This window comes from Macaca mulatta, chromosome 7 (assembly GCF_049350105.2).
Source record: "Macaca mulatta isolate MMU2019108-1 chromosome 7, T2T-MMU8v2.0, whole genome shotgun sequence".
NCBI lineage: Eukaryota > Metazoa > Chordata > Mammalia > Primates > Cercopithecidae > Macaca > Macaca mulatta.
This window is the reverse complement of record NC_133412.1, coordinates 128995765-129067853: the sequence shown is the minus strand read 5'-3', so window position 1 is coordinate 129067853 and position 72089 is coordinate 128995765.

Sequence of the window (72089 nt, the reverse complement as noted above, 5' to 3'; positions counted from 1 at the left end):
TGAGTTGATCACCAATGGCCAATGATGTAATCAGTCATACCTACATAACAAAGTTCTATAAGAAAATTAAAGAACTGGGCTAGACATGGTGGCTCACTCCTGTAATCCCAGCACTTTGGGAGGCTGAGGCGGGCAGATCACGAGGTCAGGAGATCGAGACCATCCTGGCTAACACAGTGAAACCCTATCTCTACTAAAAATACAAAAAAAAAAAAAATAGCTGGGCATGGTGGCATACACCTGTAATCCCAGCTAGTCAGGAGGCTGAGGCAGGAGAATGGCGTGAACCCGAGAGGCAGAGCTTGCAGTGAGCCGAGATCACACCACTGCACTCCAGCCTGGGCAACAGAGTGAGACTCCGTCTCAAAAAAAAGAAAATTAAATTAAATCAAATTAAAGAACTGGGTTCAGAAAGCCTCCAGATAGCAGAACGAACAGAGATGGCTGGAGGATGGCTCACCTGGAGAGCACAGAAGTGCCATGCCCCTTCCCACATGCCTCACCCAGGTGTCTCTTCCATCTGGCTGTTCATCTGTCTCCTTTGTAATATCCTTTACAATAAATGGGTAAATGTAAGTAAAGTGTTTCCCTGAGTTCTGTGAGCCACTTTAGCAAGTTAATCCAACCTGAGAAAGGGATGAAGGGAACCCTGGGTAGTCTGTCAGAAGGATAAATCACAACCTGGGATTTTATATTAGCATCTGAAATGGGAGCAGTCATGTGGGATTGAGCCCTTAACCTGTGGGATCTGACTCGATCTGCAGGTAGTTTCAAGATTGAATTGATTTATAAGACAGCCAGCTGGTATCTGCTGGAGAATTGCTTAGTGTGTAGGAAGCAAAGAAAAAGAAAAAGAAGAAGAAGAAGAAATCACACATCTGGTGCCAGGTGAGTAGTGTGTACGAATACGAAAAACACTTTTTTCCCTCTATCTTTCTTAGCTATAATCATTGATAAGAAGACACCAAAAAAAGTCAGCATGCAAAAATCTCTCAGCTTGATCACTACTAATGAGCAAGAGTTCACTCTAACTGACTAAAGTAACTGGGGAACCACTGCCTTCTGAGTCAAGGGGATATGATCTTGAAAAATTTATCTTCTTAACAAAGGGATACTTGTATAATTTCTCTTTCATTTTGAACTTGTTGCAAGAAAGGAAAGTTGTAAAAATGTTAGAGATACTGCCCATATCTTTAGGTCAGGTGTACCAACCTTTTTAAAATTAATGTACATCATGCTTAGAAATCCATTTTCATGACTTTTTTACTGATAATGGTGAGTCAAGAGGTTCCTCACTTGGTGTGAGTACGGAATGTAGTTCAAATATTAATTAAGCCCATGGTGAGTCTTTATTTCAAATTGCCTTATTTTTTGCCTATCATTCTTTATGATGCCCCAATGTAGCTGAATTAAAATCAAATGGTTTGGAAGTACATAATTAATTATATTCAGCTTAAATTACAGTTCCTAATTAATCCAAATCTGTTAATATGATATCTGGTGGGAATCAGTTACAAATGGTGGTAGCCACGTGAGGTCCCCACTGGTTCTTTTGTATTAGATAAAGAAGTTTAAGAATATTCTGGTTAATGAATCATGGCTTGTGAGCCACATGTTGGACTCCCAGATTACTGGGGATCTGAGCAGCTCAAAGGGAAACTAAGACCATCCTGTAAACACTTCTGATAGGTTAGGCCTGGGTTGACAAGCAGTGGGCACTAGTGTTGCCTGCTGGATTCTTTACCCCAGTACGCATGACCAGTTGATCATCATGCTCTCTCCTGCTGAGCCTAAACTCAAATTCATAACAGTTTTCAAAAGCCATCACAATGGTATCAACTAATTGATATCCAATTAGTTATCTATTGACACCACAGACTTGGTGGCTTAAAACAACACACATGTACTGTCTCACAGTGTGTTAGTCCCTTTATATACTGCTATAAAGAACTGCCTGAGACTGGATAATTTATAAAGGTTTAATTGACACAGTTCCACATGGCTAGGGAGGCCTCAGGAAGCTTACAATCATGGTGGAAGGCAAAGGAGAAGCAAGGTACCTTCTTCACTGAGTGGCAGGAAGGAGAATGAATGCAGGAGGAACTACCGGATACTTATAAAACTATCAGATCTCATGAGAACTCACTCACTATCATGAGAACAGCATGGGGAAACCACCTCCACGATTCAATTACCTCCATCTGGTCTCACCCTTGACATGTGGGGATTACAAGTCAAGTTGAGATTTTGGGTGGGGACAGAGCCAAATCATATCATACAGTTTCTGTGGGTCAGCAGTCTGTGCTCTAAGATCTGTCACAAAGCTGCAATCCAGACATATTATAGGACTGAGGTCTCATTTGAGGCCCGACTAGGGAAGGACTCACTTCCAAGCTGAGGTGGTTGTTGGCAGAATCCAGTTCCTCACAGGCTGCCACACTGAGGATCTTGGTTTCTAGCTGGTTGTTGGCTGGAAGCTCCCTTCAGCTCCTCACATGGCTCTCCCCATACGCAGCTCAGAAAAGGCAGCTTAGTTTTTCAAAGCCAGCAAGGAAAACAGTCTTTTAGCAAGACAGACATTACAATGTTGTGTAATCAGGGGCATCCCATCACCTTTGCTGTACTCTGTTGGTTAGAAGCAAGTCATATATCCTGCCCACATTCAAAGGAAGGAGATTACGCAAGGGTGTGAATACCAGGAAGTGGGGATGATGAACGTTACCTTAGACTTGGTTAGCCACACTGGTATTTCAGAGTTAGCAGGGGAAATGACATATTTTTGCCTTTCTTGGCTTAGATAGGCAGAGTGCCTGTGGTAGAAAGCTTTCAATAGCTGAATGAGACAGCTTAAAAGCATTTGAAGGCCATGTTAAGTCAGTCTCAGAAGAATATGATGCTAAGGATTTTTGCTTTGTTACAAAGTATCACTCTAATCAAATTCTAAGGATATGCACCAAAAAATATTAGGAAAGACTCCCATATTCAGAAATATGGCAGACAAGTTGTCCAGTATGGAACATCTAAAAATATAGGATAAAAATACAAGAAAACGCCTTTTAAGGTCATGGTTAAGCCTGTGGGGGAAAAAAAAAAAAGATAAATCCTCAGAAATCTAAATAAGAATACACAAATCTAAGAGGCAAGAGAGCACTGAAGCACTTGTCTGGGGGCATCTGTTAATTTCCAATGTCCTGAAACTTAGGTTTAAAGGACCGAAGATGTCGTGGGGTAGGGCATGGTCGGAGAAGAGCCTGGGTCTCCAGCATTACGTGAGGTTGGAATGAAGCCCACTGCCCTCCACCCCAAAAAAGCCAGAACATAAAAAAGGACAGACCCTTGGAGGTAAACTAGGGGAAAACATTCATCTTTCATTGGAAGATGATATAAATTGTTTTTGCCTTGACTATTAGCAGAGAAGAAAATAAGGACAAAAATCTCCTCTGAGAATACCTAACAACCGTAAATATCTGTTATGAAGATTTTAGGGTAAGATTTTGCACTAGCACTTCCAAAAAAATCTCACAGTGAAAATTTAGATTAAAATTGTCTTCGAATATAGCTTCCCAAGGCCTTTGGTAGAAACAGATCAAATCCTCTTAGAAGGGATGCATGTTAAATCCACGCTTCAATGAATTCCCACAGAATTAATGAATGTACAACAACCACAATCACAGCAACAAAATCGCAAAACACATGAGGAAACGAGCCAGTGTGAGCTATCGTCTGAAGAAACAAACTGAAAAACAAATCTAATCACTAAAAAGTAGACATGCAAAGGCATGATACAGAAATTATAAGATATGAAATATGAAACAAATATATTTAAAATGTTTAACAATGAAAAAGAAGAATTAAAGATACTAAGGAACAAAAGATTATTACATTTGATTGGGCAACATTTTTGAAAATACAGCTGCGAGGAACACAAAGACCATAACTAATACTAGAAATTTGGTGAGTAATTTAAATAGCAGATTGGACATAGCTAAAGTGAGAATTCAGGAATTGAAAAATAGATCTGAAAAAAAATTACACAGAAATTAGCCCAGTGAAACAAAAAAATGAAAAACCTGGAAGAAAGACTAAGAGAAATGAAGGACACAGCGAGAAGGTCTAACCAGAGTTCCAGGAGATAACAGAGAGAATAGGGAAGAGGCAATATTCAAAGAGATTGAAGGGGCATTGGGTCTGGGGTAAATACCCGGGGTCTATCGTCTTGTGCCAAGAAGATTAAGGACGCTGACACACTCGAGGAGTGAGTTTAGGAGCAAAGGTATAATAGGCAAAAGGAAGAGAAAGGAGAGCAGCTCTCTCCCTCTTGCGAGAGATGGCATCCAAAAGGGAAAAGGCAGACTGCGACAGACCACAGCAGATTTTACAGGCAGGCTTGAGGAGGCAGCGCCTGATTTATTTAGGGCCCACAGATTGGTTTTGACCAGGTCTGATGTTTAAATAGTGCGGGGAAAGCTGGTTGCCCCATCTTAATCTTATTATGCAAATGGGCTTTCCACTTGGCCAATGCCATCTTGTCTGCGCCTTACTGTACACATGACTGGCAAAGAGAAGGGAAGATGGAGCCGCCCTTTTGATCACACCTAGTCCCAGGTAGCCTTTTCCTATTGGCACAGCTGCCGTCATTCACCCGTGCAAGCTTCCAGCTTGCTTGCCTATGTCTGCAGCTCAATTTTACAGGTTGCTCTTTGTTAGAAAAGTAAATGATTTGGGGGCTGCTTTTCATTAAAAGAAAAACTTTTTTTTACTTTCTTATAATAATTTTTTTCTTCATTTCTTCTTGAAACAAAGGAGGGGGATACATGTGCAGAATGTGCAGGTTTGTTACATAGGTGTACGTGTGCCATGATGGTTTGCTGCACCTATTGACCTATCCTCTAAGTTCCCTCCGCTCGCTCCCCACCAAAATGCCCTGGTGTGTGTTGTTCCCTTCTCTATGTCGGTGTGTTATCAGTGTTCAACTCCCACTCATGAGTGAGAACATGCAGTGTTTGGTTTTCTGTTCCTGTGTTAGTTTGCTAAGGATAATGGCTTCCAGTTTCATTGAAACAAAAACTTTATCGAGGACTTCCTTACCCTCACTATCTGCCTAAATACTTTCTTTTTAACTCCTATATCAAGATGACAGATGAGAATTTTCCAGAACTGATAAAAGATATAAATCTTCATATTCAAGAAGCCCAAGAAGTGAATCTAAAGCAGGGTAAATTAAAAAAGGACAAACAAACAAATAAAAATCCCTAGAATTACTGTTAAATTTCAGAACACCAAAGTCAAACAGAAGATCTTATACTGTGAAATATTTTAATCTGCTAAAGAGAAAAGGAAAATTACTTATAAAAGAACAACAGACTGACTTAACACCTGACTTCTCAGTAGAACCAATAATAACAGAAGAGGATAGAATAATATACTGAAAGGGTTGAGAACAAATAACTGTCAGATTTCTATTATTTAAAACAATAATAATGTCTAACTTTGGGAACTTACGGAAAAGAACAAACACACTGGGAAATAGTACATGTCTCAGAGTGTGATAGGAGTTAAATTTCTCACATTTTTCTGGGCAAAGAGAAAAACATTAACTTTAGATTTCATTGAATTAATATTAATATTAAAATTTGTGACTGGACACAGTAGCTCACATCTGTAATCCCAGCACTTTGGGAGGTTGTGGCAGGTGGATTGCTTGAGCCCAGGAGTTCAAGACCAGCCTAGGCAACATGGCAAGAACCCATCTCTACAAAAAATACGAGAATTAGCCAGGCATGGTGGTGCGTGCCTGTAGTCCCAGCTACTGGAAGGCTGAGGTGGGAGGATGGCTTGAGCCTGGGAGGCAGAGAGTGCAGTGAGCTGAGATTGTATCATTGCATTCCAGCCTAGGCAACAGAGCAAGACTCTGTTTCTAATAATAATAATAATAATAATAATAATAATAAGAAGAAGAAGAAGAAGAAGAAGAAGTCTAAGGTGAACATTGAAAAAAATAGAAACAGAGACTATAATTAAAATGAAAAAGTTTTAATATGGACGATAGCCTTAGATAATCTAAAATACAATAGTTCCCCCCGTATTCATGATTTCTCTTTCCATAGTTTCAGTTGTCTATGGTCAATCATGGTTCACCATTGTTCAAATATACTAAACAAAAAATCCCAGAAATAAACAACTCATTACTCCTCTGAGTAGCATGATGAAATCTTGAGGTGTCCTGCTCCATCTCATCAAGGATGTGAATCATCCCTTGGTCCAGTGTCTCCATGCTGTATATACTACCTGTCTCTTATTCACTTAGTAGCCATCTTGGTTATCAAATCAAAAATATATAGTATTTGTGGGATTTGTTACTATCCATGGTTTCAGGCATCCACTGGAGATGTTGGAACATATTCCCCACGGATAAGGGGGGACTACTATAAGGCAATAAGGGGAGAAAAGAAAAAAATGCATAAAATAAGATAGTAGAAAAGAATTCAAATACATCAGTAAATCAATCAATCTAAATGGGCTAACTTCCCTAAGTTTAAATTTAAAAGATGGTCAGATGGGGGGTAAAATTGAGCTATGTAAAAACACACAAAATTAAAACACAGTAAAGTTTAAAACTTAAAAATTATATACTTAAGTAAGTAATAACACAATGTGTTATAGCTATTTTATAGCAGGCAAAAATAGACTTTAAGGCAAAAATCATTACTAGAGATAGAGTCAATATACACAAATAAATGTTTAATTTACCGGGAAAAGATAACAGTTCTAAACTTGTGTATTCCTAATCAGATAACCTCAAAATACGTAAATCAAAAATCCATAGAACTATAAAGAGAAATATGCAATTTACTATCATAGTGAAAAATGTTATCAGCTCTTTCTCAATAATGTATAGACCAAAACCTTGAAGATTTAAAGTAAACCATTAAAACCTTGATCTAATGGACCTAAACAGAACATGGTAAGCAATAATTACATTCTGTTCACACATTTTTTTTTTCTAGCATGCATGAAACCCTGTGGTAGAAACAGGCAGTTGACTCTCAATCCCTCTTCCGAGTTTTCACCTGGGTACGAACTACATTTCCCAGCCTCCTTTGAAGCTAAATGTGGCCATCCAACTACATTTTGGCCAATTGGATTCATGTGAAGTGATCTCTGCATGGAAGGGAGGGGGCAAGCTCTTCCCCTTCCCTTTTCTCCTTTCTCCTGGCGGGAATACAGCCGGGATGGTACATGTGTGCAAAGAGATAAAAACAAGAATGTTCATAGCAGGACAATTTGTGATAGAGCAAAACTGATAACACCCCAAATGTCCATCGACAGGGAAAGGAATAAATAGATTTGAAAAATCTATACAATGGAAAACTATTCCATTGTAAAAATGTATGAAAAACAGCTATACTTGTCAACGTAGTGTAGAAAAAAGCAAACAGAACACAAAGGAATAAATATGATTCTAGCTATATAAAAGAAAACCTAAATACTGTATTTTAAGGGATGCATACAAGTGTTATAAGAAAAAACTATAAGGAAACGCAAGAGAATAAATTCCACATTCAACAGAGTGGATACCTCTTCATGGGAGACAAGAGAGATACAGTCGGGGAGGGATGCATAGAGGGCTTCAGATGCACTGGCAATGTTTTATTCTGGGTGATTACACTGGTTATCAGTCTTTATTATCAGCTCTTAAATTGCATATATATGATATATTCTCTATTGTATATATAACATATTTCATAATAAAAAGGGTGCTTCAAAAACTGGTTAGAAAGAAAACTACCAGATTTTCCCTAGACATTTATATCTTTAAAAGCCTATAACCATTATGGCTTATCTATTGTTTAATGTTTAACAGATTGAGTAAGTGCTTGTTACATAAAATTAAACTGGAGAAAATATTATTAGGAAGGGTTCATTGATAAGCCTTGTCATTCGGAGCAGGCAAAGAAGAGAATTAGTGGCAGCATACTCTAATTGCAGGATAAATACCATGAGTAATTAATTCCTTGAGTGCAACTTTTGCAACCAGTTGTTCTGTAGTTATAACAAAGATCACCTTCTTCCATTAATCTTTAGCTAGAAAGAGTAAAGAGTCACAAAAGCTAATGATTTGTGCTCAACCTTGTCTCTGCCCATCCTCACCTGCTCAGGAGATGCTAATTAAACTGCCTATATTAGCTCCCCTGAGCTGCTTCCATGTTACACTTTTTTATCCTCTTCCTGAATCCAGTTCCTTTTAAAGGCTTTAAGTTTTTTCATGTAGGGAATCACCCCTCACAAGGCATTCTGAGGCATAGCCTTTGTTTTAAAGGTCAAATTTCATTTCTTTAAAAGATCTACACTTTTATTTTTCTATTCCCAACAATACAGTATTACCATAAGAAACTAGAGGTTTCTTCATCTAAGGATCCAGAAGTAATGATCTACAAAACTTTATGTGTAAATCACCAATTCCTAGCATAGCAAAACCTGTGCTCAAAATCATTCCTGCTGGCCGTGCTCTGTGTCCCATCTTCTGAGACACTGGCATACTCTGGGTGGCAATGCAAACCTCTCCAGATAGCCACGCTGAGGCTTCACGGCCACCTGCTCCCGTCTCCCTCCCATCTTAGCCCCTCTTTCCTCTCAAAGGTGACCCATATTCCAGGGGCAGCTGGCTAGCAGCCCCTCTTGATGAGCTTCAATGACTTCCACACAGGACTCTTCACTCCAATGCTGTCACTGAGAATAAGTCTGTGACTCATGTCAGGGAGCGCTTATACCTAGAGGACCAATTATTACAGCTGTGCATGGACTCCTGTTATTAAGGTAAGACATCTTGGACTTTGCATATTCCTTGAAATACCAAAAATTTTAAGATTTTGCCAAAAAAAAAAGAAACGGTGGAGAGGATCAGGAGGAAATCACCACAAAGTTTGAAAAAGCCACAGCATGTTTATAAAATATGTAAATTAGTATTAAATAAATAGTAGGGGTGATGAAGAGGGATACATACTCCCAAAGGGCCCTATTTACTCATAAAAGGCACCACTGGGCCTCTTGAAATGGCCCCTGGTTAGCCCAGGCAGGGTTAATTGGTACCCATGGTAGCAGATTTTCAGTCTTTCCAGGAAAGCAGCTGCTGGCTCCAGAGTGCCCTTTGCTCTCTGGTCTGTTTTGCATTTGCAGGTCAGAGGCCAGACTTCCCAATGAAAGGCTGCCTTTGGTCCGGGGCACATGCCCAGGCCCTTCACTCCCCCGGCTGTGAACTGATCTTATTCTCATTTGCATCCTCTTGAGGCAGAACTCAGACAGGCTGCGAATGATCTGAGTACCGGACAGCCTTTCTCTCCCACCTTGGACTTTTTCTTCAAATGGACAAGTACTTTGGAATCAGGGCTTTTCTCATTTCTTATGAAGAAGGGCATAGGGAAATTGGGACTCACTATCCAGAAAGGTAGGGAGCAGTAGCCCTACAGTGTGGAACGCTCCTAGAACAAAGCAGGCGCTCTTTAACCTTGTGGGGATGGTGGGAGGTAGAGTGACAAGATGATCCCACTGTCTGTGGATACACATTTAAAACTCCCTAAAGCTGGAATGCTGGGAGAGAAGATCTATAGCTTCCATCGCATGCGCAAAGAGTTCATCACCTAGAGTTTACGACCCCTTCTGCTAAGCTTATGGGCTCAGCAGACGGATATGACTTTGAATTCCTGCTGTTAGTCTGTAGCTTTCTGACCTTGGAAACATTAACTTCACCTTGAAGGGCCTCAGCTTTCCTATCTGTAACACAGAATTAATAATATATGCGTGGAAGATTTGCGTGCGGATTAATCCAGACGGGGTATATAGAAGCACAGCGCCTGGCATGAAGGAAGCTCTCAGAATAGGTTGGATATTATTACTATTATTATTATTATTATCATTACTATTCTGACTCAGACAGTACATTTCTGCCATCAGAAAAGAATACTTGTAAACCACAGAAGCACCATGTTCTTTGCTTCATAGTTGACATACCATCAGAGCCTACAGTAGGTAGATCATGCAGGGAGACAAGTTTACCCCCAGGCGCTCTGGCTTTCTGTTTACTCTCCCTTTTCATACCCGCCTTTCACCGGTGGGTGCCGCTGACCAGGGCCAGCTCCTGAATTTCCACACAGGAGGGGCTTACACGCTCCAGGAAATGGGCTCAGGCTTGAAGCCGTAGTGACACAGTGCTCTCTTGGGAAAATGACAGTTGACCGTATTGAAGAACGGGGTGCTGTGGGCAGGAGCAGAGACAGAGGTCATGTGGTGTATGCTCAAGGTCACCTCTGTGCCAGGGACTCGCTCTCTGCTCACAGCCTTTGTTTTCTAGGAACTGTACCTCCCAGTCCCTCATGGAAACATGCCTCTGCCCTCTCCTTTAATTCTGCTCTGTGTGGCTCAACTGAAATGCAATCCACCCTGGGGCGTTAATGGCTGCTCAGATGTTATTCTCCTTAGGGATAAACAGCAGAAAAATGATCCTATCCGAAGGAGCCCTTCCAGTGGTGGAAATAACAGGCACCGTTGTGAACCAGTGAGGGAGAGTTTACAGACGGGCAGAGTGGAGCCAGCCTGGCACTTTGTTGTGCATTGGACAGCATATTTTTTCCAGGAAAGAGTCAAAGAAAGCTTAAGCTCACAACCAGAAAGAATAAAGGGGTGAAGGTGGGGAAATAAACATGAAATGATATGAAGGAACTTCTAAAAGTGTTAAGAAATTTTAAAATGTAAGGAAAGGGTAAGGGAGGGAGTTGTGGTGAGCCCGCTGTGAGAATTGCAGCTTGCAACCCCATTTAAAAATGAAAACAATACAGTGGTCCATGATCAGTGAACATTCCTCCAGGGACCCTTAGCACTTGAGGGGAAAATTTCCCCACCCTGCTTTCAAAGTAAAATTTTGTATATGACGGCAGTGTTGCTTAGGGTCTTTTGCTCTTTTTAGGTTTGTTCCTAAAATTCCAGTGGACTTTTAGGCTCTTGGATTTGAATATTCTAATGATTTTTTTTACATACTCATGACGAAAATCAATCAAGGCAACTTTCAGCAACTGAGGAGTCCATATATGTCCACAGAGGCCAACATACAAGCTTCCCCTTTAAAAAAAAAAAAAAAAAAAAAACAGAGGTTTGTATAAAACAGATTTAACTAACTGTCATTACCACCAAATATGAGGAAACTTCGTGAATTGACAACATGGCATAAACTGGCAATTGTCTCCTAAGACCCATGCTCCCTTCTTCTGTAGGAATAAAACCCCTAGTTGTTAACCAGCACAGAGCCACATGGTTAAGTTGTAGTCAACCTGAAATGATCAGGAGTGATGTGTGCAACAGCCAGGCATTGCTGATAAAGGGAAGGGACAGGTAGCCTATTTTGCCCTTTCTGGTTTCTGCTGGCTGAAATGCAAACATGAGCGTGAGACAGATTGGATGATGTGGAAGCAGGATGCCCTAGGAACGACAAAGTAGCAAGACTGAAGAAACCTGGGTCCCTGATACAGAGGAACTACCAAGCCAGCCCCAGACTGCTTACACCTGAACTGTCAGATGAGAGACAAGTTCCTGTCTCCTCTAAGCCACCATAGTTTTGGGTCTATGTTATAGCTGCTATAATCCACTAGAAGGCTACCAAGATAATTAGAATCTGCACAACCTATGTTATCAGTTTTTCTGCTTTGAAAAAACACACTTATGAGAACGAAACCCTGGCAGTTTGTATTCCTAAAGGACTTGCTAGAATCTAACACCTTGGGAACTGAATGTAAACGTCTGCTGTTCTCCATTACAATAGCACCTCCAATTAGCTTCTATAATCCAGAAGAGCTCTTAGCAAAACCAACTATTGTTTTCCCATTCATAAAAATATTGATGAATAAACACATTATTTTTAAGGCCGAATGTAAAAGCACCAAGAAAAGAAAGGTTGAGGAAAGAAAGGAGATATTTTCTTATAGAAAATATATAAGACATTTTCTTATAGAGAAGAAAATGAAAATATCAGCTGGATTGCATGGTAACAACAGCACAGAAATATCCATTTACTCCCTTTCCTCTTTAGCCAATTTGTTGCAAGCTGAAATCACTATATTGGGATTTATTTGTTGAATGCCAGTAAACCTCAATGTGCTTTCAAAAATTAAAGGTAGCTGATGATCACAGACTATTTTTTCCCATTCTGTGTTCAATGGTGACAGGTCTGAAAGTTTCTGATCTCATGGGATGTAGATAGATTCTAAAAAGGGAAATTGATGAGAGTTGCTTGGGTGATGCTAAATACCAATAAACTAGCTCCAGGCAACCAGTGACCAATCATGATACTTTTATTTTGGTTTCCAAATAATAGTCTTCAGAATAGGCTCTTGGATGGTCTTTTAGAACTCTGAAATTTTTGACTCCATTGCTAAGTCATAGAAAATAGAACTTTAGAGCTTTCAGAGGCTTTAAAGTCATCCAAAAATGTTTGTTAAGCACCTTCTCTAGGTTTAGCCAGGTGATACACACTGAAGAAATAAGAATAAATAAAACACATCCTCTAACCTAAAGGAGTTCGTAGTTTAGAAAATAAAAGATTCATGTTGCAGTTCGATGAAGACTTAAGAAGTGGTGAATGACACAGTGCTACGGAAGGCTTCATGGGAGAGGTGATAGTTGAGCTGGGTTTTGCAGAGTGATTTGGAGATTCCCAGATAGATAAGAAGGAAAAAAATGTATTCCTGGTAAAGTGAATGGAATATGGGAAGGGTAGGGTCAAGTGAATATAATGGGTCTAGGTAACAGGTTGTAATCCATAGCTATTCATGGGAGAAATAATGATGGGAATTGCTTAAAGTGGGATTTGAAGCCCAATTGTGAAAGGCCTGATAAAGGAGACTAATGATTATTAAGTTCTTATTTCCTAGGCAGACTCAGGCCTAGACATATGGACTCCTTGGACAGACTAAAACTTGTTTGTCCCTTCAAACCAGCAGTCTTTGAATATTTTTCCAGCATTCCGGTTACTTAGTGAGATTGGGGTGGAACTGAAAATACACTAATAAAAACTGTATAAAACAAGCAAACTTCAGAATAGGCTCTTGGATGGTCTTTTAGAACTATAAGTAGCAGAAGAGCTACTTATACTAATCCATTTTTACCAGCCAAAGCAGAGTTTCAATTCTGGAAAGAGCTCAGTTACATGGTTCTCACTTTTCTATAGTTCTTTTTCTCTTCAGTTTTCTTCTGGCCTTCTCTAAATCAGACATCTTGGGAACCACATTAAGGTTTTAAATTTTAAAGGATAAAATAAATCACTCTTACCTGGTAAACAGTACCTTGACATGCATATTTGCTTTCTAAATTTCAGCTGCCTGCCAACTTTCCACTGACTGTAACCTCACATGCACAGAGCAACAACACTTATCAGAGAAATGCAGCTAGGGAGAATTGTTTTTGAGTTTTCCACTGTGGGCTACCACCCATTGCAATGGGAATTGAATCAACTTTCTATTTTCCAGCCATGTAAGGACTTGAGTATGGAAACCTGAGTTTTCTGGCACCATTTTAGTAAATCAAAAGTGGACTTCCCAGTTAGCTCTTGAGTTAACCCACTCTTTATTATATTTTGTTTCTTGATTAAAGATTTTATACTTTAACTTTTTGGAATCTTTAATGTTTTTAGTGGATTCTTGTACTCAACGAAATCTTGTAGAAAACAAATAAAGGCTGAGCTTCCTGACTGGAAGTGTGATCGTTAATTTTATGTGTCAATTTGATTGGGCTAAGGGATGCCCAGATAGCTGGTGAAACATTATTTCTGGATGTGTTTGTGCAGGTGTTTCCTGAAGAGATGAACATTGGAATTAGTAGAATGAGGAAAGAAGATTTTGTCCTCATGCATGCAGGTGGGCATTATCTAATCTGCTGAGGATGTGACTAGGAAAAACAAAGGTAGAGGAGGAACAAATTTCCTCTTTGCTTGAGCTGGGACATTCATTTACTCCTGCCCACAGACGTCAGCCCTCCTGGTTCTTAAGCCTTCAGACTCCAACCAGGACTTGGAATAATTGGCCCCTCAATTTGCAGGCCTTCAGATACTAACTGGGACTTACACCATTGGCACTCCTGATTCTCAGGCTTTGGGGTTTAGACTGGAACTACACCTATCTTTCCTGGGCCTCCAGCTTGCAGATGGTAGATCATGGGACTTCTCAGACTCCATCATCAACCTCATAATAAATCTCTTTCTTATCTCTACATATATCTTCTTGGTTCTGTTTCTCTGGAGAACCCTGACTAATACAGAAGGAAAGGAGTACCTAAAACCTTTCTTGTAAATGCTGGATGTAAACCCCAGGATTCTGTGGCTCTAAGGAATAGGGGCAGTGGGTGTTTAATGAAGGTATTAAGCAGGAGTGACATTATCAAGTCAGTGCAACATCTTTCTTTTGCAAACGAAGAAACTAGAGCCCAGATGAATTCCAAACCATTGGCAAAAAAAAAAAAAAAAAAATGTGTGAGTATTGGAGAGGTCAACATAAATTAGATTAATGAGTATCCTCCCCATCACCTTTTCATAGTTATCTGCCAGACTCTGAATGTAAACACACATACGCATACACATATACATATTTGGGACACTACTCCCTGCTCCTTCTAAGCTCACCATGAATGCATTAACCTTTCTAATGTAGCTACTTCTGAAGGGGACAGCTGCCTTAGCAATGGTACAGGGTGAAGCTCATTATTACAGAATAGCAGGTCATGAAGCAGCAGAGGCAGACTTTTCCTGCTGAGAGAACCATTCCTACCCACCTGCTGTACCAAGTAACTTCACCGTAAACCAAGGCCAGGGAGGGAGTACATGTTTGCTGGTATGTAGATGCAGTCACAACAACAAAAGCCTAGAGGAGGTGGGTACCTTGGCCTCTTCTCAACAGACCACCTGGGCCTCAGAGATCTCAGCCCTCGGTCCCTGCACATGCAAAACCAGTCTGCTGTTCCAACTGCAGCACTTCCCTCTGAGCAGCGTTCATCTCTTTGTTCAGGTCACCCTTGTCTTTTCCGTTTCTAAAACTGTAGGGTTGAGGGTCAGGCTTATGCACCTGACCTAGAAAAATGTCCCATAAATGCATTTACATTAGAGATGAGGACAGCAAATTTCTGTGTGTACTTCATTGTGAAGAGTCTAGTACCCAAAATTTCTCCATTAAAATACATATGAACATTCATTTGGGTCTTTCTCCTATTTAGGATCAGGTCAGCCCAAAAAATAGGCCATCTTTATCTAGAATATTTGAATTTTAATCTTTAACTTCCCACTTTGTGTACCCTGATTGCCTTTGAAAATATGATGAAAGCTACAGACCCTTTCCCAGAAAAATGTGCAGAATTTTATACACAATTTCAGAGGGTTCATGGATCCCTGGAGCCATGTATGAAAACCCTTTGCTAGGCTGACAAGCATTTCTTTCTCCAATTATAAGAAGATCGCTTGGGCAAGAAGGAATAGTGCTTGTCATTACCAGCTACTATCAAGTCAATCTTTATTTGTCTCTTCAATAAACTGGTCAGGCTAAAAGCCCCATTCAATCCACCACACTCATTGGGATATTTAGATTCCAACAGAATACAGAACAGAAAGTTGTAAAACATATTTTCTGCCTTTTCTGTCTTCCATTTTTCTCCTTGGATTTCTCTTCCTCCATCACCATCTTAAATCTTGGTTCTTGATTGCATCACTCTCCTGTTTAAGACATTTCAGTTTCAATTTAGTGTCTCCTACAGGGCAAAGTCCAATTTCCTTGACTTGCTTTCAAGGTCTTCCATCTTCCTCCTCTGGCCTCAGCTTCCATTCTTTGCATCATATTTTTTTTCCACCACCCAGAAGTACCAATAGCCCCACTCTCCATACTTCTACTGGTTTTGCTCATGTGGGCCTCTGGCCTGGAATGCTCCTCTGGTCACCTTGCTATTCCTACTCATCAATTCACTCGTTTGCTCTAGGGAGCCTTTGCTGATGCCTCCGTGTGTTCTTTGTCACCTCCAGACTCCTTTTTCCTATAGGCACGTATCAGTTAATTGTTCACTCATAGGTCTGTCTGCCCCACAAGAAAGTGAACTTTCTGGGAGCATAGCCGAGTGTGTTCACCTTTGTATGACCAGGATCTTATGCATAGTAGGTACTCGGTAAACATTCGTGGAAGGAGTGAAGGAAAGATTCCGTGAATACCCCCATTCCACTCAGGGACACTATATTCTCTAACAGGACAAAGTCTCCCTGAAAGTCTATACCCAGAAAACAATGTTAAATCAGAGAATGGGCCAGGCACCATTGCTCACGCCTGTAATCCCAACAGTTTGAGAAGCTGAGGCAGGTGGATTGCTTGAGCCTAGGAGTTCAAGACCAGCCTAAGAAATAATGGCAAAACCACATCTCGGCAAAAACCACAAAAATTAGTCAGGCGTGGTGGTGTGTACCTGCAGTCTGAGCTACTCAGGAGACTGACTAAGGTCAGGATCACTTGAACTCGGGAGACTGAGGTTTCAGTGAGCCAAGATCACTCCACTGCACTCCAGCCTGGGCAACAGAGCAACACTCTGTCTCAAAAAATAATAATAAAAAATACAAACTTTTAAAAAATCACAGAACTAAAGGGAGCAGACTTATTGTCAGCACCTGTACCTGAAAAGAAGCAAATTGCTGAGTTCATTCCAGGGTAAGCCTGGTGTCTGGCACTTGCCATCCTTCCTTATAGCATCAAGAGTAAGAACCCAGAACATGGTTCTCAGCCTTGGCTGCACGTTAGAGTCACCAGGAAGCTTTAAAAACTAATAATACCTGGGTCACACCCCCCAGAGATTATGACCGCATTGTTTTGGGGTACAGCTGAGGCATCAGGAGTTTTAATATTTCCCCAGGTGATTCCAAGGTGAAAGCACAGCTGAGGTCCGTGGCTTTCGAGGTGCATCTGGGTTGGAGTCCAGCTAGCCATGGTACGGAAGTAGCTGTGGACACGCAAGTCACATAATCTTCCTAAACCTCAGATTCCTCCACGTTGGCTATTCATTTGGATTGTATGAGGAGTAAATGAGATGATGACCACCAGGTGCTCAGCTTGGCACACAGTCAGTGTGTGCTTGGTATTAGCGGATGCTATTTAGATGCCACCAACCAAAGATCCCCAAAGGGACACTCTAAGGAAGCTGGAAAAGGTGGCAAGTTACACAGCACTAGTTCCCACAAGGCTAGTTGGCTAGATGACACTTTGTTGTTCAAGCCTTCAGGAGTCTGTAGGATGCACTTAGCAATCAACACCCCCTCGTTAGCAAGGTAAAATTACTGAATACAAATCACCAAAAAAAAAATTTTGTAGCTATTTTCAGATGAGGCCTTGTAACTAATAATGACGTTCATGAACTCAATAAAGCTGCAACAGTGGGTTTTTGTTGTTGTTGTTGTTGTTGTTGTTGTTGTTGTTTGAGACGGAGTCTCGCTCTGTTGCCCAGGCTGGAGTGCAGTAGCGTGATCTCGGCTCACTGCAAGCTCCGCCTCCCGGGTTCCTGCCATTCTCCTGCCTCGGCCTCCTGAGTAGGTGGGACTACAGGCTCCGCCACCACGCCCGGCTAATTTTTTTGTATTTTTAGTAGAGACGGGGTTTCAGTCGCCCGCCTTGTTGAATCTGGACAACATCAGCCGCTTAGTAGACACTCAAACGATTCAAAAAGCCTCAGGAGCCTGGGTTACTTTAGCAGAAGGGTTCAATCAAACTGCAGAATCACCTGGGGGCATGTTCAAGTCCAGAATCCTAGAAACCTTGGTAAGAGTGGGGCTAACAAGAAGATTTTTGGGGAGGAGGGTTTTAGATTATACCCCATAATCTCCATGAGCGCCATAAGCCACCCCGAATTTTATCAAAGTAATGCACTTTAATAGGATTTGGACAACTGAAATTTTATCATTCTTCTGTCAAGTGTGGATCTTTAGAAAGCTTTGCTCTTTGGAAAAATCAGCTTTATTGAGATATAACTTGTGTGCAACAAAATGTACTCATTTTAAGTGCACATTTTGAGAAGTTTTGACAATTTTATATGACTGTGTAACTGCAACCACACCATTTACAAACATAAATACTTCTATCACCCCTAAAATTCCCTTCTATGCCCTCTCTCTAAATGCCAGAGTCAATATCTACCCCACCTCCCAGACATAGGTGACTGAGGATCTCATTTCTGTCCCTGTAGATTAGGTGGCTTTAGGAAAATAATCAAGGACTAGGTAGCCTTTTATGTCTGGCATCTTTCTGCCTAGCAGAGTGTCTGTGGAATTTATACATGTGGTTGTGTTTATCACTAGTTTATTTTTTTTTATTGCTGAGTTGTCCATTGTAAGGCTATTCCACAATTTGTTTATTCATTCGCTGTTGTTGGACACTTGGTTGTTTTCAGTTTTTGGCTTTTATTCAGTTACATACACAGTAAGTCAAAACAGTGAATTTACTACTTAAACAATTCCAAGACACGACATCTAGCCTTTTTATAAACCAAAAATGTTGCTGATCCTAAGTTTCTCCTGTATGAAAATTCTATACTTGCCTGCTCCAGGGGTTCTGGTTAGGTTTGAGGTGTAGTCTAGGAGACTGCATGTTTTTTATTATTTTTACACTTTTAAGTTCTGGAATATATGTGTAGAACATGCAGGTTTGTTACGTAGGTATACAGGTGCCATGGTGGTTTGCTGCGCCCATCAACCCATCATCTACATTAGGTATTTCTCCTAATGCTATCCCTCCCATAGACCCCCACCCACCAACAGGCCCCGGTGTGTGATGTTCCCCTCCCTGTGTCCATGTGTTCTCATTGTTCAACTCCCACATATGAGTGAGAACATGTGGTGTTTGGTTTTCTGTTCCCGTGTTAGTTTGCTGAAAATGATGGTTCCCAGCTTAATCCATGTCCCTGCAAAGGACATGAACTCATCTTTTTTTATGGCTACATAGTATTCCATGGCATTAGGTGATCCCCTGGATCCTTGCAACTCCAGCCTGATTGCTCTGCCCTCAATTCCATGAACTACTATGGAATTGTATTTCATAAAGAAATTCCATTTTCTTTATCCAGTCTATCATTGATGGACATTTGGGTTGGTTCCAAGTCTTTGCTATTGTGAACAGTGCTGCAATAAACATACGTGTGTTTGTGTCTTTATAGTAGAATGATTTATAATCCTTTGGGTATATACCCAGTAATGGGATTGCTGGGTCAGAAGGTATTTCTAGTTCTAGATCCTTGAGGAATCCCCACACTGTCTTCCACAATGGTTGAAGTAATTTACACTCCCAACAACAGTGTAAAAGTGTTCCTATTTCTCCACATCCTCTCCAGCATCTGTTGTTTCCTGACTTTTTAATGATCACCAGTCTAACTGGCATGAGCTAGTATCTCATTGTGGTTTTGATTTGCATTTCTCTAATGACCAGTGATGATGAGCTTTTTTTCATATGTTTGTTGGCCATGTAAATGTCTTCCTTTGAGAAGTGCCTGTTTATCTCTTTCACTCACTTTTTGATGGGGCTGGTTTTTTCTTGTAAATTTGTTTAAGTTCCTTGTAGATTCTGGATGTTAGCTCTTTGTCAGATGGGTAGATTGCAAAAATTTTCTCCCATTCTGTAGGTTACCTGTTCACTCTGATGATAGTTTCTTTTGCTGTACAGAAGCTCTTTAGTTTAATTAGATCCTATTTGTCAATTTTGGCTTTTGTTGCCATTGCTTTTGGTGTTTTAGTCATGAAATCTTTGCCTATGCCTATGTCCTAAATGGTACTGCCTAAGTTTTCTTCTAGGGTTTTTATGGTTTTAGGTTTTATGTTTAAGTCTTTAATCCATTTTGAGTTAATTTTTGTATAAGGTGTGAGGAAGGGGTCCAGTTTCAGTTTTCCGCATATGACTAGCCAGTTTTCCCAATATCATTTATTAAATGGGACTGCATCTTTAATAATTATGCCTGGTTAAGCTGATGCCAGTGTTCTTCAAACTACACCTTGAGAAATACTATCCTAGGGTTTAGGGCAGTTGTCCCCAACCTTTAGGGCACCAGGGACTGGTTTTGTGGGAGACAGTTTTTCCACGGACTGGGGTTGAGGAGTAGGGATGATTTCAGGATGAAACTCAGATAATCAGGCATTAGATTCTCATAAGGAACATGCAACCTAGATTCCTCACGTGCACAGTTCACAATAGGGTTCACATTCCTGTGAGAATCTAATTTTGCCGCTGATCTCACAGGAGGTAGAGCTCGGGCGGTAATGAGCTCCCTTACCTGCCACTCACCTCCTGCTGTACAGCTTGCTTTCTAACAGGCTACAGACCAGTACTGTTCCACAGCCCCCAGGGGCTGGGGACCCCTGGTTTAGGGCACTGGCTAACCCAGGTATACCCCTTTTTTGATCACAGGGATCTGCATCTTTCTTTTGAAAAAGGGCTAAGGGCTCACCAGTCTCCTACAATCAAATGGTTAAATCAAAAATGGAGAGAAGGCTAAGGTACTGCTTTCCAAGTTGTGTATTCTCTCAGGCCAGCGAGCTCACTGGTGTGGGAAGATCAGGGAGTCAGAGACTAGGGGTGAAGACCTTTCTCACATTCTCCATCCTCAGTCTTTTAAAGACACAGTTGTTAATCGTATTAAGGAGGAAGACATGAGATGAGGTAAAGCAAATGCCACTGATGTCTGAAGCAGGGACCTGTATTAATGACCTGAGGAAAGATACCTCTGAAGGGAAAGTTATGGAAGAATTCCAGAGAGATGGCCTGAGTATCACTTCAGAGAGAGCCCAGATGGCCTAGATGATATCTGAAGAAAATGAAGTACGGTGCTGACAAGGTTAGTCAGCTTGGCAAGGATCCTTTCACAAAGATCTGAAAAGGAGAGCTTCACAAGAGGTGAACCCATGAGAAGGGGATGAAGGTTTGCCAGGAGTTGTGGAGCTGGGGTCAGGTTCAGCAACTCACTACCTCTTCTTACCACCTTAAAGATCACACTGGTAAGCCACTGACACATGATTTCTCCTTTTTCCTCCAAGAAATTATTTTATATAGCCTTTCCTCCCCAAACCACTTTATTGTTCATTTCATTCCTTTCAGTTTTTTCTTTTTGGTAACACTATGCCCCTGTAAGATACAACAACAGATGAGTGCATCACTGTTTGCACACATGCAGAATTTCAGAAGCTGTGTGCTTTTCCTTCTCCTTCTCTTCCCCCAGCCTCCTTCTCCTCCTCCTCCTTTCTCCCCCACCTCTTTCTCTGATGTGTGTGTGTCCATGTTTCATGACCCATACCTGGCATTTGACACAATACTGGTGTGTCAAAAGTCAAAGCCATAAAATACAATGCCATGTCAACTCAACCCAGTCTATTTATGAAAATGGACTTGCCAGCCAATCCCAGCCTGATCATAGAAGTGCATTCAGTTTCTAATGGCTGATATTAAAAAGCCAAAAAATAACAGATGCTGGCGAGGTTGTAGAGGAAAGAGAAATCTTATACATTGTTGGTGGGAGTGTAAATTAGTTCAACCATTGTGGAAAGCAGTGTGGCAATTCCTCAAAGAGCTAAAAACAGAACTACAATTTGACCCAGCAATCCCATTACTGGGTATATTCCCAGAGGAGTATAAAGCATTCTACCATAAAGACACATGCATGCAAATGTGCATTGCAGCACTATTCAGGACAGCAAAGACATAGAATCAACCTAAATGCCCATCAATGACAGATCAATAAAGAAAATGTGATACATATACATCAGGGAATACTATGCAGCCATAAAAAAGAACAAGATCATGTCTTTTACAGGAACATGAATGGAGCTAGAGGCCATTATCTTTAGCAAACAAACGCAGGAACAGAAAACCAAATACCATATGTTCTCACTTATAAAGTGGGAGCTAAATGATGAGAACTCATGGACGCAAAGAAGGGAACAACAAACACTGTGGCATACTTGAGGGAGAAGGGTGGGAGGAGAGAGAGGAACAGAAAAAAATAATGAATGGTTACTAGGCTTAATACCTGGGTGATGAAGTAATCTGTACAACAAACTCCGTGACACAAGTTTACCTATATAGCAAACTTGCACATGTAGACCTGAACCTAAAATAAAAGTTAAAAAAAAGAAAGAAGTCTGTTTAGTTTCCACAACAACTGTTTCATTTGGAGTTTTTCTTTTATTGATTCATCCATCCATTCAACGAGGACCTGAAAAGTGCCAGGCACTGGCCTGGTTGCTGAGGATACCAAATTTAAATAAGATTGGTTCTTCTTTTCCAAGGGTTTACTGTCCAGTTGGAGAAACAGACATTGAAACAGACAAACGACAAGATAGTGCTTGTAGTTCAGGAGGAGAGATGAGCACAGGAGTGGGAGCACAGCGGATGCTGCTGGGAGAATTGGGAGACGCTGCAGTTTGTCCAAGAAGCTGCTCTGCCATCAGTGACCTCTATCCATGCAAGATGCAGCAGGCTTAATGAAGTGAGGGAAGGATCACAGGGCAGGAGTGCTGAGAAAAACTGTCATAATTTATCACTAGATGCATGCTGGAAACTTGGTTTCTCCCAAAATAAAGTCAGTTGTTCTAATTAGCTCTTTTCATTTGAAAGTAAAGACTGTCCCCATCCTTCAGGACATTGTCAAGCAAATCTGTTATGCGTGAAGCTGGGAGATTAGATATGAAATTACGGAAGAAACAAGCACTTCAAGGAAAACAACATGTTCTCTCTGAGAACCTCTTGAAGGTTGGCCAGAAGTTCATACCAACCCTTTGTGCTGGCTAAGTGCCTGATTTCTGAGGAGTTCAAAGCACATAGTGGACAGTTACTCCATGGTTGTCATAGAAACTCTGCAACAGGGATGCATAGCCAGAGACATTGTCCAAGTGGGAGGTAAACAATAGGGAAGAACATAAACTAGGGTACCCCTGAGTCCTTCTGGGGGCCTCTTCCCCTTGTTTTTCACATTTGCCCATTACCTTCTAGGGCTTCCACCCCCATCTGACCCTGGGGACCCCTAGGTCTGTGGGTTCAGCCCTTGCTTCTTCCGTAGATTTAGAGCTCTCTGTCTACCTGGACATCCTCTGGATGTCCACAGCCACACTTGGCATCTAGCGTCTCCAGACCTGTGGGTGGGAAAGAAAGTACATATCAGGAAGGTATTTTACTCTAATGAAGATAGAGATGGAGATTCTAATCTCTTTTCTAGAATTTTTTTAAAAATCAGATCTGATAGTAAGTAACAAAATGGATTAGTTTGGATTAGTTTGAATTTTGTTGTTGCTTTTTTCTATTTGCTTTTCTTTTTGAAGAATCCCAATATCAGGAAGACAGAAAAAAAGCCCCAAGATATTTAAATAGAATGTGGCAGAAACTCTGAGCAGCCTCCTGCTCCTCTCTTTTTCTTAACAACAGAACCTTGATTGTATTTGGTCCAGCAGTGCACACAGCTGAAAGGTGTTCGTCAGCCTGCTTTGTGGTTAGCAGTAGCCATGTGACTGAGTTCTGGTCTGTGAGATGTATCATATGGGACTTCCGAGAAGATTGTTTAAAGAGATTTAAGGATGCCTGACATGCTGGGAAAAGAGGCTGTTGTCCTCCTTCCTCCTTCCTGCTGCCTGGGATGTAGACATGATGGCTAGAGCTTCAGCAGCCTTCTTCTAAGAAGAGTTGGGGGATTGAGAACTATGCTGAAGATAGAGGAGTCTGGGTCTCTAATGACTTTATAGAGCTGCCATACAAGCTCTGGGCCACTTTTGTCCAGATTTCCTTAAGTGAAAGGATTTAAGCCACTGTGTATTTGAGTTACTATATTCAGATCTCTGTTACAACAAAACCTAATCCTTACTGATAACTAATGAAGAATTAATTGTAATAGCAGCAGCTTAAGCTTCAGAGAGACTGACAGCCATTTTGTGAGGGTGACAAATCAGTCCTTTCCATACTCAAGGTTATTGTGACCCTACTGGATGTGAGGCAGTGGCATCAGTGGGACAAGGAATGAAAATTGGGTTGAGGGGTATTGCATGGCCTGATCGAGTTCAAAGGCCCTGGTAGCTAATGCTCTTCTTGGTCTTGTTATTGAATGACTTCTCTTTTAGCCAATTTCAGCACTAGGACACTGACTCCTCAACCTGCATTGGACTGGGTCAGACTGTGAGCTACGTGACCCAAGTTAGCAGGGAGCAAACCATCCTTACCATAACTAATCTTACTTGGAAGCTGGTGACAAATCCATTCACAGCTGAGATCAACTGTGAAAGAGGGAAGAAGTCTCATTTAGTGAGAAAAACAAGTTACTTTCTGCCCTTCTCAACCCATCTAGATAGCCATGCCCATCTCCACCAAACCCCAGCACAAGAACCATCCCTATCACCAGGATGACAGACTGACAAGAGGTCAGAGATCAAATTTTGCCAGTGGTACTTCCTCCCCCTTCACCACTGCCACTTAATATCCCATAGGGTCAAACAGGGATCTGGAGGGCAACTTCCACCATCAGAGACTCAGGAGACTCCTGGAGTCAGCTTTGCCTACTTGCCTCTGAGAGCCCCTGTCTAGGAATGCAGACAGGACACAGTTTCCCCACAAGGTCAGTGGAGAGAGGCTTTGCCTTTCCCTTGTGTTTCTTTTGGCTCCCTGACATGAGCACAGCCTGTCCCACATCAAGGAATTCTTCAGGATTCCTTGTGAGTGCTGCGACGGCAGGAGCATCATTCCCAGGAGTCCAGGATAAAGCCACTTTTGATCGGATGCCTCCTTTTTCACATTACAAACTAACACTCCTGTCGTTTCTTAATGAAAAACAGGGCTTTAGAATCTGAGAAGAATTAGCCCGATTTTTAACACCTTGTCAAAGACAACCTCACTCAGCACAGTGTTTGGAAACAGCCCTGTTATTGGCCACCCGAGGCTCGGGTTCGAGTGCTGCTGTTCTGTTGATTGGCCATGAGATATTGGACAAATCACTTGGACTTACGGAGCCTCGAGTTGTATCCAGTCATCTTTATTTTTGCGACCTCTGTGTACTAAGCATTTTCCAAGGTGCTGAGAATTCAAGAGTAAACAAATAGATCAAAAATCCTTGCCATTACGGGGCTTATGATGGAGGGACATGGGGATGTGGGAAGAGACCTTAAATACACATGGCACATATTCATAGATGTTTACGAACTTTGATAAATACTATGAAAGGAAAGTACCTAGCTCTCAGATAGGTAGCCATTTAATTTAGATTGAGGGGTAGAAGCATGAGGAATGTACAGGAGATAGCCAGGCAAAAATGGGGAAAGACAGTTCCAACAGCAGGGAGTAGACAGGGAATGGATCTGCGAATTTCTCTGGCGTAGCTCCAACACCATAATAATTATAATAGTCAAGTGGTCTGGGAGAACCTGCTGACTAAGACCAAATGAGAGCTGTGAGCATCTCTGGAGATGCTGATGGGACATAAGCCAGTCACCAATGACCAGACAAGAGGATTTGCACTCAGGTAGATGCCAACCAAGAACCAAACCATCTACCTTCCACCTCCACTATACCCCTGATGCCCAGATAGCATGTGAGGCCAGAGAGCTTAGGTCCCCCGAAGGTAAAAAAGGGGTGGGGGCAGTTATCCTGAATTGACTGAGATTAAACCTGAAAATATTGAAAAACACTGCAGCAATCAAGCCTAAAGATATAGCTAGGTGCAGTTTTCGGCCACGGGCTTCAGATGGGAGTTCTTTTTGCCACAGGAGATCAAGGGTTTTGTTTTGTCTGCTCTGCACACCTGTATTGTAACCTGTGAAGCATTTCTGTGTGGGTATGTGATGTGTGCCCTGTGCAAAAAGAGAACAGTGGAATGAGTCACCTGTTTGTTGTTATGAGGCACAGGTAGGGAGGCAGGCACAGCTACATCACTCTCTTGAGAGACTGGTGGTGACACTCCCCACGCCCATGTCCAGGCTCCTACTCTCACCCCACTGAGTCCTCACTCTGGCCTGGTCCTCGCCCCTGTCCTCCAGGAGTGTGCACACTCATGAGAGGGGCTTCACCTGCCCTCTGGTACATTTCCCAGCCTGCTCCCAACTTTTCTTCTTCCTCTCCAGGATGCGGCTCTGAGAATCAGGCTTCTGGAGTATTGCCTCCCTGCAGCCCCCTCCCCACCATGCCCTCTGAGACACCCCCTGGGTGAGCCTACAACCCTGACTGCTATCTCCCCGGCAGGGGCGGCTTCTGCTCGTGCTGCCATCCAAGGGAAGGGGCTACAGGCACCAACGTCAGGCAGAGGCCTGAGCAGAAATGTGAGTAACTATGAACATGTAAGAGGCAGGCCTAGCAGAGGGAGGGATGGGCTGCACCGAAGCCTACAGGGCACATGCCTGTGATCCAGAACAACATCCCCCAGAGCAGAGAGACCATCTCCTGCCAAAACGTACTGCCACGTAGAACTCACCCACGCGAAACCAAGACCCAGCCTTGTGTAACTAACAAATAGTATGAGGCCTTCCCTAGGGAGCACATTATACCAAGTCCATCATTGATTTATTGTGAAAACTGAGATTTCTTTTTTCTTCTGGCAGACAGAGAGCTTGCAGACAGGATGGGGGAACTACACCACACTGAGAGCTGACCACAACCTGGAACCTCAACCACACTCCCCAGTTACCTTGGAGGTGGGGAGTCTCCATGTGCCTTAGAACACAGCAGAAAGAGAACTAGCCTTGGAATCAGACAGACCAGACTTGCACCCGGCTCTCTGTCACCTGGAACAGGCTACTGAATGTCTCTAAGTTAGGGCGAGTATCCACTTCATGAGCGTTTTGGCAGATTCATGATATTGCATGTGACACGTGATATCGCATAATACCCGACTATTTTTCTCTATCTCAGAAACCTACCGTTGACACTGCGCCTATTGCAATTGTAATTATTTTATTAGTTTGCATTTTTACTTCATTTACTGTTATTGTTGTTACTGTTTATATCCCTCACCACACTATAAAATCAACGAGAGCACAGACCATAGCTGCCTTGCTCACATACATTCTAGAACCTAGCACATAGTAGGTACTCAAGAACAATATTTTCTGTAAAACGCTTATTCATCCAATAAAAATTAGTTTCTTTTCTTCTCTTGGCTCTGAGAAGTCAAATATTCCTGAGCTAGCCATCAAAGCGGGGTGGTTGAATATTCATTGCAGCATTTATACCCCAAACTCCTGAGAAAGGAGATTGAAGAAACCAGGAGGCACTGCTGATCACTAGAAATTATCTAATGGGATATTACTAAGTCACACCCCCAGGAGCCACTTTAGAAAGAGACAATAAACCACCTCACTCCACCAGGACCAACCAGAGAGATGCTGTCTCTGCCCCAGCTCCCAGGAGCCTCAGCAAGACCCTCCAGCCCAGGGGTGGGCTGCTGGGGTGAGCAAAGCTTCCAGTAATTGCAACACAGTTTCTTTAAGAGATGGAAGGAAAGGCATTTCAATAATAAGCAAAGGAGAGGGAAAATCAATAAGGATGTGTGTAATGAATTTTTGTTTCCTGAAATAGCCTGGCAGGAGCCTTGCCAGGAAGAGTTAGGGCTAATCAGTGACAAGATGAGAGACACAAATCCAAGAATATTATTCAGCTCTGCAGCCTCCCTGGGTGAAAGAATGTCAGGGTAAGGAATTGCAAAGAGCTTAGCATATTGTCCAGAAAAATAGGAGAATCTGGACAAAGGTAACAATAGCTCTTCTACTTGTTTGGGAAGAAACCTGCACTTCTCTGGAATTTGAGTGGGGTTCTGAGAAGGTTGGACAAATGGTAACATTTTCTTTAACCCTCAAGTCAACCACACCATCATCAATACTACAAAAAAGACTAAATATGGGGCTATTGTGGGCTGCATGATGGTGATGAGCAGACTTCAACTCTGCCATTCACTAATCATTCACTGTGTAGTCTTGGGTAGTTTACTTAAAACCTCTGAGCCTCAGTTTCCTTCTACAAAATAAACATCTAAGAGTTTCCAGGTTGTAAAACTATTGTGAAGATTAAATGAGGTAGAATGTCAATCACAGCTCAGTGCCCGACACAAGGTAAGCTCCCAATAAATGGTTGCTGTTATTGTCACCATTACAGTTAAATAATCCCATGTTGCTGTGAGTCCTTGTTAAGATCGCTGAAGTTTCTGCTAGACTGCATGCCCTTGACAGGACAGGACCACATTTTCATCCTAGAATACCCTGTACCTGGAAGAGCCAATAGATGTAGAAATAAGGACAAAGTGATTATCACTTTCATAATCTCCTTTGAACATCTGAGATTGTGTGTGTGTGTGTGTGTGTGTGTGTGTGTGTGTGTGTGTGTGTCCCTTGACAAATGAGGGAATTCCCTTATAGGGATTTAAGTGTCTAACAACTCACTCACTGATGATAGAGCAATTAGCCTTGTATTAGCACTTCTTAAAACCACTCTGAAGTATTTTCACTTTTTGCCATAATTATGTGCAATGTAGTAAAGTGGTTCTGAAGCATACTATCATCTTTTCTGTAACTACATTTTTACATCAACTTTACTGAGGCACAATTTACATATAATAAAATAGACGCACTCTGGTGTACAGTTTGGTGAGTTTTGATAAATGTCTATACTCAGGTAACTACTACCTAAATCATGATGTAAAAACTTTCCATCATGCAACTGGGCCCCTTTGTGCCCTTTCGTAGTCAACCCCCACCTCCACCTGCAGCCCCAGATAACCACTAGCACATCTGTTGTAGATGGGATGAGTCTTTTCTAGAGTTTTATTTAAATGGAAACATGCCATATTTAGTCTTTTATGTCTGGCCTCTTTTGCTCAACAGAACGTGTTTGAGATTCATTCATTTAGTTGCATGTATTATCAATAGTACATTTCCTTCGTATTGCTAAGCAGTATTCCATTGTATGAATATACCACATTTTTTAAAAGTCTGTTCACCTATTGATGAACTCTTTGGGTTGTTTCCAATTTTTAACTATTATGAATAAAGCCACTGTGAATATTCATGTACAAGTCTTTTGACATATTTTCATTTTTCTTGGGAAAATACCCAAAAGTGGTATCGCTGGATCATATAAGTGTATGTTCAACTTTATAAGATGCTGCCAGGCTATTTTCCAAAGTGGCTGTGCCATTTTACATTCTCACTCACAATTAGAGCTCTTGCAGCCCCATCTATTCTCTAGCACTTGGCATAGTTGTGACTGCTTTTTAATGAGTTGTCATTGCTCTATTTTACTTGGACCTTTCTAGAATTTCTTCTTCTCTCCCTCTCTGCCTCTGTTTTCCAGAACTTCTGTCTTCCATTTAGCGTCTGCAAAGGGCAGAAGGTGACGGTGTTTATCATTACGTTGCAGAACTTGTTTTAAATACATTTTGAAAGTGCTGAAAGGACTGTCAGGGCTCGTCTGTCAGAGAGAAGTAAACAGATTTTCTCTTGTTTACTTCACCACAACCCGCACATGCAAAGATATACATGTATGATCTCTTTCTCTGGGCAAACTGGGCCCTGGAATAGTTTATTTGTAGCAAACAAAGGGGAAAAAAAGCTCAACTTCCTTTAGATACTAAACAGTCCATTTCCAGGTCATTCTCTTTAGCCTCTGCTCAGAGAGTGAAATCTTCTCTGGTGTCTGTCGCTCTAGACTTGCCTGCAGTCTCTCGTTAGCCCGCTTTGGCCTCTATAGCTTATGCCAGTCACTAATTTCACAGTAGCTGGCTGCTGATTGTACCTGTAAACAGATTAAATGCTTCATAAAAAGTAAGATGTCTTGACTATGTTTCCTTTCATGTTATCAATTACTGTCTTAGAAACTAAAATCTCAATCTGCAGCGGAACGAAGAAAACACACAAGGTATTTCATTATAAAATCATAAAGATCTTGACTTAAAAAAATTCATGTACTTTAATTTTCCAAGATTCCAACATAACCAGCTTTTTTCTGGGACTGAAAAAAATACAACCAAATAAATCTTTATGATGGAAATGCCAAGATCTTTCTTAAAGTTATGTAAATGATTTCTTAAGACAGGCGAGTAATAGAGTCTGGCAGACTTTGAGGTTCCCGAACGTGTTTGGATGGTCAGATGATATTCTTTGAATAACTTACCATTCTTTTCCAAACCCCGGCTATAAGAAAGTGCAAACTTTTTTGCCAAATGCTTTTTCAATTTTAAAACTGAGTAATTGAAGGAAGATGTTTGTGCCACTACTTCTTTCTACTTCAGTCATTCAATGTTGTGAACCATAAAGCCTTTGATATGTTTGGAAGCGATTTGTAAGGCTTTTCTAAGCCCTTTCCTTAGGCACAGAATATTTTTCTTTTAAGAGTAAATTAAACATTGAAAGTTTCCTGTTCCGGTGGAAATGCCGAACCCAGGGGGTTTGGGTGAGTTACGAACTTGGCAAAATGCATCCTCTGCCATACCCAGTGATCAGTCTAGCTTCCAGCAATAGAAATACAATGGTCAAACATGCTGCTGGAGGTGAACATGGCCAGTCCCTGTGACAGACAGATGAGCAGTAATGTTGTCAGCCTTTTCTTAAGGGTTAAAGGATAGAGGCCTGGAGCTCCTCAACATTCCAGTAAATGAACAAAAACAAAAACAAAACACTAAACACCAAAGCATAGAATTGCTCATAAATGTGCAAGGTTTTTGCTCTAACAGGACAATATGGTAAGGAGATAGTCATAGATGGTACAAATACAGAATTAGCAAGAAAATTATGAAAGACTTATAAAAGAGAAATACAATATGCACACTATGCATTGATTAAAACGCACGTTCTAGGACAGTGGATGTCATGACCAATCTTTCCTAAGTGTGATTCATGGAGCACCTGCCGCAGGATCATAGGAGGAGCTTGCTGAAATGAAGATTCCTGGATCCTATCCCAAATCTACAGCTCGTCAGACAAATCTTGTACACACTGAAGTTTGAGAACCATTTCCATAGATGGATGTATTTTTGGTAGCTAGAACGATGGCCCCCCAACTAACATCCATGTCCTTATTCTGGAACCTGTAACTATGTTTCCTTGCATGACACAACGGACTTTGCAGATGTGATTAAGATTATGGTTAAATGGGGAGCATAGCCTGGATTATCCAGGTGGGCCCGACCTAATTCAATTTAATTTAAATCCTTAAAATTGGGAAACATTCTTAGCTGCAGTGAGAGAGATACAATGTGAGAGGGACGATATCCACTGTTGCTGGCTTTGAAAGATGGGAAGAGTGGCCATGATCCAAAGGATATGGGCATCCCTAGGAGCTGGGGATGGCCTTCCATGTTCTTCTAGCAGGAAATGAGATCCTTGGTTCTACAACTGCTGGGAAAACTAGATTCTACCGACAACCCAAGTGAACAAAAAAATGAATTCTCCCCTAGAGCTTCCAAAAAGCAATGCCTTGCCAACACCTTGATTTTAGCCCTTCAAGACTTATACCTCCAAACTTATAGGGATTTTAAAAAATGTGTGTGGTTGTACACCACTAAGTTTGTGGCAATTTATTACGGCAGTAGCAATAAGAAAATAATAGAGTTATGAAACATCTTACAAGTTATGCATCCATTATACTATTTTAAAAGTATATACAACATGTTACTACATATTAGTACATATTTCTAGTATACACATATATATGTACTAGAAAATGCACCAAAATGTTAATAGCGGTCATCTTTAAGGGCTGACTTTCTAAGCGTCTTTTTCTTCTTTGTGCTTTTATTTTTCAAAAGTTTGAATAACAAATATGTATTACTTTTGTAATCAGAAAAAGTTACTTGAAAAATTAAGTAAAAAAGTAAAGGTAAGAAACAAAACCTAATAGGACTCAGTCAGCACACTGTGCTGGAATCAACTCAGGAAAAGGCCTTGAACTTGGAGCTATGGACCCTGAGTTCAGTCTTGGGGCATCCAGCATCCCACAAGGAGTTCTTTGCATGTGTGGATGGGACCCAAGCTCACTTGCATCTCTTTTATTCCAGGGAGAAAGATAGGGACTGAATGACTTTAAAACACCTGTTCTTCATGGGAAAGCAGCCCAGACAATTGATTCGATTATTTTTAATCTCTCATTTAAAAAAAAAAAATACCCAAGTTGCTATTAATACAACTGGTGCTCTGTCCAACTGAGGGAGCAATTCAAAGTGGGTAGCAAAAAGGTTCCGTAATTGCTGTTGCTAGAATATATTAATAACTCAGGCAGAGGTACAACATTTTAAGTGCATGAAATTCATTGCTGACTATGCTCAGCAGGAGAGAAAAAATATTCAGTAGATTGAAACCTCATTTGAAAAATGGAGGATATTTATTACAATTAATATAAATGTGTAATGTCTAATGGATATAGTTTGCATATCTGTCCCCACCCAAATCTCATGTTGAATTGTAATGCTCAATGCTGGAGGAGGGGCCTTGGGGGAGGTGTCTGGATCTTGGGGTCGGATCCCTCATGGCTTGGTGTTATCTTTGTAATAGTGAGTTCTCAGGAGATCTGGTCTTTTATTTTTATGTATTTATTTATTTTTTGAGACAGAGTCTCCCTCTGTTGCCCAGGCTGGAGTGCAGTGGCACAATCTCAGCTCACTGCAACCTCCACCTCCCAGGTTCAAGTGATTCTCCTCTTTCAGTCTCCAGAGTAGCTGGGATTACAGGCAGGCGCCACCATGCCCTGTTAATAGATCTAGTCTTTTAACAGTGTGTGGCACTTCCCCCACCAACTCTCTTTCTCTTTCTCTGTCTCTGTCTTTGTCTCTCTCTCTCTCTCTTGCTTGCTCCTGCTTTTGCCATGTGATGTGCCTGCTCACCCTTTGCCTTCCATCACGATTGTCAGCTTCCTGAGGCCCCCTTACAAGCTGACTAGATGTCAGCACCATGCTTCCTGTACAGCCTGCAGAGCCAGGAGCCAATTAAACCTCTTACCTTTATAAATCACCCCATCTCAGTTATTTCTTTATAGCAATGCAAGAATGGCCTAATACACTAAATAAAGTAAAATTTCTATTAGAATTATTTAATTCTGTAGAATGTTAAGTCAAAGGTAGTTCTAGGAGGAGGTGTTGCTACCTGTTCACTGAATCAGACCCCTCAAGGCAGATCTGAGCATCAATATGACTACCTTAAAACAATGATAAACTAGAATAACAATTTGTTAATTTAGATGAGAAATCAATTTTGTATGGGGACTATAATACATCAATCCAGGTGACTTAGTTAAATTCACAGGCATCTGAGCCAAACAGACCCGGGTTCAAATCCCAGCCTTTGCAATTAATTACTGGGTGACCTTGGCTACACCTTGACCCTAAGTTTTAAGCCTTGGTTATCTCTCCTGAAGACAAATTGATAAGCACACCACTTTATTGAGGAGTTTGCATTAAATTAGATACTACATATTAACCATTTGGAACATTGCCTGACATATGGTAACAGTTGTGCCATTATTATCTTATGTTGCAGATAAAGCTCAAAAAATGGTGGAAAAATTTGTCCAAGGTCCCAGATATAGAACATAGATGCAAATCCAGGAGGCCTGGCTCTTCATATACAGATCATAGATGAAGAGACAAGAGAAAGTAAGAAGGTCCATGTAACTGGAAAGAGACGCAAATGCCTTCTAATTTCAGCAATATTTATAACCAATGCTAATCTATAATGGGGAGGAAAGAGAATTCTCTTCTTTGTCATCCAAAGCTGCTCAAAGGGAAGCTGCCATGATTAGTTGTGCCCTGCACAACTCTTGAGGGTTTCATTTATGTAGACAGCGGTCCCGAACTGCAGAGCCATTATCATGCACTGGGACTAAGACAGCACTGGGAATGAAGAGTTAAATTGCAGAAGTTGTATATTTTAGGAGTACATGTAGACATCATCAAAACTTTCTTTGATTCGCAGATACACAGAGAGTGGTCCTTAGTAGCGCTACCACCTCTTTTTTCAATGCTAAACAGTTCTCCCTTTGGAAAGGACAAAGCACTTTTATAAATATCCTCATAATACCAGTTGTTGCTTTGGCAGTGCTTAGTCACAACAGGACCCACTGTTAAAAGTTTAAAATAGCTCCTGGGCCAAAAGCCTGCAGTAGGATTCTGAGGCATAAAAGCTATGCTGTGACCGGTGAATCTAGAATTTTAGGGGAATTCTTCTAGGAAGCAACAGCATGCCAGTCATCATTATCCCCAGCCTTCCAGATCGCTGAGCTGTGCATTTGTGAGCCTTCGTTACAGCTGAGGCTCCCTCTCTTCCAGCATTCCTTGTGTGTCCTGTAGCTCCCCACAGTGTCAGGCCCCTGAGAGCCTGGAAGGACTATCCTTCTCATCTCTGTCTTTCCAGTGCCTGGCAAAAAGCGGAACATCCGGGCTCAAATGAATGAATGAATTTATATCTTCTTGAGGAGGTCTCTCTGATGGTTCACAGATCCGATAGTCGTAGAAAATTCCACTGAGAAGTTTGCTTTTGTTAAAAAGGAATCAGAGTAACTTGCCAGTCCTAAGGCTGATGCTACCAAGCTTTCCCCACACCACAGTGAGCAAAATAATCTCTGGGATTTCACGATATTGAGTTCACCCTACTTCAGTCCAAAGAGATGTGTTCTATTCTACACTTGGAATAAGGCATGACGTGGACTGTCCTCAAAAGCTTTCTCAGGGCTACACTCAGTGAAGCTTACTCTTCAGAAACCATCACCATAGCTGTGTTCTTTATACTAAGCCTCTTCAAAGAAGGCAATGGGTGAACCCTACATTTATCTCTCTCGCTTCCTGAAGTCTGTCGTGATGCAGGCTGAACAAATGTATCTCCTCACTGTGTCCTGTAACCTTTCCTCATTCTTTGGGCCTACTGCTGTTTTTTTAAAGTAATAATTACATGCTTAATGGTGTACTAATGAAAAAGAGTATGTTAATATATGTAATAATTAGTGATTATAATACATCCAATATTCTAATATATGTAATCACAAGTGGTTATACAATATTTAATATGTATAATAATTAGTGATTATAACAACAATGACAACCTATATTTTTAGGACAAACACAGCTAGAATACACATACACACTGTCTGATATATATATATATATATATTAAAAACATACTGCTGGAATATATATACATGTGTTTATATGTATAATCTCCATCAATCCTTACAATAACTTTACAATGTTAGTTCTATTATCTCAATTCAATTCAATTCAATTCAATTGACGGTGAATCTGAGGCTCAGTAATTCCCAATGTCACATCACTAATAAGTGGCGGCATGTGAAATGGATCTGAGAGATCTGTCTACAGCCCAAACCCCTACCCTCTATACTATGCTTCACTAGTAAAGCCGCAAAGCTGCCTCCATTCTGTTAGGTTAATGGCATATCTTTTTAAATTCTTGCATTTTCCTCCCAATCTTTCAGCCTCCCAAATAATAAGTAACCAAATAATAAGATTGTCTCCCAGGGTGAGATTTCATCTGAGCGATGAAGTGTACACACCTACGGCTTTGATTTAATTCTCTTGGACTAAGCTGATTAAGTGCTGAGCAGTTTAGACTCTTTTATAATTTTATTAGATGAGATCATTAGATTTCAGAGATGAAATGAATGGAAGCCTGACCAGAGACTGAAATAGCCAAATCCAGCCGCATCAAAGTTTCCTTGGGGCCAGCTTTCAGGATTCAAACACTCAGTAGTACATACAAAGCATGACTCTCTGAACAATAGGGATAAAATTTCAATATTAAAATAACTTTTATGATGCCAGGAAATACAGTGACATGCTTTTCTCTCGAAGCAGCATGGTTTTGCTTTAATGAAACTATAGATTATCGATTCTCAGACTCAGGGAATACTGTCCTAATGGATGTGGTCTCGAGTTATATTACTACTACAGCCATTAACTCGTGCAACTAAAAGCAAATGACTTCACCTCCCTGGGTTTTATCTCCCTCGAACCTTTCTCCCAGAATTTAGACAAATGAGGACATTCAATTAAGAAGACATTTGTGTCCACGTGTAAAAGAGACAATAAAAATGGAACATGTCACCGTGTGTGCTTCTTGCTGCTTTCCAGGGGTCAGGATACCCTGAGCAAAACCACTGTAGTAATATCTCCACAGAAACAAAAATATCCCTGATTTTGTATATCATAGCGGATTCTATCCTAAAACAAATTATTCTTTTCTGTCTTTAAACCAATTCCTAATTTACCCACTACAAATGTCAACATTGCTCATATGAATATGTCTCCCAAGCCTAGCCATAACTTCTCATTCTCTGTTGAGTTTTATATTCCAGTTGTCCATGGGCTATCTCTACTTGGATATGAAAAGTTAGCACTTTTTCACCACCCTCTCTCCCAGTTTCTTCATCTGGCAATGGTACCAGGTATGACAGGCACAGAAATTCATTTTTCTCATGTCTCATGTCAGATTGATTACCATGTCCAGCTCATTTTCTTTCCTTTTTATGTCTATAGTCCCATTCTTAATCCAGGACTCATTACCTTATCTCTAATTTTTTTGGCAGTTGCCTTCCATCTTGTCCTCTGATTTCTTTCTACTATTTCTCTGATCTCTCCCTGCTATTATTCTACACTAAGTGGCTAGCTCAGTGAGACAGAATTTTCCTCTTGTCTGTCATGGAAACTGATTTCTATAGTGGTCCTGATCTTGTCTCTTCTCCCTATGCCATCAGCCTCGAAAGTATCTTTTCCACCTTACGCCTCTAACGTGGGCCCTGCATTCCAGCCAAGCTCATTTGCACTTTAGCTCCAACACACTGTTGGCCTGTTTCCATTAATGTTATTCCAAAAGAATTAATTGAATGTAGCAATGGATACATGGATGGATGGATGGATGGATGGATGGATGGATGGATGGATGGATGGGTAGATGCACACCGGCATGCATGCATGCATGTGCCCAAACCTCAAATCTCTTCTGTTAACTCTATCCCTCAATACCACAATAAGAGAGAAACATATACCTAGAGTCTTTGGAAATTGATCTCCTTCACAGCTTGCCACGACTGAGAATTGTTCTTCCCTTGGTTCATGTTGCAGACATGTGATCTGCAGTCTCCTATATGTGTGTGTGTTCTCCTTCCTTTTGGCAGAGATGGCTAGCTGTTTACCAAACCCGATTCTCTCATTGTATGTGACTGGGCGAGTAACTGGACTGCATTTCCCAACCTGCTTTGCAGTTTTAGAGGTGTGACTAATGGACCACAAAATGCAAGTGGAAGTGATGTGGGTCACTTCCAAGCTGTGGAGGCTCAATATCAGGCTATACCTCCCCCATGTTTTCTTTTTTGTATCCCTCCTGGTGGGAAAGGCAAAGAGCAAAGTGACCTTGGAAGTCAGGTGTTGATGATGGCAGAGGTGCCATCAGCCTGGGACCTTAACTGCAGTCATATGCTGCATAATGACATGTTGATCAACAAGAGACCACATATGAAACAGTAGTCACATACGAACATAATGGAGCTAAAAAAAATTCCTATTGCCTGGTGATGTTGTAGTCATTGTAAAGTCATAGTGCAGTGCCTTACTCACTTGTTTGTGGTGATACTGGTGTACACAAACCTACTGCACAGCCAGTCAAATATAACACAAGCAGTTGCATATAGTCCCTAATACTTGATAATGATAATAAATGACCATGTTGCTGGCTTATGTGTTTACTATACATTTTATCATTAGAGTGTACTCCTACTTATTAAAAACAAAATAAGTTAACTGTAAAACAGCCTCAGGCAGGCCCTTCAGGAAGTGTTGCAGAAGAAGGCATTGTTGTCACAGGGAATGACAGTTCTATGTATTATTGCCCTGAAGACCCTCCACTGGACAAGACGCAGAGGTGGAAGACAGTGATATTGATGATCCTAGCCTCCTGTAGGCCTAGGTTAATGTGTGTGTGTGTTTCTTTGTTTTTTAACTTAAATAATTTACAAAGTAAAAAGCAGAAACAAAATTTTTAAAATAGAACTTATAGGATAAAGATACAAAGAATGAAAATATTATACAGTTGTACAATGTGTCTGTTTTAAGCTAAGTGTTACAAAGGGCCAAGAAGGTTTTGAAAATTAAAAATATGATAAAGTTAAAAAGTTACAGTAAATTAATATATTAAAGATATACTTTTATAAATTCAATGTAGCCCAAGTGTACAGTGTTTATCGTCCACAGTAGTGTTCGGTAATGTCCTAGGCCTGCGGAGTCACTCATCATGCACTCCCTGGTTCACTCAGAGCAACTTCCAGTCCTGCAAGCTCCATTCATGGTAAGTGCCCTCTCCAGGTGTGCCATTTTTTATCTTTTAATACAGTGTCTTTACTGTACCTTTCCTATGTTTAGATGTGCTTAGATCCATAAGTTCTTACCACTGTGTTACAGTTGCCTGCAATATCCAGGATAGTAACATGCTGTACAGGTTTGTAGCCTAGAAGCAACGTGCTAGACTGGAAACCCAGGTATGTAGTATGCCATACCATCTAGGTTTTCATAAGTACACTCTATGATGTTCTCACAACAAAGAAATCACCTAAGGAGGCGTTTCTCAGAATGTTTCCCCAGCGTTGAGCAGCACATGACTAAATTGAGGAGAGTCAACTACGGACTTGGAATATTTCCCTGGATGTGAAAGATAAATAAATTTCTATGTTCCTGAACCCACACATTTCTGCTAGATCTTGTTACAGCAGCTCAGCCCTCCCTAACTAATTTGCTCCTCTACTGGATCACCAGTGACCTGATTAGCTGCAGCTGTCTGAGTGGTCAGACCCACACCGGGATATGAACCAGAGCTGCAGAATTGCCTCGGGTAAGACCAGGGAATCCAGTGAAAGGTGAGAAGAAAGGTGGGCTTGGCTGAACTTTGCAATTGATCCTGAATATAAATGCAGGTTGAATCATGGACAAGGAGGAAAATATTTTGGAAGAATTAATGTGAAGTCAGCGCCGGAGACTAGTGAGGCAGAAGGTAAGAGAGTGGATTAAAATAACACCAGGAATCATTCTCACTAGGTTTAGTTCTATCCTAAGTCTATGAGGAACACTGGGCTCTATTCTAGAAGAGCTTAGATTTTTCTTCCAATCTTACCTGGTAAACCTTTAAGACTCTTCTTTCTGTAGATTTCCGGGTTACTTCCTTATCCATGCTATCTTTCAGAGAAAGTACAGGGTTGGGTTGAAGAGTCTTCTGAGTCCCTGCAACAACTCTCCTCTGTTCTTTCTGGGCCTAAGCTGGGGCTGGAGTCCTGATAGCTGGGCTTTTTGCCAAGGCCTAAACTCTGTCCCCATTGCCAAGGTCAGCTCTGATCAGGTTAAGTTCAGATGGCTGAAGAAACTCCATCCTGGACCTCTGAATTACGCTCTTTTCCAGGGGATTAAGTGTGTATAAGAAGATCTTGGGCTGATAGAGATTGGGTGTACTGGAGAAGCATCAAGTGCACCAGTACAGAGGAAAGAGTAAGGGAGGGTAGGGTAGGTCACTAGGGCCCTGAGGAGCTGAAATTTGTAGACTTCTGGTTCATTCATTCATTCACTGCATAAGCACTTGTATAACATATAGTGATTTTCAGGCACTATGCCTGTAGAACTTTGATGCTATGAAAGAGTCTAAAAAAGCAGTGTACCCAAATTTTTTTGTAAAGTCAATGGAAATTAATAGCAGGGTATATGGCCACATCTGATCTCCATATCTGTTGAAAGAAAGAACTTTCACAAGGTCTTTCCCTGTTGAAATTGTTAGAATTTTATACAAATGTTTGGATTGAGCCACTTTGAGGTCCTCATCTTGGGTAGTCCATGGCTTGAAAGGAAATGAGGGGGGAGAAGGAAGTAGCATAGGTAAATAGTCACGATCTATGGGGAAGTCACATCCTCAAACCAGGATGTCCAGGCGCGAGGATCAGCATAGCAGCTTCTAATGTGGCAGCTGGCAGGACTGCAGACCAGAGAGTTAAGAATTGTTTTTGAATGAAGAGACCTCTTACTGCAGTAACTTGATCAGCATCACAAAATTCAGAGAGGGCTGAGGGACAGCATCATTTCCCAGACATAAGGCCAGAGTGGCCCGATTTCCTTAGGCCAAAGCTGGGATTCTAGTTTTAATGACAAAGCTTTGGCCCTTAGACTCAGGATCTAGAGATACATTTTGTCTGAAAGTTAAGGAAAGGAATGAAGAAGAATCATAGCACATGACTAGGGCAGCATAAAAGAATGTCTGGCCCCCCACACCTGTCACTGGGTCTCAAGCAGAGCCTTCCTTGCCAGCAACGTCCCTTCAAGATCAAGTCATCAGCTCTGTAACCAGCTTATGCCAGGCTAGAACCTCATGGCCCCCAGTGAGTTAGAAGCTGTCTCCACCATGAAGAGCCATCCTGGATCCTCAAATCTGTAGGACTCAGGCCAATGTGATCTTTTCACATCTAGAAAAATATGCTTTTGGGAAAGAAAACACTAAACTCAATCACTCTGGGTAAATGACTTTGCTGATATGAATATGGTATGGTATGGTATGGTATGGTATGGTATGGTATGGTATGGTATGGTATGTATGGTATGGTATGTATGGTATGGTATGGTATGGCATGGCATGGTATGGTATGGCATGGTATTAGTTCTGAGACGTTTGCACTTCAACCAGTCATAAGAAGCCTTTATCCCAAAAATTGATCAACTAAGTTAGAGAAGTATTGGGAGATCAAGAGCGTAAATCTTATGGCTAAGCTTTTCCATATTTCCCTTGCACCATATTGGAATACGGGTACGGAGGGGTTGAGGGTGGGGGTTTCTGGGATAATATGATTGAGAGCAACAAGGAAGTAACAGTTAAGGACAAGGGTCTGTTCCTGCCTTCACAAGTAACCGGCTATAGGACAATGGGCAAGTCAACTCTCCTTTCTGTGACATAGTTACCTTTGGATAAAACCAGAATAGCAATACTTTCGACCCTTACATGGGAATTATGAGGATTAAATGAGGTGATAGATGTGGACAACTTTACTAAATACATACAAATACATGACATAATATTGTGTGCTAATGTTGTCAACAATGAGATTGTGTGAGAAGGATGATTTTGTTCAGCAGAGATGTAGAAAGCAACACAGTCCCACGCAATCATTCTCAGCATGGACCCTCCAAGTAGCAGAAGTGACTCCTTCCACCAAGGAAAGCAAAACACACACATACACACACACACACACACACACACACGCTATTACACAGTCTGTGAGTCTATGGATATAGGACAGAGAACTCAGGATAGAGAAAGAACTGCCAGGCCAATGCACAGATCAAAGCTAATCCATAGTAAATGAGTAAAAGGGTCAGGGAGAAATTTATAGAATTTACATTGAAGATTTTGTTATGCCTTCCACAGAAATAACTAATAAAAACTTGCTACTTGAAGTCAACGTTAGGAAGCAGAAATGAGGAGCACTCTACAAGCAATAGCAAGTGCCTTAAAACAAGGATGCCAACTCCAAGGCAGACAGCCTGGCAGAAGCGTAATAGAAACCAGGATTAGGAAACAATAGTTCTGCGGCTTCCAGTAAGGTGCGATTAAGGAAGGAGTACCTCATAAGTTTTGTCAGCTGACTGTTGAGGAGAAGGATGGCCATTTCTGTACCATCCAGGGTGTAAGACGTGCAACATTTATAGCCTGTGTGGGTGCAGCCAGGACCAGGGCCAGGGCATCGACAGCCAGAACCCCCAGCATGAGGTGGACCCAAAAGGAGAGGGCAGCGGAAATGCCCCCCAAAGTAGCTGTATTAGTCCGTTTTCACACTGCTGATAAAGACATACCCAAGACTGGGTAAGTTATAAAGAAAAAGGGGTTTCACGGACTCACAGTTCCACGTAGGTGAGGAGGCCTCACAATCATGGCGGAAGTCACCTCTTCACAGGGTGGCAGGAGAGACAATGAGAGCCAAGTGAAAGGGGAAACCCCGTAGAAAACCATCAGATCTTGTGAGACTTATTCACTACCACGAGAACAATATGGGGGACACTGCCCCCGTGATTCAATTATCTCCCAGTGGGTCCCTCCCACAACATGTGGGAATTATGAGAGATACAATTCAAGATACGCGTCAGGGGAAGACACAGAGCCAAACCATATGAGTAGCTGAGAAGACAGCTTTCCTTCAGGAGCAACTCGGACCTTACTCCTCCCCATCCGAGGGCTGGCTGAGGTTCCAGTGATTTTCCTAAGAGAGGCTGCCCCAGACACGATATGAACCTCCATTCCTCAGTGCACCCAGGCTGGTGTGGCCACAGGAAGCAAAGCTGCTTGTGCATCATAAGGGTACAATTCTCCAGTTTGGTGCTTAAGAAAATAAAGCACAAGTGAGGCCAACTTGCTTTCCATCGCCTGCTTGAACCCTCTCTCCAAGTGCTTCCAACTTTAAAAGCAACTGGAACACAGAAAGCCCACTGGTAGTTAAAAATTCAGACAGAGTTCGACGTGGATTACTTTTGTTCCCTGGAATCTGTGTGGCCAGCTTTTCTTTAGTCCTTGACACTTAGCAAGGGACAAGGGACCACAGAAATTACAAAGGCAAGCTTCTAGAGATCTATCCGTTGTGAGCTGTAATATGTTTACTTATGAATTAGCCTTTAATCAACAGATTTAATATTAATTAAAAATTCATAAGCTGCTCTTTGCATAGAAATGACATAATTATGTCTCTGATTCAACTTAAAGTGTCCACTGCAGAATGTGTAAAATGTTAATTAGTAGTGAAATGCACTTAAGAAAAAAATTCTTTTAATTATGTAATAAGGCTCATTACAACAGGTAATCAACAAAGCTGCCAAATGAGCCCTCTGGTGGCATTTTTCTATATATAGCAAACAAACTTTTGTTTGTAGAAAAGGTGTGTGTGTGTGTGAATAGACAGATTTCAAATTGCTGTGGAGAAGGAAGCAGCAGTAAGTCCCAGAAACAGTTAGAAATGACCTTGTAATCTCTCAATTCTGTCAGACAGTAAAGATGACACAGATAAAGGAAGAAAGGGTCTGAAGTATTCCTCCACTAGTTGAGCAAATGCTCAAAACCTCCACTGGGTTTCACCCAATGTGGTGTGATCTTTCGGAGACCTGAGCTGTTTCTAACAGTGGTAAGAGTTCAGGCAGCAGGAGTATTAACGGGTATTGACATGGCACCAACAGAATATAGAACATCAAAGAAATAGAAAATGTGATCCCTGCTTTTGATTGATATGACCCCAAAAACTGAGTCTCTGTCCATCCCGTTCGTGCAGATATCAGGGTCAAGAACTCATCAAACACATATTTGTGGGCCGGGCACAGTGGCTCACGCCTATAATCCCTGCACTCTGGGAGGCCAAGGCAGGCAAATCACTTGAGATCAAGAGATCGAGACCATCCCGGCCAACTTGGTGAAATCCCCTCTCTACTAAAAATACAAAACTTCGCCAGGCCTGGTTGTGCGTGCCTGTAATCCCAGCTACTCAGGAGGCTGAGGTGGGAGTAATCACTTGAACCTGGGAGATGGAGGTTGCAGTGAGCCGAGATTGTGCCACTGCACTCCAGCCTGTGCAACAGAGCGAGACTCCATCTCAAAAAAAAAAAAAAAATTGTGAACAAAGATGCAACCCATCCATCAGTGGTTCACCATTCACTCATTCATTCATTCAGCCCAGTGCCAGGGGCACACAGAGGACACAGCTCTGCTTCCAAGAAGCTCCTGAAAGCAGCCTGAGGAGCGAATTTGGGCTTTGAAAATCAGACCGTCCCAGATTTCCACATATCATAGCCTCATCCTCGCTACACAGAGCCACAGGAGCTTAGGCAAATAACTGTTGAGACTCAATGTTCTCATCTACATGGGGGTTACTTTGTCTGCTTGGTGGGGTTTCTATAAAGGTTCCAGTGAGATCATCAATGTAAAGGATTTGGCCCCCACATGGCAAAAGGCAGGGCACAATGACTGTCTCTGCCCCATCCTCACCTCGTGGCTGGTGCTGGTTTGTCAGCCTTAGCTGAATTTAACACACAGTATGATATAAAGACAGTGGATTTTAAGAAATTCTCCATGGACTTTAAATTAACTAATGTTGTATTAAGTGCTGTGCTGAGTACAGGGAATACACGGGAAAGGTCTAGTCCCTTATACCAGGCGTGTCAAACTTACTCCCCCTTGTCCTGGGCCCTGCACCCATACTTTCTGCCCTTCTACTGGTCCTTATCCCACCCATTCCTTTGCTTCTATTACATTCTGGCCTGTGATCAGCTCTCCAGCCTTGAATGCACATCTCTGACCACATTCATTCCCCCTCCCTGCAAACTCCCAGGTCCTGACTTTCACTGTCCACTGAAATCTCTGCTTAGCCTGCTGAGATCAGACCCACAAAGTCCTCTGCCGGGGTTCAGGGCAAACTGTCCTAACAAGGTAGAAATTCATTTCCTCCTTCAATTCCTCATGGTCCTTCAGTTAGGAAGCAGGAGAATACAGTCCTGCAAGCCCTGGGGCTCCAGCCTGAAGAGCGAAGTACAACTCTTTGGCCAGCAACAGTTCAGTCTCTGAGAGTCCTCTGCAAGCTGGCTTCCACCAAATCAGTGCTGGGTTAGCCCTGAAAACTTGCGAAGGTTTCAGGCCCACCTGTAGATGAGTGCAGAGCTACTGCATCTGAGTGAGAATGATCAAGGAGGTCTTGGGCACCTTTCTGTATTCAGTGGCTCAGACTGCCTGGCTCACAGAGGGTGCTTAATACATGTGGAATTCACAAATGCATGAATCTGCTAGGCAGGCCACCCAGTGCACACAAGCTAGCCTAAAGCAGGGAACAACCGAGAGCTTAATCACCCAGTTTAAGCAGACTTGCTGAGACCCACTTTGCAAGGAGGCTGCCAACTGTCAGATTTCACGGCTCCAGCAGAGGCACTGATCCATCTTGGAGCCTATGAGTTCATTCTGACAAATGCCTGGAACCTGAACTGGAATGAGGCTGCCATAGTGGATGTGTTCCAGGATGGATCGGGGATCCATCCAAGATGAGCTTGCCCAGGCTGTAACGCATGGGCTCGGTTCTAAAGTAAGCAGCCAATGCCGCTGAGCTCTCCTTACCATGCTCTCCTGCTGCCAGGATATGCCTTGTTTAGAAAGGAGGGCCAGAGCCCATGTATGAAAGCCAGGAGTTCAGCACCAGCCAGGGCAAGGGCAGAAAGACTCCGAAATGTTTTGTTCAGCCTCAACCATTTCTGGTTGCCCTCCTTACTCAGATATTGCTTTTACAAAAGGATTTAATAAACAGTAAAGGATAGATTGCTTAGCTAGAGATAGATGATAGGTAGGTAGGTAGGTACATAGATACGTAGATACATAAACATAGATGGATAGATACAGGATAGATAGAGAAGTGGGGAGGGTTAAGGCATGGCACGTTCCCAGAGGTATGAGCATTTACAAAGAGAATGCAAACCTTTAAGAAGGAAAATCCTCTGTGTGGGGATTCGTGGGACAGCCCAAATTTGACAGCTAAGTGGTAGAGCCAGCCCTCAAACATAGACTTTCTGATTCCAAATCATCATTTCAGGCTGCCCTCATGTGTAACATTATATCCTAGGGAAATGAATGTGAATAATCAGTTACTCTTGCTTTAAAAAATTCCTCCCACGACACAAAACCTGCTGTAGGAACAAAGTTAAGTTAAATAAGTTGGGGGCTATAATGACAACAATCAGATAATTGAGACAGGCAGAAACACCAAGTTTTTTGACTCCCAAAACCATTTTCTTATAACCCAATTTCTGTTTAAATCTATACAACAGCTGCTGGTGGCGTTATGTAATTCCCTAGAGGCACTGCCTCCTAGAAGACAATATTATAAATAACTGCATCAAATCCCAGCGAACTCTGGTCCTCAGCAATGACCTTGAGGCTAACCAGACCCCTACTTTCTATATCCAACAGACACCCAGAAGTGCAGGATATGTCTGGGTGGGCTCCTCCAGGAGCTACATTCACTGTTGTAACCTACAAAACCATAGTAGCAATTTCTATACAGTTTGATAATTGCAGTCTGTAAGTGTGCTATTGGTTTTCATTGTGATAGACCATATTACAAAACTAGTTATAAAATGTTAGATGGGCAGCAAGGACCTTCAATATCAGATTCTTCCCTGACAGCCTCCTCAACATCCACTTCAGGGTCATGCAGGTGCTGAGTTTCAGTCATGGCATATGGGAGCATTTTTGCTGTCCATTTGTAATCAGAGCCATATGAACTTGGGGTGCTTGTTTGCTCTGTAACTCAGATGTTAGCTGGGATTTAATAGCCACTCAAGATCTAGATAAGATGAATTCATGCCCTCTTATCAAAACCCAAAGCCCTAAACTCTCTCCTCAAAATTCCTCAGATCCTCAAATATTTATACTCTTATAACCATCTTTGACCTCCAATTCCCAGCTTCTCCTGTAATTTTGTTTTTCACTCTGCATCTTGTCCATTGATCTCTACTCTGGAATTGATCCAAACTTGGTATCCACTCTCCTAAATCCTCACCTTCAAAACAAGTTCAAATAGTAATAATTATTATTAAAAACTAAGACATATTGAGTACTTACTATATATCAAGCATTATTCAAAGCACCTATGTGTAATGATGCATTTGGTTTGCCCAGCAACCCTTTGAAAGATGTTCAGAACTGTTGCCTGTAGCATAATTAAGATTTGAGGATCACAGGGAAGCAACATCACATTATGCACCCAAGAAAAACAATACACAATTCTGTCTAGTTCATTCTGATTGCCCTGGTCTTCAGTTTGTTATAGGCTGTCTCTGTCCCATGTAGCAAACCCAGCCTTTCACTCTCATCACATCTCCTTCTCCTCTCTCCCATCCCAAATTTCCTTCTCACTTATTCTCTCTTAAATTAACCTAAGAACCTCTTTCTTTTCTTTCTTGGTTTTTTTTTTTTTTTTTTTTTTTTGAGATGGAATTTTGCTCTTGTCGCCCAGGCTAGAGTACAATGGCGCAATCTTGGCTCATGGCAACCTCCACCTCCTGAAAAGAACCTCTTTCTTATGCAGAGAAATTCTGCACCTACCCCCAAATTCACATGTAGAAACAATTGCTATGCTCAGCAGAACAAGCAGACTCACTCTCCACGGGCAATGACTTCCCTTAGAAGGCAGCTTGGGTTATAAATAACAGGTTTGCTTGAGGTTGTTCGTTCTTGTTGTTAAACCTATAAACACATCAGAAACTGAACTGGAATCATTTGTTGGACGATCACTTTTAATATTTTAAATTTAATTTCTTTGCATAGGTAGTACATTTTCAAGTTCTAAATTCAAAGAATTCAAAAGCATATATATAATAAGAATTCTCCTTTTGCCCTAGACCTCCAGCAACTGAATTCCTTTCCTGATAGCAACCAATTTTATCAATAGTTTGTGCATATTCCAGAAATATTTTAGGCATCTATAAATACACTTTTTGAAATTTCATCTTTTTTTAATTATAATGATATGAAAATGGTAGCACGTTTTGCCACTGTTTGCCACTTTGCTTCTTTCATTCAACAATAGCTCTTGATGGTCATTCCATATTTATATCAACAGCTGCTTTATTCTTTGCTACAGTTGTGTATCTAACCAATTCCATAGGGTGGACATTTATGTTTGTTCCAACCTTCTTCTCTTATAAACTATAGCACAATTAATAACTTACACATTCATCATCTCACATGTGTGTTCACATGTAGACATTTAGGTTGATTCCATATCTCAGCTATCGTGAATAGTGCTGCGATAAATACAGGGGTGCAGATATCACTTTGACATACTGGCTTCATTTCCTTTGAATACACACCCAGTAGTAGTACTGCTGGACCATATGGTAGTTCCATTTTTTACTTTTTGAGGAACTCTATGTTATTTTCTATAATGGTTGTGCTAATTTATATTCCTACCAACAGTGTGTAAGGGTACCCTTTACTCCACATCCTTGACAATGCTTGTTATCTCTTGTTTTTTGATAACTATTCTTACTGGAGTGAGGTGACATTTCACTGTGGGTTTAATTTGCGTGTCCAGACCCTCCATGAACTGAGTTCAAGTTCTTTTTGCCCTATCTTCAACCTGACCTTCTGCCCACCCTCTACTCCAGGTCGACTGATCTCCCAGCTCATCCTCATCCACACTCAGAGCATTTCTGCTTAAGATGCCTTCCTCAACCTCATTTTTCCACAATCTCTCCTCCAGGAATTCTTCTTCCTGGGCCCCTATCCCTCCAGTATCAGTGTATTCCTTTTCTGGACTCTTCTAGTGTTCTATTTATACCTCTCTATTGGCCTATTCTGCATTGTGATATGTGTATTTATTCATCCAATATTCAACAAGTATTATTTAGGATCCACGATGTGCCAGGTGCTGTGCTAAGTGCTGAGTAGACAGAGGTGACCAAAGCAGTCTGGAGCCTGTCCTCATAGAGCTCCAACCATCTGGAGGCCCGAACGCAGGCCTGAATCTCCTACCAGGGCAGTGGTTCTTAACGGCAGGTGGTAGTGGTCATTTTGTCCCCCTATGGGACATCTAGCAATGTCTGGAGACATTTTTGGTTGTCACAACTGGAAAGGGGTGCATTGCTATATAGCGGGTAGAGGCCGGGGTATTACTAAGCATCCTTCAATTCATAGAACCTGCACCCATAACAAAGAATTATCTGGCCAACCTGGACAACATAGTAACACCCCATCTCTACAAATTTTTTTCTAAATTAGCCAGTCATGGTGGTGTACCCCTGTAGTCCCAGCTACTCAGGAGAGGATTGCTTGAGCCCAGGAGGTCAAGGCTTCAGTGAGTCATGATCATGCTACTGCACTCCAGCCTGGGTGACAGAGCGATACCCCATCTCAAGAAAAAAAAAAAATTATCTGGCTCCAAATGCCAAATATCAATAGTGCTGAAATGGACAGACACTGTCCTAGATTTAAAAACTAAGTAAAATTAAGTACCTAGGGAAGGGAGTGTGTTTATTGTTTAGTTTAATATTCTCCAAAACCCCAACATAGTGACTTGATACATAGTAGCTCCTACATATTTTCAGGAATAAAAATGGCACCCTTAGGATATAGGAAAGAGATAAGTTTTAATTAGGAAAAGCAATAAGAAATATTAGTTAATTTCAGAGGGGAAATCATAGTCTAAACTTCTTTGCCATGGGTATGGTAAATTAAGTTAGTATTTTATGCTCCATTGTTGTGTTTTCTTCATTATAATATTTATCATATAAATCCACCAACTTACATAACTCATTGGGAAAGCAAGGGATTAATTAGGCAATTTCAAGATGCATAAATACATTAATATTAACAAAATATATATGGTGATTGGGGAACACATTAAGGGACATAAATCAAAGATAATATAGCAGAGCAAACTTACCAGCAGAAAGCAGGCTTGCAATGTCTACAAACGTTCTTTTGTATTTAATAACATGACAGATTCCTGGCACAATCCTCCTATTTGTTATAGGGCTATTAATTTCATCATACGCACCTTGCATGAACTTGCTTTATTGCATTTGTGAGTATAATGGGAAGGGTCATGAGAGATCACTGCCACGGCAGTGACTTGGCATCCACAGCTTTTGAAATGACTCCTAGGCGGACAGTGAAGACAAACCTCTGGCAAGGAATGGCGTTCCGGTGTGTTAACAGGGTGCCCACAGACATGCATATCAGGTTCAGGTTAACCTGGGAGCTCTAGCCAAGCCCAGAGTCTCCTTATATCTGCAGGATTTTCCTCCCAGCTGTCCAAGGAAGACTTTACTCAAAAGTATAAATCCTCGACACTTCAGTCTTAGAATCTTACTGAGAGCTGTAATTGGGCCCTTTTCATTTTACAGAGAGTGAAACTAAGGCAGAAAGAGTTGAGGTGGTTGCCAAAGGCAGACAACTGGCTCATAGATGACCTGGTCTAGAGGCCTCTGAAGCTACTACATCTGTTTACCTTTTCTGATTTAAAATCAAAGAATCTCCGGCTATCAAGGAGAGATTACACTTAATATACCCATTGCTAGCAACTGGCTTCTTTATTTCATGTATTATTTGGTTTCAAATGCATTTTACCATTGAAAGAGGCTTTGTATACCTTTAACCAAACACGGATATGTTAATTTACGCATTTGTCAATGTCTGGTGGTTGATGTCTGTGGAGCAGCCAGTGTCTAATCAAGAAAATGGAAAATATTCCAGATATCTCAGAGGGCATTTCATATAGGTAAATGGTTCATGGGTGTTGGAGGGATTGGGGGGCACAAAAAGCCAAACTGCAAAATTGCTCAAATATAAGTAACTGTGGAAAGGGCTTAGAAGAGCAAGGGGGACATGATGTCCTGGCTCATGTCAACCGCACTCTCCTGGCTGCCACAGTGGGAACCTGACTGCTGAGGAGGAACCCAGGAGAGGCGCTTGCTGCCCACTGATGCTGCTTCCATTGCTGCTACTGCTGCCTGGAGCTGGTCGTCTCCCATCGCTACCTCCCACTGGCAGGATCTGGTAAGCCAGCTGGCTAAGAAGTCTGCGGGGCATAGTTTACAGGCTCTTCCTGTCCCAGGGTAAAAAAGGTTAAGTATGAAGCTGAGCGACCAGCCTTCTATTGAAAATTCTGTACATGTCTCGTGTAAGAGCAAACTGTACGTGCATTTTTAAAACGTGCCCATTGTTGCCCCCATGTCATCCAGTCTTCATCATCTTTTATTCCTGTTTTCTCTCTTTCCTTCCTTCTTCACATATTCTGGGCTAAGCAATGCATTTGGCATTGGGAATGCCGAGTGAACCAGACAGCGCTCCTGCCCCATGAGAGTTATAATTTATGTCAATGGTAAGACAAACCTTTTGAGCTCTTCCAGATTTTTTTCTTGTTTTCATTTTTGTTTTTGCTTTTCCCATTTCTAACTTTCCCAGGATAGTAATTCCCTTATTTAAATGACATACAGATGCTGCTTAATATTCATGAATTAGAGTGCTGTTTACACTCCTACAGTAAACATAAATCATTTGTCTAATAGGATGCAATTCCAAGATTAAGAAAGGATACTAGTTAACGAGTATGTGTGAATTTTATCATCTTACTCTTCACAGCTGAGACTCAGTCGGTCAAGGCTTTCTGTATTTTTATTGTAATCAGTCTAAGGGATATTAATAAAATTTTTCAATACAAAAAAAGATGAAGCCATAGTTTGTATATATGGATATATATCTATATATTTGAGACAGTTTCGCTCTTGTTGCTCAGGCTGGAGTGCAATGGCACAATCTCGGCTCAATGCAACCTCCACCTCCCATGTTCAAGCAATTCTCCTGCCTCAGCTTCCTGAGTGGCTGGGATTACAGGCATGCACCACCATGCCTGGCTAATTTTGTATTTTTAGTAGAGATGGGGTTTCTCCATGTTGGTCAGGCTGGTCTCAAACTTCCAACCTCAGATGATCCACCCATCTCGGCCTCCCAAAGTGCTAGGATTACAGGTGTGAGCCACTGCGCCTGGCCAGATCTATATTTCTCATAGAGCTTCCCTGCAAAATGCATAAAAACCAGTTTGTTCCCTCATTGAGCTAAAGGTATGGATGGTTACCAGTGCTGGTGCTAAGTATACAGAAGAACATAAGAAAGAATCTCTGTTCTCCAGAACTTGCCTCCTACTGGAGGAGGCCATCAATTAACAGTGACAGCCTGGGGTACAGAATGCCTAATGAAGGGGTAAGAACACACAGAGAGAGGGTGTCCACGTCAGTCAGAGGACTCCGGAAAGGTTTCTAAGAGAAGGGAGGATTTCAATGAATTTGAAGGTGGGTACAAATCAAGTGAATAAGGGGATGAGGAGAACCCCAGGGCACATTGCACAGGAAAGGTCATGAGGCAGGCATTAAGGAAGGCGCAAGGATGACTTCTATCAAGCGTAAAATGAGGTGACACTGTGGTTGTTAGCAAGAGTTGGGCTTTGGAAGTTTTAAAATACTGTGCAAAGGGCTTCATTCTTAAGAAGGTGATAAGCCACCTACCAGGTTTGGAGGGGAAAATAAGATCATTCTGGGAGCAGCATGGAGGATGGATTGAAAGGAATCAAGGCTGAGACAGAGGGAACAGTTGGAAGACCTTGTGGTACCTAGATGAGAAATGACAAGGGCAGAAACTGTGCAGCTGGAGGGGGATGAAGAGCAGAAGGCAGAGCCAAGAAATATACAAGCTAGAGAGTCAATAACATAGAGTGAGAAGAGGAATGTTGTGAGAGGGCAAAGGAGAATCTCAAGTGCCTCCCAGGATGCTGATTTGGGTGACCTGCAGGCTGGCAGGCCAATGACCAAAGCCAGGAAATACAAGAGCGGGACAAGTTAGCAGAGACAGATAGTGAGTAGTGGAAGATGGCTGGGGGAGAAGAAGAGTTCCATTTTTAACATGTTCAAATTCAAATACCTAAGAAACATCCCCATGAAAAGATCCAGTGTTTGGTGGGCAACATGGATATGGAGCTCAGTGGACAGGCCTGAACCGTCTGCATGGCTTTGAGAGTCATCTGCTTTGTAAATGAAGCCAGGGATGTGGAAGAAATAACTCACAGGGGAGAGAAGGAGGCTGAGGATAAATTGCCTGAGAACATCGACATTTAAAGGACTTACAAAGTAAAAGAAACTCACAAAGAAAAGAGAAAGAATGGTTAGAACTGCAGGAGGAAAAAAATGTGTGCCTGTTCTGCTCTTCTTCATCTCATGCACCTGCATCCACCAGGTTGTTTCTGTTGGAAACCAGGTGTCCATCCTTTCGTTTCCTATTCTTCAGTGAGTTCTATCATTACATTTTCAAAACAGATCACAACTCTGTGTGCCTCTCTTTACACTACTGGCAGCATCTGGGTCCTGGTTCAAGCCCCTGGACTATGCAATCTTCACCTCCCCACTCATCCCTAATTCCCCCTTGCTCAGCTGTAATCCAGAGAACCTGCCTGTTTTGTTCATTCAACACAGTGGTAGCTTGTTAAATGAATGAATGATCAAATGATTGAATAAATGTAGAACTACCTAATGGTACAAAGAAATCAGGAAAGTTCTTTTGATTAGGCATTCTGGAAGACTTTGGTAACAGCCATTCTCCTGGAGAGGTAGAAGGTGTTAGCAGTTGTGTCTTCAGTTCTCCGTGATGTTAGTGACAGGGATTATTCTCTGCAACCAGAGGTTACTCTCTTGCCTGTAGACAGAAGAGCTGAAATTAAGCTATTTCTTAAAGTTTTAAGTTTCCATAGAGAAGGGGATTTTTTTGGGATGATCAAAAATGTCCATTACTACACAGTGCCTCAAGCTTTTAAGGAAATCATAGCATTAACTGTCCAAATCTTGAATCTTCCTTAAACCTCCCACTAAAATTTTGATATACCATAAATCGCAGTGCCTCTAATGAGATACCAGTACCAAATCCCCTGGGCTCCTCATACACTTTCTATGTCACATCTTGGCAACTTTCAGGAAGTCAGGTAAGGGATTCTATGCCTTCTACATCAGAACCAAATTGAGGAGTAGATGCTTTCACAATGGAAAATTTATCTCACTAGGTACATGTCTGCCAGACCATTACTGCACCTTTCTGTAACCTTTGTGAGGTATGGAGTGAGTGTGTTTTAAAGAGGGAAAAAAAAATCCTGTAACAGGATTTCTCATGAGTCAATTGCCGGAGCTGGCAGAGAGAGTAAAACCGAGTTGATGAGGAAGGAGGGGCTGGAGTTTTGCTGCAGGACTGGGGCCTCATTAGTGCTTGGCACACAGGCCTAATGGAAGGTTTAAAGTATTGTTGGGACAATCCCTCAGATCCCCAAGTCCGGGGACTGTCTCCAGAAAAAGATGAGTAAACAAGTGTGCAGCATCAGCGTTGGAGTCAGCATGCCCAGGCAAGAACTGCAGCCCGATATTTATTGCTCTGCCAATGCTTCCCATTAAGGATGTCCCCTGAAGGCTCTAGTATTGGGCACCATTTTTCAGATAGAAATTTAGTAACTCAATTGGCATCCACCTGGGCCCCATGGCAAGTGGGAATAAAGCTTGTTTTCTCTTCAAGTGACAACACAGTGATAAATAGGTCTACCATCTTTCCCTCCACTGTAATACTCACCCTCTGGCCCTCCTGGATAGGAAAAATGTTTTCAGTAGCACCTTGCTAGAAAGAGGTGTGCATTAACCCGGTTCTCCCAAACCCAGCTCTCAGCAGAGTATAGGCAGAGAGCTGGGTTTGGGATTTGGTGATTGTTGATGACATCGACTTTCCTTAAGATCTTTCTGCCCCAGAAGCAAGCTCAGATTGTCAGACTGCAATGAGTGTTCCCTCCCTTTTAGCTGCCCTGCAAGGTAGGGAATTAGTCCCAAGACTGTCAGTCATAATAGCTGTGGAGGAAATCCAACATGGAAGGGACGCAGAGAGGGCCCGGGGAAAGGGCTGCCTTGCCAACAAAGCACTAAGGATGTCCTTAAGCTGAGTTTATCAAAGAAATCAGTTCACGATAGGCTGTTCCCCCACGATATTGGAGAAAGATGGCAACCAGTCTCCCAAGACCCTGAGTTTGCTCCAGGCTGATTTTTCAGGAGCATAGAGATCAGAAGCAAAGCACCAGAATCCGCAACAGGCACCTTAAAAGCAGCCCTGAGCGGAAGCTGCCAGAGGAAGGTGTGCTTCCTCCTCCCTCCTGATACCCCTGCACCTAAGATTCCCAGGTCTTGGAGCCTGGGATTCAAAGCAAGGCCATCTAAATGGTCACAACAAAACTAACTAACAGCCCAGACATGGTGGCTCACACCTGTAATCCCAGCACTTTGGGAGGCTGAGGCGGGCAGATCACCTGAGGTCAGGAGTTCGAGACCTGCCTGGCCAACATGGCGAAACCCCGTCTCTACTAAAATTACAAAAAATTAGCTTGGCTTGGTGGTGTACACCTGTAATCCCAGCTACTCAAGAGGCTGAGGCACAAGAATAGCTTGAACCTGGGAGGCAGAGATTGCCCCACTGTCCTCCAGCCTGGGTGACAGAGCGAGACTTCATCTCAAAAAAACAAAACAAAAAACCAGCAAACCAAGAAGGCGCCCCTCTAGCTTCTCATCCACTCACTTGGGAGACCTCCAACTTCTATCTCCTGCCAAGTTCCTCCCACTTGGAGCTTGAATGCTGCATCTGGGAGCAGGGTGTTCTCTGTGCTCATGAACAAATGTAGGTTCTCGTGTCTCAACCCTAGCCCAGCTTCAGAATCATTTAGGGGAGCTCTTAAAGAAATAAATGTTCAGGCCCCACCTCCAGACACACTGGAGGCGTGTGGGATTTTGAAAGTGGCGCCCAGGAATTTTAAATCATTTTGAAAAGAGACTCGATGATGCTGATGTAGCTATCCATGGGCTCACTTTGAAACCACAGTCCTGTAGAGAGGAAGGATTCTAATCTGATTTCAAATCTCTGCTTTGCCACCAACTGGCTTAATATGTAGACAAGCTCTTTTAACATCTCCACATCCTAATTTCCTCACCTCTGTGGTACAGGTAATATATTGACATTTATAAAGCACTGATCCTTATTTGTATTTTCTTGCTGTTGTCTAAGCCTGTGCATTTACATGAGGTTTATTGTCCCAGAGAAAGAAAGGGTGGAACTAGTGTGGCCACTCCCCTTGTAATGCCTGGGGAGCGGGGGTTGGGGCACAGCGGTCTTCAGACTTCCAGAAACTTCCCTCTTACCAAGGCACCTCTGGGTCCAGATGATTATAAGGAAATCAGTGTCCTCTTCCATCTGCAGTGTGTGTCTGTGACCCTTTCCTATCTCCCCCTACACAAGTGCCCTTCCCTGACTCTACAGAGAAAGGCACTCACCTCCAATCTTGCCAAGAAGCATTGTCCTAGGGTGCAAAACCTATGTTTAAATAATTAACCATAAAATGCATAGTGTGTATGTGTGTGTACCTATACATGTATAACTTTGATCAACTATGTATCAAAAATAATTTTAACTAGAACTTAATCCATAATAAATTTTCTAAGGGAGTGCTGTGGTGACAAAAAAATAACAATTGAAAATGTTCCGCTTATATACAAATTTTTGTTGAGGAGAAGAATGATAGGGTAATTCATAAAAGACTTTCAAGCATAAAAATATATCATGGCAGGATAAAGTTGTGCAGAAATGAAATGGAAATACAATTACAAGGGAAAAGAGAAACATTATGTAACTTCCAACTGTTAAAAAAGAGCTTGTTCATGTGTTTTTTGAACGTGGGTATTAAATCACTATGGTATTTAGATTCTATTGGATAAGTTTAAAAGACTGATATAACAGTTGTACCCTAAAATATCAATATTTGCAAGATGCCAATAATTACATCCTTTGCAACTATTTAATTTAGATAAAAAGCATCTAATTTAGATAAAAGTCTCTTTAAAGGAGATTGTAGCTTTCTAGGAGGTTTTGAAGGCACAGACAGAAAAAAAAAAGTATCACAGCTTTTCACAGAGCTGTATCACAAAGTTGTAGTGCATGCCAGGGAGGAGAGAACCTGCAGGGGACGTGGAGGTGGTGGAAGCATGGCCCCTTCCAGCCCCAGGGATCATGGTAAGAGGGGGACTGGAAGAGTGGCAAACCAGTGTGATCCCCCACCGCCCAAGGCATGGGGATCCCCATGGCCGGTACATGACATACGAGGATCCACAAGTTTCCATGTGCCCCAGCACAGAGACAGGAAGGTGCTGAGTCATTGCCTCATGCAGACTTCACTACAGGACAGCCGACCAGAACCTGGCAGTTCCAGGCACCTGTTACCCTCGAAGACCAATGGGTCCATTTTCCTCCCCTGGCCACCCAGACCTGGTGTACACCAGACCAGCCTCCCCTGGTAGAGAGCAGTGAGAGTCCAGAAATCCCATCCCTGACCCTGTGGAATCCCAGTGAGTCCTACAAGCACTCAGGACCATCTGTGGGCAAGAAGCAGGGAGTAAGAAATGCTGCAAGAGAATGGGATCATCAAGGGAGAATGAGTCATCCAAAAGAGACTAATTAAAAGACTAATGAAAACAGCCCGGATAGGGAATTTAACTTAGGAAACCTTGACTATATAAACAGGAAAGAGGCTATAAACCAGAAGAGATTGAGACGTTGTTAATTGGCAAGAGTCAGCTTTGTGCTACCCAGCAGGGTGTGGACTCATAAGAAGGTTCAAGTCAGCTAGAGAAAATGGAGTCTACATTGTCTTTGCATGTCTGCATGTTTTGTGAGCAAATTTGCCATTCTATTACACCTGGAAATGGGGTTAATGGTATTTACCTTGCAGGGTTCCTGTAAGAATTAGAGAGAATGCACATAAAGTTCCCCAGCACATATGTGCCCCTCAAAGGACAACTATTATTCTTTATTTTAAAGTTCTGTGGTACATGTGCAGGATGTGCAGGTAGTTAGATGGGTAAATGTGTGCTATGGTGGTTTGCTGCACCTATCAACCCGTCACCTAGGTACTAAGCCCTGCATGCATTCACTATTTTTTCTGATGCTCTCCCTCCCCACAGCCTCCACCCCACAGGCCCCAGTATGTGTTGTTCCCCTCCTTTGTCCATGTGTTCTCATTGTTCAGCTCCCACCTATAAGTGAGAACATATGGTGTTTGATTTTCCATTCCTGCGTTAGTTTGCTGAGGATAATGACTTCCAGCTCCATCCATGTCTCTGCAAAGGATATTATCCCATTCCTGATTATGGCTGCATAGTATTCCATGGTATATGTATACCACATTTTCTTTATCCAGTCTATCATTGATGGGCATTTGGGTTGACTCCATGTCTTTGTTATTGTGAATAGTACTTCAGTGAACACACGTGTGCATGTATCTTTATAATGGAATGATTTATATTCCTTTGGGTATATACCCAGTAATGGGATTGCCAGGTCAAATGATATTTCTGGTTCTAGATCCTTGAGGAATCGTCACACTGTCTTCCACAATGGTTGAATGAATTTACATTCCCACCAATAGTGTAAAAGCATTCCTATTCCTCTGCAACTTCACCAGCATCTGTTGTTTCTCAACTTTTTAATAAGCACCATTCTAACTGGTATGAGATGGTATCTCATTGTGGTTTTGATTTGCATTTATCTAATGACCAGTAATTTTTTCATGTTTGTTGGCTGCATGAATTTCTACTTTTGAGAAGTGTCTGTTTATGTCCATTGCTTAATTTTTAATGGGGTTGTTTTATTTTTGTATATTTGTTTAAGTTCCTTATAGATTCTGGATATTAGACCTGCATTAGATGGATAGACTGCAAAAATTTTCTCCCACTCTGTAGGTTGTCTGTTCGCTTTGATGGTAGTTTCTTTTGCTGTGCAGAAGTTCTTTAGTTTAATTAGATCCCACTTGCCAATTTTGGCTTTTATACTAAAGTCTCCCAACCTTCACTGCTGCCTGGGAGGTGGCAGGAAGATACCCAGATGGTGGTCTCTGCAGCCAGCATCAAGCTGTCCCCACCTTTGTGTGACACCAGCATGCTCTGGCATTGCAGCCCACTTCAAATAGAGGCAGGAGGATGACTCTCATGTCTTCTATGCCTTTGTCTCTGGGCTGCTGTATCTTACAGAGCTTGAGAGAAAGCAACTCTGAGAAGACTTCACGTTCTTCTCAGACTTGATCCTATGATGACTGAGGCATCGTTATTAGTAGACTCAACCATTCCTTAGGACAAGGTGGTTTTCAGGAAGTACCGCCTCCTCCAGCAAACAGGCCCTCAGCAAGCCCACCCCAGAAGTTGCCTGATAAAGTCATATCCCAAGGCTGTCGGCACACCCAGACCTGGAAGCAGATTCACTGTCAAACCACTGAAGCTCAAGCTTCCAGGTTGCTTAGGTACCCAGGCCACTTTCTAGACTCTCTGCCTAATTTTGTATTCATTCTCTCAAAGAGGACAACCCAAATTGTAAGCAGTTCAGGCTCCACGAAACCTGGATCTGGCCCATGCAGACTTTATTAATACCCTCTCCTGGTGACTTAAATAAAGCCCTGGACGTAGCATGCTGCTATTATGAGAAAACCCTCACTTTGCCAGTGATAAAAGCATCTCTGCAGATGAAAAAGCACTTTCAAGCTAGATTTTCTCACCAAGTTCTCTCAGATGATGAATACAATGATCAAACATTAATTAAGCACCCACCAAGTATAGGCACTGTGCCAGGTGCTCCCAGCCCATGCCAGGAGAGCCTCACAGCTGACTGGTAGATCCATGACTTTGGCACTTACCAAGGAAATCCACCTGCATATGGCCTGAGTGATCTGCAAGCTCCGCTCCCTGGAGCTGATGGTCAGCCTCAAGGCAACAGCACATGTCACGCTGCTGCCCCAGCTGCCTTGAAGCCCCTAGACCTACCCAAGATCCACCAACTAAAGGGTTAAGCCCTGCCACAGCAGGAGATGGGGATTATTCTGGCTGTTAATATTTTCATATCATTCCTCCTTTCCATCATGTCCTTCAGTTCTACTGGTCTTCATGAGGGGCCAATAGATAGATCCAGAAGTAGCGAGCACTCTAATCACAATACCATTTATACAGAAAGCCCAGATGAGTCTAGATGACTCTTGGAATGTTCTCCATCACGCACATAGCCACATACAGGTGGATCTGGCTGTTAGGAAAATCTAACTCCAAAACTCAGATCAAAGCAAAAGGCAAGCTGGGAATTACAATTCCTTTTATAGAATTGGTTAAAGATAGGATTCATTTGAACAATATTTTTCCTAGTGCATTTAAAATGTTTCCACTCATAATTAACTTCTATACAATTACTTGGGAACATGTCCATTGGGTAAAGTGAATTCAATCATTCATTTATTCATTCATTTTAACAAAACCCTGCTGGTATCTACCATGTGTCAGGCACCGCTCTAGGTTCTAGGGACGCTGTAGCGAACAAAACATACAATAGTTCTTTTCATGAAGCTGGCATTCCGGTGGGGGTAGACAAATAAGCAAATACACAATAGATGAGGGAGGAATAAGTGCTATATATAAAATAAAGCAGGGGCATGCTCATGCAGGAGTGACTGCATAGAGAGTAGGGTGCTCTCTTTATAGAGAAGGCAACCCTGCTAGGTGATGTTTGAGCTGAGAAGATCCAGGCAGAGGAAAGGAAAGAGCAAATGCCTGGAGTCAGATCATGCTTGGTGTGTTTGAGAAACAGCAAAAAGGCTGTTGTGGCTAAAGCCTGGTGCAGCCAAAGACAAGCCAGCAAAGAGGAGAGCGGAAGGGTTTGGGGCTGGAGAGTGAGCCAGTACCTGTGTCTGAACTGCCGGAGCAGGCATTTATTCTAGATAGCTCTCCACATGCCCAGCATATTGTCAGGACTCTAATCTACCTGTGTCTCTTCTAGAAAATCCAGTCATAAAATGCTAAACTAAGTTTAGAAACTCTAAACACATTTTAGATTAAAAAACAATTTCCTTCCAATATCCTATCACTTTAGACCAGGATATCCATGGCCCGGTGGACATGGCACACAATGTTTCCTTGTCACTGAGTAAATGTGCTTTCTGCTACCCAAGCCAAGAGAGGGAAGGATGGTGCTTTTAAGACTTCATTCTGCTCTGATTTGGATTGGGTCATTGTGCTTCACCACCAGCTCCTGGAAGGCTGTCTGAAATGCCAGCTGCTGACAGCTTGGTATGCAATATTCATTGGAAAGGTTACACTCTGATACTGACCTCCAAATTCCTGATAATAAACGTGAATGGGCTAGGAAGCAAATTCAACCCAACCTAGTGTCATTCCTTACCCAAAGAGCAGTATTCTTCAAATTGTCACCTCTTCTTTTGATGACTTAGCCTTTATTTTGTACTTTAAAAAAATAAAATATTAACAATTTTCATGAATTACTTTTTCCCTAGAAATTCAGTTACAAGGATATAGGAAGAGCCAGTGTCTTCAGACTCTCTGGAGAGTCTGCCACAGTAATGTCAAAGAAAAATAGCTTTTCCTTATGGGGAAGTTACAGTTCACATAGGATGGCTGGCTGTAAGAAGTTACCAGGTAGCCTCTCAGCAAGAGACAGAAACTGCTATGGTGAAGTTGCTCAAGTAGGCAATGCATCTCTGACGAGTATTTTGGCTTCCCATCCAAGAAAAAGAATAATCTGCAAGGAATTCAGTAAATAAGAACTCCACTTTCAAAAGTTACTAACAAGTTTTTTTAATTAACATAGCTCCTATAAAAACAAAGCGTTCTCACTGTAGAAACATACTAAGGCAATCCAGAAAAGTATGAAGGAGAATGTGAAAAAGAAGTCATCTGATATCATCATCCAGAGACAATCCATATTGATTATTTTGGTGAACACCTTTTCAGACTCCGTTTTATGCTTGAGTACACACACACAGTTTTACATAAACAGAATTGAAGTATACTTAAAGTTCTGTCGCGACTTGCTTTTTCACTCTCATGTATCATAGGCAGCTTTCTAAGTTATTAAATATAGACCTGAGTCATTATTTTAAATAGATATATAATTTTCCATTATGCAAATTGTGGGGTCATAAATTACTTAACTACCTCCAAAGAAACATGGATTTCTAGTGGATTATGAGGCAACCAATTCACCGGCTAGTGGAGGAAAAGAAAGTTTACTCCATTCCATAATCTCAGTACAATCTCTTAATACCATCCTCTAAGGATGATATTCCTTTTCAGGCAAAATGCCTAATCTCTCATGTTCATCTGTCTTCCATAGTTTCTAGGAAGGGGTCTCTATGACAGAAAAGGGCATGGCTTATGTAATATGATAATGACAAGGGAGGGGGTCCTCAGATACATCTCCCTTACTTGCTTCTCTGGACATTTGCTGGAACTTCCAGCATTGTGTATAAGGTCTTAAATCCTCCCTGAACTAGCTATCTTGTTTTTGTTCAGGAACTGAGCAAAACCCATCCATGATAGCGCCCACTGTATAGCACTATAGTCAGGGCCACTGACAGAAAGGCGTGGGGCTCCCAGGCAACTCAGCCGATGCTAGGGCTGCCCTGGGAAACACACTTGAAAGGAGGCCATACCACTGACATCTTCTATTGCACCCTTGGGATATTGTTAAAGACAGAAATTTTAAAAGCCTAGGGTGGCTGCCCAGTTACCCCATGCAAGAGACGGGCCTACTCTAATCTTCATCAGTTGACTCTGATCTCAAAGATCCCACCTCTGCAGCCTCTTTGACCTGTCCCTGAGTCCCTGCTCATTTACTGGGCTCTCAGCACATCCATAGCTCTGTGAGGTTGCAATAGCTGGTACTTTCTTGGCTCATAACCCTGTTAATAGCAGCGCCTGTGGTCAGTAAAACACTCTAGTTGGGTTTACATCTCCCTTAGGGGATTCAGGTGCCCCATGCCCTGCCTCCCCATCCTTTGTGGATTGCAGAATCTCTCATCATTGGAGTCTTCCTCTCTGCCATGTTCCCACTGTATAGAGTTCCCGTGTGCTCTGCAGTCCCCCTCAATGCATTTAACACCTTCCCCGCTCTCACAAGCTCCAGAGTGGTGGAGACCACGTCTGCTGTGTTCTTTTGCGTAGATACTCAAGGCACATTTGGGGAATGATCAAGCAAAAAGACGAATGAGCATATGAATGTGTAAATGAGGCTCCTGCATGGGGATGGCCCCGGGAGGAGCATTTCTAGCTGGATTACAGGAAGCTGTAAGCCTGAGGATGCTGGTCCTATCTTCAGGGTCTGACACAACCCAGATAGGATCCCTGGTTAGGTTGTTTTCCTACCCTGACATCCAGCATCACTGTGTCTGGACACCAGATCGCACACTAAAGATCAGGGGAAGTAAGGCTGGCTGGGCATTCAGAGACACACTGTTCTCCAACACCTGGAGAGAGACAGGGCCCACATGCTACCAGGACACCTGCTGCACCCTCTGTGTCTGGCTCTCACATCGCAGTGCCTTACACTTATTAAGAGGTGAGAATCTCCCCTTCGTGATTTATCAAACAACTCTAATAAGTACATTTTATGGTCTGGGTCATATCCTTCATGAGCCTCATTATTTTAAACCAGTTTTATAGCAATGAAAAATGAAATACACCATAAATTGTTTTTCACTAAGTGTCAATTAGCAGTTCTGTTTAAGCACTGCTTCTAAATCTGAAGGAAGGAAGTTGTTTTAAATTATATGTTGCTATGATAGGATAAGTGCCTAAAAGATGTTTGTGTTAATTTCAAACCACTGGGATAAACTATAAATGTCTTTTATTTTCATAAAATACTTTTTTGCCAACTTCTAAAAAAATGGATTTTTGCTGTCATTATTTATTTGTATCCCTAGTTTGTTTTTTTTTTTAAGTAGTCACTGATATTTTTCAGTGAGTTTAAAATGTAAATATAATTGGCTCTAGCCAGCCAATAAATTCAAGGGGGAAATTAGGATTTTCCTTGTCCTATGAATACATTACCTAGGAAAGTTTGCTAATTATCCTGCTTTATTACAACTGCCTCCCTCAAGATCTATTTATTGAAAAATCCCTTAAACTACCTCCTTGGTTTGGTACTAATGCAAAAATATTTGTTTCTAGCTCTTTGCTAGAGTAAAAGACTGACACCTATTTGCTGATTGGCAACGGGGAGATGACATCCTGCCAGCTGTTCTCTCTGACCTGTGGCAAAATCGGCTCCAAATTCATTGTCGCCCATAGCCCTCATTCATCCAGCTGCTACAGTGCATCCCCACGGGTGTCAGCTGGCCCTGTCTCATGGCTACCACCTCTAACGCAGTCCCCATTGGAAAATCTGTGGTGTGGTTAACCTTCTCTTTCATTTTGATTGTCCTTCAATCTTGCTGTCCCTCAGCTGAGGACCTTGCATGGCTGACTGGGAAAACTCATGTTGCATTTTATTTCTACCAAAATCACCCTGTTCTTGCTCACAGGCTGTATAAGAATCAGTGTTCTATTCACCCTGGAACAAAAGATAATCGTCAAGAGCCATCGTGCTGTAAAATTCTATTTCCAGATTTATCAACTTAAGTGACAAAAGACTGGCACATCCAAAACTAATATTAATATAGCAGTACTTTGCGTCGGCATTACTAAAACCAAGGCTGATCATTTAGTTTAAGGCTGGCCAAGATAAATGTTTTCATATTTAATTTAAAAAGCAAAGAAATAGTGGCATCGAGAAGCTAAGAAAAGATATTTGGGGAAAAGGGTCCTGATCTTGGAATTAATAACAGTTTCTCTACACATCCTACCAGTTTAGGCATCTTGATAATGTCACAGGTGGTATTTCACAGCTGAGATAGAATCTCAGAGCTGTGTAGTATATGTTTTATAACTTCAAGTTTCAGTGGGAATGTCTGTATTTACTCAAAAACCTCTGAAAAAATTATGTAAGGAAATAATCACAATTTTCTACTTACCATGTTGTCGGAAGTGTTGCTGGGGTGTACGTCAGTTTTTGGAAATAGTGTGAGACAATGTGATTTGATTAAGTGCGTGAGATCTTCCAGGACAAATGCAGAAGCATGTAAGTTAGATTTTTAAACACATTATGAAATGTACATTGCCTATTTCACTTTCTATCGATTCTCCTAACTCCTCTATTTTCATCCTTTTAATTTTTAATTAAAATGATTTTCTTTCTTCAGCATTATTTTCCTTATTCCTTTTGTTTTTTTTTGTTTTTGTTTTTGTTTTTGTTTTAGACAGATTCGCTCTGTAGCCCAGGCTGGAGTGCAGTGGGACGATCTCAGCTCGTTGCAACTTCCGCCTCCCAGGTTCAAGCAATTCTCGTGCCTCAGCCTCCCATGTAGCTGGGATTTCAAGTGTATGCCACCACAGCCAGCTAATTTTTGTTTGTTTTGTAGAGATGGGGTTTCACCATGTTGCCCAGGTTGGTCTCAAACTCCTGAGCTCAAGCGATCCATCCACCTCGGCCTCCCAAAATGCTGGGATTACAGGTGTGAGCCACCTGTAATCCTGGCCTATTTTCCTTATTTCTAACCCTTCAAGCAATTATTTATATGACCTTATTTTCTACCAACTTCTTTAAAAGTATTTTCCCTAGAGCCTTCATCTTTGGTGTTATTTTTCCACAACCATTATTGGTGTAGTGTCCAGCATCACAATAGTTACCATTTACTGGGTGCTTACTACACACCAGGCACATTATCTCATCTAATTTACTGAAAACACAGTTGTAAATGCTCCTGTTACTTTTACTTGGTAGAATTTGTTAAAGTCCCATTTATTAGTGGGAGAATTAGCAGCAGCTTTGCGGCTTGGAGCCGACTGAAAACATAAACCACTCTGTATTCAAGCCCGGGGAACTGAACGTGGCTGCTGCATCCAGCTGGCCATGGGAAGCGTCTGGATGATTTCATTTAACGCCTTTAGAAATATTTCTCACTGGGCTAATTCAAGGAAAATGGCTTGTCATGGATGATATCTGACTATAATAAGCAGCTAAAATGCTTTCCCAATAAATATTGTAAAATGAAACAGGTGTAAAGCCACAGTCGGAAAATTAGCAGCCAAGGAGGACTGCAAGGCTTATGGGCCAAGTTTCCAGCAGAAGGGTGGAACCCTGGGATGTAGCTGGAATCTGTTATCAGGACATTTCCTCAATGCTTTCAAGAAATTCATCATTTATTAAATCGTTCATTTAATTCAATATTGGTATGCTATGTAAAGGCACTTTACTGGTTCTTTGTAGGGTATGAAGATTAATGAATTTTAGCCTTAACGAGTTGCCGGCTAGTGGGAAGGAGACGAACCTGACAAGATCTGGGTGTAGCACTGCAATCCCATATACGTGCAGAATGCTCCCCGCTGTGTGTAGAGAAAACCCAAGTCGCTGAGTTGAAAGAGGTGCCAAAAAGAAGTGAGTCTGGACTGGCTGGAGAGAAAAGACCTACAGAGGATGCTGAAAGAGAACAAGGTGGTGGATGCTGGTGGCAGGAAACAGCTCTCCTCCTGCCTGAGAAACCAGCCAGGTGTTAGGGGTGTGCAACTTGAGAGCTGAGCACAGGCTGCCTGTGATGACAGCCTGCCATGTGGGAGCAGCTGGAGAAGATGGGGTGGCAGGCAGAGGTGGAGAGCCATGAGCGAGCCATTTGCAGGCAGGTTGGCTGGCTGCTGTTTGCCTCCAAGACAATGTGTGCAGTGCGTGCAGGGCAGGCCCTGAGAAAGGGGTGAGCAATGTCTACAGGATCTAGAGCATGGAGGGGCTGAAAGTTAGTGTATTCCATAGAGCTCCAGAGAAACGGGTGCTGTGGACTGAACTGAGACGTTGCCAACCCAAGGCTTATAGGTCTGTGCAAAAAGGAGAGCCAAGGAAATGGTGATGCAAAACGAGCACACAAATGTTTATAGCAACTTTATTCTTAATAGCCAGAAGCCAGGAAAAACCCAAATGTCCTTCAATGGGTGAATGGTTACACAAATGGTGGTACATCCCCACTGTGGAAGGCAACACAGCAAAGACAGACTACCGATACACACAAGACTTGGAAGAATCTCCAGGAATGGTGTTGAGTGAAAAAAGACAATTCTGAATAATTGCATATTATTTCATGTATATCACATTCTTGAAATGACAAAACTATAGAAATGGAGAATGTATTTGTGATTGCCAAGGGTCAGGGATGGGGGTTAGAGGGAGGTATGCGTGGCTATAAAAGGGCAACACGAAGGACCCTTGAGGTGACAGTAATGCTCTGTATCTTGGCTGGGCGCAGTGGCTCACATCTGTAATTCCAGCACTTTAGGAGGCCGAGGCGGGCAGATCACCTGAGGTCAAGAACTTCACAACCAGCCTGGCCAACGTGGTGAAACTCCATCTCTACTGAAAATACAAGTGAGCTGGGCATGGCAGCGGGTGCCTATAATCCCAGCTACTCAGGTGGCTGAGGCACAGAATTGCTTGAACCGGGGAGGTGGGGGTTGCAGTGAGCCGAGATCACGCCACTGCACTCCAGCTTGGATGACAGAACAAGACTCAAAAAAAAAAAAAAAAAAAAGAAAGAAGAAGAAGAAGAAATGCTCTGTATCTTGACTGTATCAATGAGCTATGCTGATTGTCATAATGTGCTACAATTTTCCAAGATGTCACTATGGAGCAAAATGGAACAAAGGGTATACAGGATCTCTGTATTATTTCTTACCAATACCTGTAAATCTACAATTATCTTAAAATGAAAAATCTAAGTTTTAAAAAACCCTACATCTTGGGAACCTGATCGGTTTCTTTTTACAGTTTTTCCTTATAATTTTTTGTTAGGCTTCTTTGAAAAAGTTAGCCTATTTGTTTATTGTAGACTTAAACATGTTGATTATTTGGCACAGCAATTCCAAGCCTAAAAATATTCTGAGGAAAAACTCAAAATGGAGACAAAGATGTCCATTGTAACATGATTTATTAGTGCATAGCCCTGAAATGGAATTTATGTCCAATATCAAAGAAGGGGTTAGATAAAACATCAAATTCCAATGATGGAATATTCTGCAACCATTAAAGTTAATAACAAAAAATTCAATGACATGATAAGATAAAAATTTTAAAAATAATGTTATGGAAGAAAGTGAAGATAGACAATGATACCTTCAGTATGATTTCAGTAATCTACAATAATGTGCATAAAATGAGGGAAATAATCCAAATGTTAGCAATAATCATCTCTGTGTAGTAGAACTGTGAGTGAGCTTTTATTCTGCTATCTCATATTCACTTAGGTTTTCTAAGTTTGACACAGTGAGCTTTCCACCAGTATGATCTTGGACTAGTTGTTATCCTTCCTAAGCCTTTGTGTCCTCATTCATCAAATGGAAGAATAGAAGCACCCTTATATTTGCATCATCCTACAGTGCTTAGTGAAGCATCTGATACACAATAAATTAGAAATAAATGTTACTTATTTGACAAACATTTATGTATCGGACTCTCAATGTAGCAAGCACTATTCTAAGATCTTTACAAATAGTAATTCATGTAGTCCTCATAGCAACCCTCTAAGTACTGTTATTATCCCCCACAAATCAAATGAGGAAACTGAGACACATAGAAGAAGTTAAATGATTTGCCCAAAGTTGCAGAGCCAATAAATCACAGAGCTGGAGTTTGAACACAGATAGTCTGATTCCAAAGTCTGTGCTATTCATCATTACGCTATTTTCTCTTTGTTAATTATTATCATTGTGGAATAGAATCAAAACTATAGTCAGTCACTAAAATGACTGGAAAAGGCAGAAGTTCACCGGAAATAGATGATCGATGACAGCCAACATGGGGAAGAAATGGTGGGGCAGATATTCTGCTTGAAGTGCTTATAGGATTTGGAGACATATAGTTTAAACTGCATATCAGTACCTATATGGGCTTGCATGAATTAATGTCTTTGGGTATGAATTTCAAAATCTGTGACATAATATGTTAAAAGTACCTGCCTTTCAAACTTATGGAGAGGATTACGGAAGATAGTACATGTAAAGTAATTCTATCAGTACACACTCAATAAACGCTAGTTTCCTTTTTCCTTGTAAACATTTAAAACATTGCTTTAATAGGGCAGAACACATTCAGATGATCACATCCAAATATATGCCTCATGATAAATGAACCATCTTTTGATTATCTTTAGCAAAATAAAATTGATGACTGGTATCTAAGTGGTTTAATAGACCATCTCTACTACATAACTCAAAGGTCCTGGAGAATGCAGAATTTACAGGGTGTGTAGTTGAAGCATCTCAGTGATCCCTCTTGGAGCCTGAACACCCAGCACAAACAGCAAGAATCTGATTTACAATAAATGGTAACACAGGGTTCTTGTGGTAACACAAGAATCACACACATAATAAATACAGCAGACACTATAAAAACATCCACTGGCAGAGTCCAAGGACTTAACAGCATCAGAAGCAAATAGACACCATCTATTCTTTATGGAGCTTTATGATCCAATAAAAACTGAAACAATAGACCACTGTATCAATATACAATCCCAATTTAACAATGAAGCACAAGAAACACTGGGATACACCATCTGAAGCAAAAGAAAAGAAGCATTATCAAATAAAGATAACTAAACTATCTGTAGTAGATCCAAACTAGTAGTGTGGTATGCCCTAAGGCTAGAGACAGATCATCAGGGAATCTTAGCTCACATGTTGTGACCTGTGGGTTTCCTGGTCACAGGGAACAAAAGGCCTTTCTCACATGAGTCATGAGGCTCAGGAAAAATGGATTATCTGCCATGATACAAAATGTGTTTTACATTGATCATTCTAACAGTCAGGTAATTTCACAGACTGAGCTATGACCATTAGTGAAGTTCTGTGCACTGAAGTCATATGTGCCAAATTTGTGAAAGGTACTATGGAAAGAGCACAGGCTTTGGTGCCAGATGAGTGTTGGCCTCTGACTCCTCCCATTATCATTAAGGTGACCTCGAGCAAGATATTTAAGCCCTTTAAATCTCAGTTTGATTTAGCTATAAAATTTTAAAAAATCTTAACCTAGCAGCATTGTTATAAAGATTATAGATTAGGTATGAAAAGGGCACTTATTCCAAGCCTAAGAATATTCTGAGGAAAACCCCCAAACGCAAAGATGTTCATTGCAACATGATTAGAGCGGAACCCTAAAATGAAATTTATGTCCAATATCAAAGGAGAGGTTAGATAAAATATCATATCCAAATCATGGAATATTCTGCAACCATTAAAGATAATAATAAAAAATTCAATTGACAGAAGATGAAATCAGGTGCCCATTATACCATAGCTGCTGCTGTTGTTCTTATTAACACTAAATCAATAACAAGGAGTGGAAACTCTTTAAACATCAACAAACAATACTTCCTATGACAAGATTTCAAAAAAACCAACACCATTATCTTCAAAAACAAAAGTCACAATTAAAATGGATTACTAAAGATATTTGAATAACCCAAAAGAAGAAGGAAAGGTGAGAAAAAGGAACAAAAGACATGGAGAACAAATTTAAAACAAATTATAAAATGGTAAATCTAAGTTCAAACATATCAACACTAACATTAATTGTGAATGGTCTAAACAAGCCAATTAAAAGAATGAGATTGTTAGAGGGGAAAAACAAAACTACTCAAGTATATTCTATGCATAGGAAACTCACCTCGAACATGATATACATAGGTTAAAAGTAAAAGGATGGGCCAGGCACAGTGGCTCATACCTGTAATCCCAGCACTTGGGGAGGCTGAAGGGAGTGGATCACTTGAGTCCAGGAGTTCAAGACTACCCTGAGCAACATGGTGAAACCCCATCTCTACAAAAAAATTAAAAATTAGTCAGACATGGTGGCAGGCGCCTATAGTCCCAGCTACTCTGAAGGCTGAGGCAGGAAGATTGCTTGAGCCTGGGAGGTCGAGGCTGCAGTGAGCCAGGATTGTATCATCCTGAGGAGCAAAAAAAAAAGTTAAGTGGCATGGTTGTATTAGTATCACACAAAGTATCTTTATAACAAAGAAAATTTTCAGAGATAAAGAGGGACATTATATAACGATAAAAGGATCAATTCACCAAGAAAACATACATTCCTTAATGCATATACAATTAACAACATAGTCTCAAAATACTTGAAGAAAAGCTGACAGAACTGAACAAGAAATAGAAAAAGCCACATTTATGTTTGGAGACTTCAACACTACTCTCTAGGTAATAGATACAATTAGTAGATGGAAAAAAAATTAGCAAAGACATAGAAGCACTGAACACCACCACTAATCCACTTGCTCTAATTAACATACAGTAAACATTCCCCACAACAATAGTGAAATACACATTCTTTTCAAGTATGCAGGGGACAGTCACCATCTCCTGAGTCATAAAACAAACCTTAGCAAAATGAAAATAATGGAAATCATAGAAAGTATGACCTCTAACCAACATAGAATTAAATTAGGAATAGGTAACAAAGATAACAGAAAAATCCCCAAACACTTTACTTCAAAATAATCCATGATTCAAAAGGGAAGTCTCAAGGAAATTTTTTTTAATTTTAACTATCAGAAAATAAAAATAAAACACATCAAAATTTGTGATATGCCTCTGAGGCAGTGCTGGGTGAAATCAACATTAAATGTTTATAGTAAAAGAAAATAAATGCTTCAAATAGTCTAAGATTTGACAGTCTTTTCCTCTTTTACTAGGAAAAGAATAGTAAAATAAACCCAAAGCAAGAAGAAAGAAACAGCCGTAATCCGTGAAATTGAAAGCAAAAAAGAGGAAATTAGTAAAACAAATAGTTCCTTCTTTGAAAAGATCAGTGAAATTGATAAACCTCTAGCAAGACTAACAAAGAGAAAAAGATAAAATACAGTAATTGCCAATATCAAGAATGAAAGAGGGACTATCATTATAGACCACACAGATACCAAAATAACAATAAGGGCATACTCCAAACAACTCTATGCACATAAATTTGACAACTGAGGTGAAATGAACAAACTGCTCAAAAAACACAAACTAAAAAATTCACCCAGATGAAATAGGTAACCTGAATAGTTCTATGACTATCAATGAAATCAAATTAATAACACCTTCTGAATGAAAATTTGGGTGGCCCACATACCTTCACTGGTGAATTCTACCAAACATTTTAAAAAGCAACATGCAAATTATGTTAATCTTTTTCAGAAAACAGAAGAACAGAGAATACTTCCTAGGTCATTTTGTGAAGTCAGAGGCCATTACCTTGATATCAAAACGCACAATAAGAGTACAAGGAAAAGAAAATTAAACACCAAATTCTCTAATAAACATGGATGAATAAATCTTCAACAAAGTATCAGCAAATTGAATCCAGCAGTGTATAAAAAGAATAACACACCACAATCAAGCAGGGTATAGCCCTGGAATGCAAGGGTAGTTCATGTCTGAAACTCATTCATGTAACTCATCATATTAAAGCTCTAGAGAGGGAACGTCACATGATTATAGATTGATGCAGAAAAAGCATTTGAAAAAAAAATCCAAATTTATTATGACAA